Genomic DNA, 72,089 nt, shown 5'->3' on the forward strand with positions numbered 1-72,089 from the left:
TGCAATGTGTAACTGTGTCCATTTCTTTGTTTTTTGCTTGTCTTAGGAGCCACAATGTAAGGAAAGCGCTAACTTTTTGTGTGGGAGCAAGGCTTGGAAGGATAAGGTTTTTGGTGTTGAAGAATGATGTTTTTTTTTGTTTGGTTTTTGCTTTTTTAGAAACTAGGAAAGTAGGTAGGTTTGGGGGTGGGATTCGAGTTGGAATTCAAACCCACAAACATCTTGAATGGCAGTTTAGTGCACTTACGCTAGACTACTGAGGCCGCTCAGGGTAGTAAGATATACTCGCAGGAAAAAACTTAAGAAATCGTTTTAATTATTTTATTTTATATATTTTTTATATGTATCTGGTTTCATTAAAAAAAAATTGTCAAAAGTAAGAAATATGTAAAAAATAAATAATAATAAGAAATAGTTGCAAAGTGCAAGAAATTTCGCAATTTTCTCATACTGATCTCGCTACCTCGAAAACCTCATTAATTCGTGAAATACTACTGGTCCCTTGCGATTACATATTCATACATATATGCACATATTATCGGGATTCCACTGTAGTAGTTCAATTTGCCAAATACAAATACAAGTACTTACACATATACATACATGTATGTATGCAGCTTTGTGCTGACGATTTTATATGCCCTCATCCTAGAGATAGTAACTTCGTTACAATTCACATTGGCTTAACTAACTAAATCAGGCTCATAAACAGCCGAATAAGCAATGACCAGCGTTGACAGAGTGACTTTGCGACGTGTCTTTGGGTGACTTGGCTTTATGACGCCGCCTTTATAGCGACATAAAGTTCAATATACGAGTGATAAATTCTGCATATTTGATCCTTCAACCCTCAAAAAGTATATAGTAAAATTTATATCTGGAATGAAAGAAGACAATCCTGCATAGTTTGTTAAAATATTCAGCAAGTAATATTAACAAAGTGTGAAGAAAATACAGTACTCGGGTTAAGAGGAACGTCCAAGTTCCTCGAGTTAATATCAACTGAGACGAAACAAATCGAAAAGTAGCGGCTTTATTTGGAGAAAATATCCGTTGCTGTTGTTGTAGCAGCATAAACATTCTATCTCCGCTTGTATGGGGAATGCTACTGGAGAGGCAGTCCTTCTGATTTTCATGCCTTAATAACAAATATATAGTTTTAGATGACATTTTTGAGAAGAACTAAGGAACTGCTAGTAGTAGTATTTCCCGACATATATTATGGCTTCTAAATGGAGCATAGGGCGGTAAGAAAGGTTCTCCAAAGATTTCCATCAGCCACTAAATGTCGGATTTCGTTCCAGGTGGCAGTGGAAGTGCTCTCATTTAGAATTGTGTGCATTCAAGTTCGTCGTGGGCGTCTTCTGATCCGGCTTCTTTGTGGATTTCGTTCAAAAGCCATTTTCGCAAAATTGTCGTCTTTTTACGGAGTGTATGTCCAATGCAGTTCCATTTTCGTCTTTGAGTTTTTAGATTGATTTAACAACAATCAGAGTCACCGAAAGACGGTCAGCATTGGAGACTGTCCTTAGCCGGATATGAATCCGGACAGTTTCAGCAACGTAGAATCGACTGTCATGGGAGCGCGAAAAATAAACGAACTACGTTTATATGCAAAATGGATATTTTATTTTGTTAAGGTTATTCTCCTCCTATTTCCACTTTTTATTTCCTACCATCCCCTTTTACCTAATCGGTCCTTGAAGTCGCTGAGAAGTGCAGGTACAGGGACCCTCGCTGCTCAAAAACAGACCAGCCTACACAGTCCCCTACCTTAACTTCAAGAAAGGTTTTACGGTACGTTTTCCACTGAGAACCGAACGGAGCAAAGGGAAGGTGATTGGAAGATACGATATCGAAATCTATACTGACGGTTCCAAGATGCACTGTGGTGTGGGAGCTGGTATCCATTCGGAACCACTCAACCTACCTCAGTCAATGCGACTTCCTGACTATGTCAGCGTGTTCCGGGCAGAACTTTTCGCGATCAGAGAAGCATGCAAATCACCAAAACTCTACAAGGAAGTTGGTGCAAAAGTAGCTATCTTTCAGTCAAGCAGCTATACAGGCCTTCGACTCCAACTCCGTTTCATCCAAACTAGTCTTACAGTGTAGAAAAGAGCTGGAATCGCTTAGTCATTGGCTTGAAACTACTCTGATATAGGTTCCCGGTCATAGGAACATACGGGGTAATGAGATAGCGGATGAGCTAGCAAGAAAAGGTTCGACACTAGAAATAATAGAGGCAGTTGCAGTCGCTGCCCCATTCAATATAATAAAAACATCCATTGCTTCATACTATCATGCTTTAGCCGAAAGAAGATGGAAGCAAATACCTGCATGTATTACGACAAAAAACATATGGCCGTCATACAAAATCCAAAGCACGAATCACCTGTTAGAATGTTCTCGACCAAACATCTCACGCATCACTGCAACCCTTACAGGTCATTGGAAAGTAGGGGATCATGCAGCCAGACTCAACCTTCCTTTCAATCCCATCTGCAGAAGCTGTCAAGCGGAACTGCTGCACTACTTATTTGAATGTCCAGGGCTAGCTAGGGCACAACTCCACTACTTCGGTAAACTTTTCTTGCAGCAAAATAATGAGATCTCAGATATCGAGATAAAGGATTTGCTGTTATACTTGGACCTCACTAAATGGATCTGACTTTGAAAAAAAAAAAAAAAAAAAAGACATCATCACACGAGGACAGTGGTAGAAAAACGGTGCTGGTCATTATTTAAGATTATGTTAGTGGAAATATTCAACCACTTCAACAACAACAGACAATGCGGCGCTGAATGGTTAGGTTAGGTTGTAATGGTTGCCCAGAGAGTGGACGAAAGAAGTTTGGTTCATCCTTTGTGATGGTGCTAAACGGTACATAATATTGGACAAGCTGGTGGAAGTTGAAGCTCAAGCTAAGGAAAACCAATACAAATACTAAACAAAGTAAATTGGAGGATTTGTCTAATGCTAAGTAAACATAAAAAATGCATCACTTTATGCATAACGTCGAACTTCGCTTAAAACCAACTGATTTTCCTTCATGGTCCCTTCAAGTACTGGAACTAAAATCTGTTTGCGTATTATCAAATACTTATAAAGGGTCTTTGAAAAGTTACGCCTAGATGTCAGCAGCGAATAATTAATAGGAAACTCAAAGTAAAAAACTAAAAGGAATCAATTAAAGATCGGCACAAATGGATACATTTTGCTCAGCAGGCCAATGCTCACTCAATGTAGTGGTATACGATGATGCTGAGAATGAAAGTCGTTTTTAAATACTCGATTCTCGTGAATTTTCTTTTGCACCAACACTGAATTCCCTAATTCAATCACTGTTCATTCCCTATAGCGCGGCTCTTTTTTTACCAATCTCACACAGAATTTCCTATAGCTACTACATAGCACTGGGATGAGTAGGATTGAAAACTGCCCATTTTGTGGATATCTTGCTGCCCCCAAGAAGCAGTAGGCTCTTGTTATAAAAGAGTATTCAATAAATTGAAGTAGGTGTAAATGAATTTTGCGAAGTATTTGGTTATCGTCAGCCACAATCACTGTTTGAAGACAGGTCATGTAATCGATCACATGTATGTGTGTATGTGTGAATGAAATTGAGGCACATAATATTAAACACAAAATGAAAATAACCAAAGATGGAGAAAACTTGTTTTAGTATCTCGGTGAAAAATATACCATCGCAGTAACCACCAAATTAAACTCAAACACTTTATTGCTTGAAAATGAGGCACTCACACACATATGCAGTCGTACGAGTACGCTTACGAAGGTCCTTGTAGGAAAAACTTGAAGAAAGTAAAGATTGTTTTGCAAATTATTTTTCTGGTTTTTTGTTTTGTTCTTCTGCTTCTGCTTTTGCTTTTTATTTTCTGTTTTTTTTGTTGTTTTTTGCTTTTTGCTTCCTTCTGCAAGATACCAGTTCAAACACTTAGCTATAGCATATTAACTGCGCCCCAGTGCGAACCCTCGCGCTAGTTTGTTGAAATCGCATACACGTCTTTCAGAGATTTGCAGAGAACCAGCGGTACTGAAATGGAAATTTGAAAAGGTCGAGCCAAGGAGCACCAGGAAATTTGGTGGCTCCTAAAACACTCAGGCTAAAAAGCCCATTGTATTTAAAACTCTGGAAAGAGGGTAGGAGAAGGGAAGGAGAAAAGTATCACAGAAAGAGATAGGAAAGAATAGAAACAGAGATAGAGAAAGTTAGTCTTGTGATAATTTTCCAGATTCTTTGGCAAATCTATAAATAACCTCCAGTTTGAGAGAACGAATATTACTTATTCTTACGACATCAGAACCCAAACTTTGTAGCCATGTTGCTCTAGCAAAGGCAGGGTACTCACAGAGAAAGTGCTCAGTGCCATCCACCTCCTCCAAGCAAGACAAACACATTGGATCCTCAATGTTTCCAATGGTGGTTATATGCTGACGCCATGGATTGTGCCCTGCAATAGTACCGACCATCAACTGAACGTCTTTCCTTCTAAGTGTTAGTAGAAAGTTTGACAGTTTTCTATTCGGACTCGTCACAAAACACTTTGCAGTTCTGCAGCGTTCTAGACCGGACCATCGCACTTTTTGTAAATTGCATACATAATCGCTGATCGAATTCATGATTCCTACGGAACTGATTCCGATTATTGGCTCTGGCCCTTGTGGGGGAACCGCTGATCCACGGTTGACCAATTCATCGGCAATTTTGTTTCCTTGATCACCGGAGTGTCCTGGAACCCATATAAGTAAAAGCCTATTCTGTCTTGCGACAGAATTAAGCTTCTTCTTACATTCTTGAACAACTTTTGAGGTTTGCTTCGCATTCTCCAGGGCAGCCTGACTTTCGCAGAAAACTCCAATTTATTTCCCGCTCCATCTCTTCTCGATTCGATCCATTCGGCTACTTTTAGAATGACAAAAATTTCCATTTGAAAAACAGTTTCCCTTCCTCGCGTAGGGAATTTATCATTATTACTATCGTTTAAGTACCATCCGGCTGCAGATCCTATTTAATTCTTGGACCCATCAAAAAAAAAATATCCGCCAAACCTCCGTAAATGCATTCTATTATTGAGTTGGGCAATAAAAAAACTTGGATAGGATTATATGAAACCTACAAGATAAACCAGAACATGTAGACTGATGTATTCTTCTTCGAAGAAGGTACAGAGGTCGGTGTCTGCGCACCGAGAAAAGAAAAAATCGGAGACGCTAGGCAAGAATGGAAGTACATTTCACGCGGAAGCCTATGTAAAAGAAAGATGCGATAACGTCAACTTGCACGCAATTATAACACTTGGAGTAGCCCTAACTCTTCACTCCTATGTTTCTCCTTGACGGTGAGTTATCCCATAGAATAGAAAGGGCTCGTGTCTTATTGGTAACCAGGTCCCAACCTCCCTGGCCAATGCGTCCGCTACTTCATTTCTACTTATGTCCTTGTGTCATGGAACCCATATAAGCCGGATTCGATTGTGCGTTCTTAAAAATATCAGTTTCTTGTCACACTCAAGAACCAGTGATGACTTAACCTCACAGGATGTCAATGGCTTGAGTGTCGCTTGACTATCGTTCAGATAGGAATTCGCTCATTTCGGGGGTTTATGTGTAAGTTTATTTCTGCCCAACGTTAGTTGATTATGATTTCTTAACTCTTTATTTTAACTCTAGTGGAACTTATGTCTAAGTGTTTAGTGAACTTCCAGTGTAGGAGATTTAGATCGAGCTACTGCTTTTCTTTTGTTTTTAGATGTTGTGGGTCCTCTTGACTTATTCCGCATACGAACAGCATACAGCATTTTTTATGAGGAGGAAGCATCGAAAGCCTTCCCCCGTCAGTGTGGGACTTTAACCTGAACTAAACCTCCTACCGTCATAGTACCGATGCCCCCGGTACAACCGTCAAGTATTTCATCGGGAGGCGGTTTGAACGCTGCACTCAACGTCAGTTACTGTTTTGATGCAAAATGTCACCAGCTGCATCTGCTTTTTACCACCACTATTAAGTCATATCTGAAGAGAACCACCCCTGTCGGATCTTTGCGCCCCCTCCCCCCATGTCCCTGGTCGTTACCATAGAAAAATTAGTTTCTAATAGTGGTATCGCCAGTTTACCTGCGTTTTCATCTCTGATAGTGATAGGTTTGTTGCTTCACGGTCTTATTTGGCGCTCGCGCATCCTCCTTGCCTGTTAGCTATGTCGGAGTTGCTGCATTATTTCAGCAGCCATGTGCTGGGCTCTTCAACATCAGTGGCACTAACTTCTCGGGCGTGATGCTGCTGCCAAGGCTGTCTTCCAGTTTAGCCCTTGCTCTTCTGAAGCGGGGACACGTGAGAAGCACATGTTCTGCGTATGGACAGTATGGGCTTTCTTCGTGTCCAAAGCGGCGAAGGTATGCTTTAAAGCAGCCATGACCACTTAGTACTTGGCAGAGATAGAAGTCTACTTCTCCGTGCTTTCTCTAGCGTCAACGTTGGGGATGAGACGGTGGGTCCACTTGCTTTTATTTGCATTGTCCCATCGTGTCTGCCACTGGTCCATGCAGCGGTGGTTTATGGATTTTCTTAGTGCCAGCTGGTCGCTTTGGGCTTGGTTGTTTCTCATACGTCTCATTTTGCACATCTCCTTCGCTATCAGGTCGAGTGGGCATACACCAGCTACGATGAGCGCCGCATCTGTCTGAGACTGTCCTGAAGGCAGAGTTACTGCTTCGTACGTATGAAGCGTGTTGGAATGCATCGCGCCAAACTGTCGCGCCTTATATGGGGATAGACCTCACTACTCCAGCCAGAACCTGTCTTGCCTGCTGTCTTGGTCCTCCAATATTCGCCATTATTCTAGCCAGGGCTGCTGTCGCGGTCGCAGCTTTGTTGCTAGCGTACTCCAAGTGATCACGATAGCTAATTCGATGGTCTACCAAGACGCCTAAGTATTTTACGTATTGCTTTGACTCGATGATGCTGTCCCCAACTCTAATCTTGACCTTTCCAACTCCCTTTTGGCTGCTGATAAGTACGGCTTCTGTTTTATGCGTAGCTAGCTTTAGACCGTTCACGCCTAGCTACCTCTGAGCCGCGCCTATAGCTTGTTGTGTGATATTAACAATTTCCGTGAGCGTTTTCGCGGTTACAAGGTCCGCGAAGCCGACGTCCGCGAAGCCAACGAATGATGCTCTCTTGTGTACCTTTAGCCGCAAAATGCCATCGTACATAATGTTCCACAGGAGAGGCCCTAGTACGGATCCTTGTGGCACCCCAGCTGTGACCTTGTAGTCAACGATTCCGGCGTCGCTGTCGTAACGTAACACTCTGTCAGACAGATAGCTGGATATGATATGCTGTGGATAGGTAGCCACTTGCATCACGCGGAGGGTGTGTAGTATGTCTATCCATCTGCCACTGTTGAACGCATTTTTTATATCTAATGTTACTACCAGGCACTATTCTTTTGCGCCACCTAACCATCGCTTGCCTTCAATCGCCTTTTCCGCAATTACTTTTACGGTCTCTATCGCGTCTGTGGTAGATCGATTCCGCCTAAAGCCAAACTGGTTGCTTGACAGCTGCCCATCTACATAGTACTGTGGGCAAAAAGTAAGGTGAACTCGGTTGTAAAATGTAAAATCTTTATGTATTCTTGTAAATCAATTTCATCCCCTTCAAAATAATCCCCTCTCGATGAAATACACTTATGCCAACGATTTTTCCAATCCCCGAAACATGCCAAATAGTCCATTTCCGGTATAGCCATCAGCACCTTCTTCGATTCAGCTTTTATCTCCTCAATCGACTCTTGTGAATTTGAAACGCGTTCCCCGGAGTGGTCTCTTGAGTTTTGGGAATAGCCAGAAGTCACACGGAGCCAAATCAGGCGAATAGCGAATACGGTGGTTGCGGAGCTATATGCGTGGAATTTTTGGCGAAATGGTCACGAAGAACGAGTGCAGTTTTAGACGGTGCATTATCGTGATGCAAAAACCAAGAGTTGTTGGCCCATAATTCTGGTCTTTTTAGGCGAATTGCTTCACGTAAACGACGCATAACGCTCAAATAATATTCCTTATTAACAGTTTGGCCAGGTGGAAGGAATTCATAGTGCACCACACCACGAAAATCGAAAAAAACTGTCATCATGACCTTTATTTTTAAACGACTTTGACGTGCTCTTTTCGGTCTGGCCTCGCCTTTAGCACGATATTCGCTTGATTGGTCGTTTGTTTCAGGGTCGTAAACATAAATCCAAGTCTCATCTCCCGTAATGATGCATTTGAGCTTGTCCTGAAAGTCTGAAAGCATTGTTAAACACACATCAACGCGACGACTTTTTTCCAAGAAATTGAGAGTTTTCGGTACCAAACGAGATTTGACTTTTCGTAGGCCCAAATGGTCTTTCGAAATGGTTTCCACAGATCCTTCTGATATTCCGATGATATCAGTAAGGTCTTTAACAGTCAACCGACGATTTTTGAGCACTAACTCCTTCACTTTATTGACGTGTTGGTCATCTGTTGACGTCGATGGTCGTCCGGAGCGCTCCAAGTCATCAGCACGTTCTCGACCCTCTTTGAAGTCTTTGTACCACTTATAAACATTTTTCTGCGACATGGTCGAATCGCCAAATGCCTTCTGCAACATGCTAAACGTTTCCGCAGCCGAAATTTCATTCCGCAAACAAAATTTGATGGCACTTCTCTGCTCAATGAAATCAGACATTGTAAAAATCGAAAAATGCACTCTTGGTCGTTTGGTAAACACAAGCGTAAATATATTACTGATAATGACCTTCACATGAAAGTTGGCCCAGATGTGATTAACAGTGCTGCCAAATCATGAAAAAAATAACTAGAGCGAAATTTTAATCCCGCGAAGTTTGACAAATAAATTCACCTTACTTTTTGCCCACAGTAGTATGTTTCCAGCCGGTTTTTAATCACAAGCTCAAACAACTTACCAATGGAGTCCAGCATGCACAGTGGACGGTATTCATTTAGAGAGCAAGCACCTGGTTTTTTTGGTACAAGGACCAGTTTTTGTAGTTTCCAGATATTTGGAAAGACTCCTTCTTGCAGGTACATATTAAAAGCTCTCGCAAACAGGTACGGGTTTTACGACACTGCTCTTTTCAACACAAAGTTTGGAGTTCCATCTGGTCCTGGCTTCGAACTGTAGGTCCCTCCATTTGTAGAACAACATCAAGACGCTCATCACAAATAGGAGTAGGAACTCGGCCGAACACCCAAAACTGGTGGAAACTCCAGCTATATATACGTGGAAGGTCGGACTTGCAGATACAAGCTAGATGGTCTACCGGTTGGTCGCTGTAGATAAAGAAATAAGCGCTAAGTCGTCATGGTTTGGATAGCATCAGAAGCGAGTATTTTTGGAGCTTATCAATTTCCTCGCCGGACTGGCATATGTCATTTTGTTCGATTTCTGTGCAAATCCACAAAACTTGCCTTAACATATTCTGCCTTCCATTTATTTATTTTTATTTTGTGTTTTTGTTTTTTGCTTTTTACAGCGCCTTCATCACGTTTACTCCATCAACGAACTTACTTATGCAAACCACTTTCTCAATTTCGTAAAGGATTTGGGGTAGAAATAAAATCGGCATTTCTGTTCGAAGAAAACATTCTTACACATATTTGCATGTGTATATGTGATGTGTGTACATATGTGTGCACTTGTGTGCGTGTTTAAGTTTTACGGCATCGATAAAAGCAAAAATCCGCCAAGCAGAAATTTGGATCGACTTGAGTGCAGTGACAGAGTACGAACCACAAAACAAACTAGCAAATTTATACTTACCCACTCAGACTAACAACAACCAAGTAGCTGCGGTAGCGGCTGTCAAGCACTTGACTGCATGCTTGAGTAGGCTACCAAAAGCACACCAGTCAGGACGGAACCGCCGCAAACATACGTTTCGCACCATCTTAGCACCCCCCCTTACCCAATCGGAAATGATAGTGCGGATGGTGGGAGAGGTTGCTGAGCGAGTTTAGACTGCTGAGATAAAAGCCAACAAGCCAAAGCGGATCTTTGCAAGTGTATGTAGATAGATTCTACGCAAATTAGAAGAAAAAAGTCACACATACGCCCTGCTGTCCCTTGCAAGGCATTCACGATGTAGAACGGATGAAACCAAATCACATATTTCAATCTACTCGCACGAATTTTATCGAGAATTTTCTATAAGCTTTTGACACGCAATATGCTAATGAGGCACTTAGCAGCGGTTTAGGCACAATAAACCAACGCCGCACTCTACTGAGCCGCACGTTGGGCGCTCGCTCCGCCTTTCTTGTCTGCACTTTCGTATGCAAAACTTAAAAATGAATGAAGGTTGATGGTGAGTGCGCGCATGTATGTATGTGTGAATGAGATGAAAGTGTTATTAAAAAATAATAGCTCACGAAAGGCGTTAAAGCTCAATGATGAATGCAAGGCAGTGAAGCGCGCAGTGTTGTTGTTGCCCGCTGCTGATACTAAAGATTCATGAATGCGTTTTTGAATAATTTTGATACCGACAAAAACTCATTGCGCAGACATTTGTGAATTGTTTGTGTGTGTGTGTGTGTGTGTGTATGTTATTCATGCATGAATATGTTCAACATATGTATGTATGCATGTGTAAATACAGTTGTATTCATTGTGGCAATATATTCAGCGAAAAAGTGAGAATATGCACAATAAGCATAAAATCAAAAAAATATTAATCGTACAGAAATAAGAGAAAAACGCAAACGGCAATGACTCGCCGTCCACCAAAAGTATAACGGTAGTGAAATATTGAAAAAGTGTGCAACAAATTGTTGAAAAAGCGGTTAACCTGCAGCAAAACGAACTGGTTCATAGCGCGCCCAGAATTCAAGCGTTCAGAGGCAAGCAAACAGGCGCGCTCATACGAAAGTAATGAAATAATAAATAATAATCATTTGAAGTTAAATTATGCAATTCTTTTCCCAAACATTTATTAATACTTTTGGTTCGATTTGGCTCATATTCGGAGCTTATGAAAGGTGGTTAAGTTTCAAGGGCCGGTGTTGATTTTGAATCAAATACAATTTTTTTATGAAATTATTGTCATTTCTCCTTATTATGTTAAAACTGGTATGGCTCAATTACGCATGAAACAAAATATCGGCCAAGTGGCCGCCGGGGTCTCGGCTGCACACCTCCATCCCATGGTCCAAATTTTCGATGACGCTGAGGCATAATTGAGGTTCTATGCCGTTAATGTACCGAATTATCTCATCCTTTAGCTCTTGAATTGTTGCTGGCTTATCGACCTACACCTTTTCTTTCAAATAACCCCAAAGAAAGAAGTCCAACGGTGTCAAATCACATGATCTTGACGGCCAATTGACATCGCCGCGACGTGAGATTATTCGGCCATCAAATTTTTCGCGCAAAAGAGCCATTATTTCGTTAGCTGTGTGACAAGTGGCACCATCCTGTTGAAACCACATATCGTCCATATCCATATCTTCCAATTGGGGTCATAAAAAGTTCGTAATCATCTCACTATAGCGAACACTATTCACAGTAACTGCCGGACCGGCCTCATTTTGGAAAAAATACGGCCCAATGATGCCGGCGGCCCATAAACCGCACCAAACAGTCACTCTTTGTGGGTGCATTGGTTTTTCGGTAATCAATCTTGGGTGATCATTCGCTCAAATGCGGCGATTCTGCTTATTGACGACTCCACTGAGGTGAAAATGTGCCTCATCACTGAAGATGTTTTGCTTCGAAAATTGGTCATTCACTGTTGCCATTTCCTACTACCATTCTGACCATTGACGACGCTTGAAATGGTCAAGAGGCTTTAGTTCTTGAGTCAATTCCACCTTGTAAGCGTTTAAATGCAAGTCTTTATGGATAATGTTCATCAACGACGAGCGTGAGAGGTGCAATTGTTGGGCACGACGACGAGTTGAGGTGGACGGCTCTTCAACCACACTATCGCGAACAGCAGCAATATTTTCTGCAGTACGAGCTGTACGAGCATGCACTGGTGTTTTCACATCTCCTACAGACCGGATTTGCTCAAACTTTTGCACAATTTTTCCGATTGTACGCACATTTGGACGTTTAAATTGACCGAAAAAATCACGAAGTGCGCGATATGCATTTTGATTTGAACGCCCGTTTTCATAATAAGCCTGAGTAACTTTAACGCTTTGCTTGACTATGTATCTTTCCATCGTTCAAATTGAATTAGTCCGAAATTGAAAAATGTCGAATGAAATGCAGAAAAGACTTAACGTTTAGGTGTGGTTTACATTCAACATCGGGCCTTGAAATTTAACCACCCTTTATTAGAAATGAAAAAATTGGGCTACTAGGTGGCGCTGTGGTCGAAATACATGGAAATATCGAAATTAGGGATAGATTCGTGTCGTCTTCGGATTGTCCATAAATAATGTCAGCAGAATATATGAACCAAACACGAAAAACTCCGAACCAATGGACAAATGGCTTAGCGTCATTCAAGCAATTTTAATCTGTGCGAGAATAAATCTTATAGGTGGCAACAACAGTGTAGACTTAGCTTTATACTCGGACAGTCAAGCTGCATTGACGAATGCTTTGGCAACCCTAGACAACTTCGTGCAACAAATAAAATCGTACTTTGCTGAGTTTCGGGTAACTCGGAGAATACTCGAAAAATTACCTATTGCGACATCACACAAGAACTACGGCAAGACCAAAGGCGTATGAAACCTTTTACATACAACATGAAATAGACAACTCAAGAAAATGGAAGATTTTCAGACAGGTCACTTTTACCTAAATTGCCATATTTTTGAAAATTCACATCGGGAATGGCTGACAGACTGACGACTTCATCTGGAGGTTAATGAAACCACTGAGCGCTTAGAATTCCTCAGTCAACTCAAAAAGCGATTGTCATCATATGTGAGAATGGTTACTTTGTGCCTTTATTCCCTTTGCTTGTGCCTCTATTAGCAGTAGGGCAGCGCTGCTTTTAGCGCAAAATCGTTCATCAACTGTCCCATTTTGCATCCGTTTTGCATCGGTACGCATACAGTTATGAAATTTATGATACGGAAGCAGTTCTTTCATAGGCTGCCCATATTTTTTTTATGCTCCGGGGATGTTGTGTGCAAAAAATAATTGTTAATACATACATATGCAAAACATGTACGCAATGAGTTGATTTCAATGTAACTGTGTGCATATGGATTTACATACTTGTTAGTAGCTCTGCTACTTTTTGACATATGCAGAGTTACAATATGATTTTTTTGTGTAATATGAAAAGTATTTGATGTGGTTGGATGAGCGATGCGTTGACTATTATGCGCCATTTTGCAACATCAGTGATTTTTGCTCAAATTAAAAGTGACGTGTTTTTGTGCTGAGTTTTTGCACGCAGCCTATCGTTGAAATGCTTGTTTGATTACATTGCGAGCGCATGCCCTTGAAACAAAACAAAAAAAAACAAAACCAAAAAAAAAAAAAAAAAAAAAAATCGAATATTAAAAGCAGTTACTTCTTTTGTATATTCCACGGAATATAAAATATTTAAATTCGAGGTTCGCATGAAAAAGTGCCTTTCGAACTTTTAAATACCATGTTAAAGACTTTTAATTAAGAAAAGCGGAATACCATTTTTTATTAATAGATTACAATTAAGAACATTTTAAGCCATTTAACAGGGCCAATGAGGGGAGTGATAAATATCTGTATATAAATTTGTTGGAAGAGATGGGAAAACTCTGTCTGCTTGAGCGATGATTCTAAATATGAGCAAATTTTAAAATTTCACAGCCAAAAATTTACAATGAGGCAGAATTTTAAAAAAATTGTTAACAGTTTTTGAGATAATATATTTTTCTGAGAAGTACCTGGATATTGCTTTTGCCTGCGCCACAAATATATTGATTCTTTCAAAAAAAAAAATTAAATAAAAAAAAATTAAAAAAAATTTAAAATTTTTTTTTATTTATCTATCACTTTTGAAAAGATAGTAATCTATTTATAATATAAAAATAGTCCTGACGCTATAACTCCAGAACGCACAAATCGGTTCCACGGTTTTGCATTCGTTGGAAAGGTCTCGGGCTCCGTGAGATTTATAGCATGTCCTCTGCTCAATTAATTTCATGTGACATTTATTACGCGTACGTTTTTCAAACGCTAACTTAAAACCGATATTGTGTTCACTGTGAAATTGAGGTTAAAGTTATTCGTTTCCTAACAGTTCAATTGGAAACCATGAAATCAATCACGCGCATTGTGCAAATTTTTATTCAACTTCAATAGCACTCATTTGTCCTTAAGGTGGTAAGTTGAACTGTGTAAATTATGTGGATCGTGCATTTGAGGTTAAATTCACCAGTTTCTCCATAGTCCAAAATGCCAAGAGGACGACGGGCGAACATCGGCCTCCAGATCCCTTGGGCTGGAGAACTGCCTCAGGATATCCCCAAACGGCTCCCTAAGGAATCCCAAGCGCCTAGCCCCCAAACTCGGGTATTTGAAAAGAAAGTGATCAACAACAGGATCCCCACAGCTTCTGCAATGGAAGTTGTACGGAAGTCCAAGCTTCTCCGTATGAACTCCGAGCACTCAGTGAGCGGTGAACATGGCTAAAAGTTTGGAAATTGAATCGCAGGGGATTTGCACCACTTTAAGCGTCCTGCTTCTGTGGTATTGAGGCTAATGTGTTGCTGAGATAGCGCACGATAAGATAGAACTCCATCTATTTTTCCTTTTTGAGAACGAAATCGTGCAATTTCCTTCTAACAACGGTCAAGGGACTCCTATGTCCGAGAACAGTACAACTAAAACCGATTCTGTCGAACCCCATTGACATAGCGCAGCAAATAAAGATCCAGCGACTTAGTTGGCTGAGTGTTGTCGTCCGCATCGGTATAAGCGCTCAACTGCCAAAGAGTAGATATCAAGTACTGCAGAAACCCCCATTATCTTTTTATATGTACGGAGAGCGCATCTTAGCTAGAAAGTAAAATGTTTGGGTGAAAAGTTAGTCACAAGGAGTTTACATTTTTGAAAATATTGAAATTTTTCCACAGTTTTGAAATGATAGTTAATTTAATTTCAAAGTTAGCCTGATTGTCGTGCTGGCAAAGATCACAAACCTTAAGGAACTTTACAAAGCAAATCCAAGTTCAAATTACAGTAGCTCCAAAAAACAGCTGCACAAAGTATGAAGTGTGATGCTGTCCTTAAGATCTGATAACCGACTGTCGATAAAAAAAGTCGACATAAAAAGCATAACAAGCAAAAATATTTTTTTGTAAAATTTTTTTTTTATTTTGTTTTTATAATTTTTTTTTGTAATTTCGTATTCTTAATTTTTGTTTTGTTGTGTGCTAAAAATACAAAAAAAAATTGTCAATATTATCGTAGCAGTTAATTGTATTAGCTTTTGAATGAACTTATTTTTTTGTGACTAAGGCTTCACATCAAACGATATAGTCTTTATTACACACACATTCGTAGTGAGGTATGGTACTAATAAAAATGGTTGCCACTTTTAGGATACTCGAATTGGCGCTCACTCTTTGGGACTCTTTCGTCATGAAATTAGCAACAGCGAGTGCCTTTCAAATCTCTCTACTCTGTATATTTCGAAACTACCTCGGTTGTCTAGCGTAAGTGCCATCCCAGAGGTTATGGATTCGAATCTCGCGTAAAGCACGGTGCTCGCACATTTCCATATTTACCTACTTTCCTTGATAAAAAAAAAAAATCTCATTCCTCAACCCCAATGACTTATCCTTTCCATCCTAACTCCCGCAGAATAGTCAGCGCATTATTTGCATTGTGGTTACTACAATAAAAAAGCAAAAAAAAAAAAACAAGAAAAACACACAGTTATGCATTGTATCAGTGGCGCTAGCAAGAGGACGCGGGCAATCCCGGTAACAGCGCAGACACACCAAAATTGTGCGAAGCCCTCAGCCATCTGTGTGATCCTTCTGAGAGAAAAATGTGAAACACAGATGGCGCTCCAAGCACTTAAAAGGCGTTGTTCCTAAGCAACCTTAGGTGCTCATCCCCACTACTTAGGACTGGTAGCGGCAGGCTAATCACCTATCCTGTCAGAAATCAAAATAGATTAATAAAACCAGCGCAAGACTGTGTCTTTCCGAGCCCCTATGCTCCCGTGAGGAGTGAACAAGGAAAAAAAACAAAAAAAAATTTTGAAACTCTCCATTATATAAGGTTGTGCAAAATTAATCACCCAATTTTGTTTTTGAACAACTTTTTGTTTACTAAATATAAGAAAAAAAATATTTTGAGTGACAAAATCTGTATTTCGACCTTTACGTACTGCATTGCTTGTCTGTTTGTATACTACATCGGTCTACGAGTTCACAAGTGTCAAATATGATTGAGGTACGACGCCATTTGCAAAAATTATAAATCTTCCAATACTTGAAGATTGTATCCAAATTAGTCCAGAATACGCAAACGAACTAGTTGACTACATGCCACATAGATTTCAGGCTATAGTTCATAATGAAGGATACCCATTAACCCATTTTCGGCAGCTGGTCGATTTTTCGACCACCAACTTCGGACTCCAATATCTCAGAAACTAAATGTAAATTTATTGATCAGTTTTCACAAGTTTTAAATTTGGAATTCAGTTAATTTCCAGAGCATAATTTTTTAAGAAAAAAAGGTTCAGGGCAGATTTTTGTAAAAGAATGAAATTATCACTATTTTTACGTGTTTTTTGTGCAGATGAAAAAATAATGAAAAACAAAAAAACAAATAATTGTTACTAATTTATTGTGAAGAGAAAAGATGAAATTAAGAGAATCAAAAAAGTAACATATCGATATTGCAATAATTTTTACTGTTTCATAGACGTAAACTTTAGTGGTCGAGGAATCGACCGCTGGCCGGGAACTGTCATGTAGGATAGAACAAAATCTAGCAATATTTTTTTCTTATTGAAAGAAATGGAAGTGATTATCTTTGTGGTATAGGAAAGGTACTACCCCTGCAGGGAAAATCACTACTAGTGAACCAAAATTCTAGTTCAGCACTAGTACCTTACCTCCAAAATCGAACCTGTCCTATATTGGATGGTACGGGACTATTAGAAAATACCTACAAATCGAACTAGTTCTCATTCGTCTAATATCGAACTAGGGCGGAACTATCCTAAAAGGGATGCAGCGGTGGAATGTTGGCATTCCGCTAAGATTTTTAGTTCTAAAGTTTTTCGCTTGAGTAAATAGGATTTTGCCCGTCCCATATGGCGAAAACCCAGAGATTTTCAATACACAAGGACCGCAATAAATGTGGAAGCAATCAAATTGGAAGAAATGTTTTCTGAAATTGGTAAGCAATCAATCCTTTTTGTATACGTATATATATATTAATTGCACTATTTTGTAGGCTCAAAATCCCCCTATGATCTCTTTACATTCTTTTTTGATCACAAATATTACCACTTTCACAAATGAGTATGCAAACCAACACAATGCTCCAATTAACATCACGCCAATCGAAATACGTAGGTTTATTGGAATATTGTACATATCGGGGTACCATACTTTGCCACACATTGACCACTACTGGTCTGTTCGACCGGACATGGGAGTTCCAATTGTGAAGCAGGCTATGAGTCGTAATTGGTTTAAAAAAATTAAGCAGTTTTTCCATCTCGCTGACAACACGAATTTAAACGCAGCAGACCGTTTTGCGAAAGTTCGTCCTATTACTGACGCTCTCAACAAAAAGTTTATGCAGTTTGGAGTCTTTAGCCATAATCTCTCTATAGACGAACAGATGATTCCATACTTTGGACGCCACTCCTGCAAAATTTTTATCAAGGGAAAGCCAATCCGGTTTGGGTTTAAAACATGGTGCTTGTGCTCTGAAAGTGGGTACTTATTTTCTAGTTCATTGTACGGGGGAGCTGCAACCCCCCACGATAAAACTATTGGTCTAGGCGCACAAACAGTCTTAGACTTGCTTGCCAACGTATCTGACCCTGAGTGCCACATCATTTTCTTTGATAATTTTTTTCTCTTCATACCATCTAATGTGCCCTCTGAACGAACGTCGATTTTTTGCAACTTGTACTATAAGCGAAAATAGAATGGGGGATTCTCCTTTGAGAAATTTAAAAAAAGAAATACGAGGAACATTTGACCAACTACTTGATCATCAGCAAGAAATATTTACTGTTCAGTGGAATGATAATGCTGTAGTCAATGTTATAACTAATAACTCCACAGTCAATCCAATTATTAGCACTAAAAGATATTGTCGGAAGAAAAAACAAACTATCACTATCCCGCAGCCAAAAGCTATTCAAGAGTATAATCATGGCATGGGTGGTGTGGATCTCCATGATAATGCGGTGGCAAATTATAGAATAAAGTCACAACAGAATTATTGAATTACGACAAGGACGAGGACGAGTATGAAAACGAACATGGAGATGAAGGTCCATCGAACCTTCCTCGGATCAATGAAAGGGTACACGCCGTCATGAGAAAAGCATTGAAAACAAATTTTGGCGGTGTAAATTTTGCAAGAAACATACTATTTTTACTTGCAAAAAATGCAATATTCCTTTACATACTAAATGTTTTGATGATTATCATAAAAATTTGTAAGCTCACTTTTCTATCAATAAAACAACAAAAAAATATTTGTATTTGAAATAAAATGAAATAAATTGACTTCGTGTGCTAAATTTTTTTCATAAATGTTGCATTTTTTTTTAATATATTTGACGGTTTTTGGCCAGTGGTCGATTTTTCGACCAGTCCATATCTAAAACACCGATGGTCAGAATTTTTTTTTTTTTTTTAATTTTTCTTGATTAGTGTCCTATAAGCACTGACTAAAAAGGAAATGGAAAAATTATGTCGAATTCTTGTAGCGGCCGAAGATGGGTTAAAGCACTAAATTCCCTAAAATTTTAAAAATTAGAAATAAATAGTTACTCTTTTTTAACGGTATCATTGCAATTGCGGTGTGAATTCTCTGTATGTTTTTATTATTTTTGCATTACAATGAAATGAGTGAGGAAAAAAGTTTGTTTTTATGTTGCATACTCTGTATCAAATAAGCTGTGAGTGAGTGTATAGTGTGAAGAGCTTAAAACTATTTTCTCTAGATTTATTTCGTATCCTTTTCACCACACCGAGGGTGAGGCTCTTTGCCCACACACTCACTTCACGCTGCTACTTTAAAAAGCACCCTACATTAAAAGGGGTGACATCAGTCCCACTAAATAATGTATGAACACGCGTTTAATTTGTAATAACATTTACCGTTACACTTTGCAATAATTCAGGAATTTCATTTCAATTCACTCAACGTCTTGCAATCGAAGTGTCTTTTCTCCACCCTCGTGCGGCTACTCCCACTTACAAACTTTTTATACACAGAATTTCATAGTTCTTCTACTCGTGTCGCCAGATCCACTCCAGCTCATCTACAGATTACAGTCGTTCACATATTCGCATTTATATGTACATTTGTGTGTATATGTGTGATTGCAGCACCTCACCTTATCTAATAGTTACCTGCTTGTGCAGCATCTTGAGGCGTACATTTTCTTTTAATTAATTAATTTGTCCTATACAGTTTTATATTATCACGGTTGTTGTTTTTGGGGCGTAAAAGCTCAGTTGTAAGACAAGTGGATATACGTATGTATGTATGTATTTATGTATGTATGCATGTATGTAGTAGTGAGAGGCTCTAAGTGAGGCTGCTTTTAAGAAGTGAGTCAAGGTAAAAATACCTACATTCGTCTTTTTCTACTTTTTTCTGCTTGTTTTGTGTTTTGTGTGTTTTTCAACAGTTTCTTCAGAAGGCACTACAACAACAACAACAACTATATATTAAAACTGGCATTGCTGACAGGCTTGTGAATTACTATTACATTTTGTACTTAGTTGTGGATGTGTGGTGCGTGGTGTGTGGGAGGTGTATGACATGTGAAAGCGCGCTAATTGAAACGACTGGAATAATTTCGTAATCCTGCAAAAGTGTACGAGTAATAATCGGGGTTAAGAGCCAGAAGAGCTAAGATATGCACATACATATGCACATATACAGATATAATGGATATGTACCAATTATGCAGGTGCGATTCGTAGTCGTTCGTAGCTTAAAGTGTGTGTGGTTGTACGCTTGTACATTTTCAGTGGTTTTGTTGGTTTTTATTTGTGTTTTACTAGATCAAAATGATTTTAGGTCTATTGTGGGTAGTGTGATACTCACAGGTATTTAAACTCGATTTCCAGAGAATAGTGTCAATTATTCCTAAATAACTTATTTTATTGCCTAAAGTTTTAGCGAAAGAAACAGTTTTAGTTTAAATGTAATTAGTATTAATTTAAAGTAGAAAATAAATAAAAATACCTCAGAGAAATAAGTATATGTGCAAGGGTATTTTCAAATGAAAAACTACCTATAAAGAAGCAGGAGAAAAGTTCAACCAATAATTTTAATACATATTTAGGAAAAATAGGAAAAAAAAAATAGGAACAAAAGATATTAATACTTCGTGGTATATCCTCGATTTCTTAACACTGCTTCGCACCTTGGTGGCATTGAGTCGATGAGATCCTGACAACGCTTAATTGGGATTCCTTCCCATGCCTCTTTTACCACCTTCCATAAATCTTTCGAATTGGTGGGTTTTTGTTGATCAACACATTTTTTAATATCGGTCCATAGATTTTCTATTGGGTTGAGGTCGGGAGACTGAGCAGGCCAGCGCATAAGCTCAATCCCATTGACTCTTAACCATTATTTCGCTGACTTACTCGTGTGCTTAGGATCATTATCCTGTTGAAATATCCATTTTAGTGGCATATTCCATGTGGCATATGGTAGCATAACTTCTTCTAATATCCTCACATAAACCTTTTGATCCATAATGCCTTCGATTAAATATATTGGACCTACGCCGCCATACGAAAAGCTACCCCATACCATGACCTTAGCGCCCCCATGCTTTACTGTTTTTGTTGTGAATCGAGGATTATATTCCATATTGGGTGGGCGTCGGACATACTTTCTGGAGCCCGAACTGCCAAACAACTCGATTTTACTTTCATCTGACCACAAAATATTTCGCCATTTACTAGCCGGCCAAGATTTATGCTCCTGTGCAAACCCTATACGGGCTTGCACATGCTTCTTTTTTAGAAGGGGCACTTTCCGGGGACTTCTTGCGTATAAATTATGATAGACCAAATGTCTGCGTACAGTTTCAGCACTAACTGGTAAATCAAGAGCGTCGCGTATTTTCCTTGCGGAAACAAATGGGTTACCTTTCCAGGTGCGTATGATGTTGCGATCATCCTTAGAGGAAAGTTTTTGTTTTCGCTCGCGTTTTTCAGTTTTTGTTTTATAATACAAGGCGTTTGCTATCATTTGTGCAGATCATCCAAGTATATTTTGAATTTCCTTGTACGTTATTCCGCTGTTCTTGAGACTTTTGATTAAAGCTCGCTTCTCTTCCGTATAATGCTTTCCTCTACCCACTAAGACAAAATAAATCAACCCAAATATTAACAATAATTCTTCGAAATTACTAGTAACCTTCTTACTTTTTGATTTTTGTAAATATGTTTGCTAGTTTATCGATATTTTAAGAAACAAAGTTCGCACTCCTATTATTTTGTGTAGCGCAATAACAGCCTTCCACAACAAAATGTATTACAGTTTTAAAATACGGAAAGCAATAATAAATTTCGATTCACATTTCAATACTAGTGACCCGTTAGGTGTAACGTTATGAATCGGCGTCACTTGCGTTAGCGATAAAAAAAATTGTGCACTCACTTATATTTTTCATATCGGCACTCCTATTTTTTTGTGGACAGCTGTAACATAACATAACATAACATAACATAACATAACATAACATAACATAACGTAACATAACATAACATAACATAACATAACATAACATAACATAACATAACATAACATAACATAACATAACATAACATAACATAACATAACATAACATAACATAACATAACATAACATAACATAACATAACATAACATAACATAACATAACATAACATAACATAACATAACATAACATAACATAACATAACATAACATAACATAACATAACATAACATAACATAACATAACATAACATAACATAACATAACATAACATAACATAACATAACATAACATAACATAACATAACATAACATAACATAACATAACATAACATAACATAACATAACATAACATAACATAACATAACATAACATAACATAACATAACATAACATAACATAACATAACATAACATAACATAACATAACATAACATAACATAACATAACATAACATAACATAACATAACATAACATAACATAACATAACATAACATAACATAACATAACATAACATAACATAACATAACATAACATAACATAACATAACATAACATAACATAACATAACATAACATAACATAACATAACATAACATAACATAACATAACATAACATAACATGCAGTTCAAGGAAGGTGACGCCGCATGAGCAAGTTAACGACACATTTTTTTGGTGCGTGCAGCTTGCTACATCGCATTATAAGAAGTTATCACGTCAAGAAAAATTAATAATTCTAAAAGTTATCGCTGTTTGTGTGGAGCCCGTTTCTCTAGAAGTCCCTTGCGACGCATTACAAGTCCTTCTAGATTCATCTAAAAACAATCCGACAAGAAAAATTAGTTTTATTAATAGACTAGCTGACCCGGCAGACTTCGTACTGCCTCATCGATAAATAAAAGACCTAATCTTTTGTATAAAATGATTTTAAAACAAACAAATCGAATGCGTATTTAATAAAAAAGCATTTATTGAATAAAGCATGAAGTTTTATTATTATTTTCGATACATCATGTTGCTTACTTCGAAAACAGAGTTTTCCTGAAATACTGGCTATTTATAAGGTTTAAATTTGATATTCACAGACGCACACTGTTAAAATACACTCTGTTAATTAATTTAAAGCTTTCTCATAAACTATATTTTTTGTTTTGTTTTGTGGTGCGTAAATAAACAAAGAAGACGGTTTTCCGACGCGCGAACACGCGACGTATAATTGTCCATGCGCGAAACAGGGAAACACTTGATTCCACAAACTTCTAACGACTGTCCTTGCGATTTATTTATGGTCATCGCAAAGACCAGACGTACTGGAAATTGTAAGCGTTTAAAATCGAATGGTAAGTCCTTTGGAATCATCGGTATCCGCGGGATCAAGACATCCTCTCCTTTGTATTTTCCTTTTATGATTGTCGCCTCAATGACGTTATTCATCAGTCTTTTCACAGCCAGTCTTGTTTCATTGCATAGTCGAGGTTGATTAATGTTACGCAGCATGATGACAACTGATCCTACTTTTAACTGCAAATTGTGAGGTGGTAATCCAGGCAATTCCAGTGAATTTAAGAACTCAGTGGGATAGTTGATTACGTCATCCTGGTTCATTACGGTGTCGACTGATTTGAAGGAAACCAACTGTCCTGGAAGAAAATTCTGAATGGTCGCATTAAGATCCTCGACATATTTATTTTTCGCTGCTAATATTGCTCGTTCACCCAGCCAATTATGGTTATTGAACTGATCATCCATGAATTTTTCGTTTCAATTTATATGTTTTATTAAGCATTGGAGCTTTTTTAACCATTATCCATTTATATTTTTCAAAAAAAAAAAACGAAAAAAATTTCATTCACACATAATTTCCTTCGGATTTCACATTAAATTCTCAAATTTCGTAAGAAGTTATTCACTGTTCCAAAATCCACTCCAAAAATATTCACAAACAATTTTTACACTTTGCCCTTACGTCTTCTCCTTATGGCATCCAAATCAGAAAGAAATATTGACACATTGTAACTCACACTGTCAAGTTCAGTTCAGTGACAGTTCAGTTCCGCCCCAAGCGTTATAAAAGTAAACGACATTATGGCTGGTTCAAAAGAACGCTGTACCCGTTGCCAGTGCTCCGAATTACAACCAAACTTTACGAAACCCATTTTCAATACTTACTTAACAATGTGCGTAAGTTTGGTTTAATTCGGTTCAAAGACACGGCGGGTCCACGTTTTGGCATATATTTCGAGACCCTAGTCATCAATAGGTATGAAAATTACCCCGTATTAATTGTACATACACAACCAAAGGTTACCCGGGTCCACGTTTTACCTATATCTCGAGACCCCAGTCACGGAGCGGCATGAAAAATACTCTGTACTAAAGCATTCACCAACAGCTTCAATTTGATATCCATATTGTACAAACACATTCTAGGGTCCACGTTTTGGTCTCTATCTCGAGACCCTAGTCACGGAGCGGCATGAAAAATACTCTGAACTAAAGCATTCACCAACAGCTTCTATTTGATACCCATATTGTACATACACATCCGAAGGTTACCCGGGTCCACGTTTTGACCTATATCTTTATTCGAATTTTTCTCACCTTTTAAACCTTCCCTAGACCTCCACGAATAATTCAAGACCAAGTTAAGATAAATCCGTTCAGCCGTTCTCGAGTTTTAGCGAGACTAACGAACAGCAATTCATTTTTATATATATAGATAATCTTGTGCCTAATCGAAGCTTTTTTTTCAAAATTAACTATATGGCGGGCACAGAAAATATTTTTCAGATAATTAATTGTTTAAAAAAAATTAAAATTTTTGAAAAAAAAAATCCTTCGATCAGGCACAAGTTTTTATGTTTTTTAAAAGCAGTATAAATTTTATTAGAATCTAGCAAATGGTTTTTAAGTTACAGTAATCACCAGTTCAAAAAACATAGTTTTGAGAAAAACGCATTCAAAGTTTTGTTATCGATTTCGGAGCGCCCGAGCGCCCTTTGATAATTCTTGAATAACTCGAATTGTATTTGTTGGATTCACTTCAAATTTTCACACAATATTTTTAAGATATTATAAATACATACCTTATGAAAATGCAAAAAAAAAATTCATTTTTTTGAAAATTCTGACTACCCCTAACCCCTTAATTGACAACGAAAAATTACTTAGAAAACAACACTCAAAGGCGATCTTCAAGGGCTTCAAAAAATGCGAAACTTTGTTGCAGAACACTATATGCGTAAAATTAATCACCCTCTCGGAAGGACAATACATTTTTGACGCTTGTGAACTAGAGAGCAATGGAAATCTACAAAGAGATAAGCAATTGCGAGCATAAATATCAAAAGAAGGACTTTCATCGCTCAGTACTACTTTTTTAGCTTTGCGCCACTTTGAATACATAAATGATGCTATGACTATTTATTGACAGTTTGGCCGAGCTCTTCCTCATGTTTGTGGTGTGCATCTTGACGTTTTTTCATCATCCTACATTTTCATGTAGGAACCCACAGTTTTTAAGTCGACTCCAAATGGCAGGTTTTTTTTGAGGATGAGCTGTTTCATGGGAAGAAATACACTCGGAGGTGCGTCATTGTCTGCCAAGAAGGGATTGCTATTATAAAAATTGTTTTCTCTCATTTTCATGTCTCATGGCCACAACGATAACATCCAGAAATCCCGCATTATGATACTTTTTCGAGCTTAACTCGCAATCGAAATTACGCATTCAAAATTTCTTCCCCGAAATCAAAGATTATAAAATAATCTAAGATTATAAAGATGCTTTTTTCCGGATAACCCAGTGTTTTCTGTGTTATCGATAAATATTATTACGAAAGTATGAAGAAGTAATTTTTATTACAAAGTAAAAACTAAAAAAATGTATGCCAGCAAAGAAAAGAGATTTGTAGACATAATTCTTATACAACTTTTCTTTCTTTGCTTATTATATAATATTTATAATGAAATATCGAATTTCGCCACGATGGAAAGAATGGTGAGATGGTGCCTATCGTGGTACCGTTACTTAGCTCTTAGCGAATTTGACAATGCGTTACGTGGTTTCAGCACCAGTATGGCCAGATTACCATTTTCGTTATTTGATTTAGCATTTTTTTTTTGTTTTTGTTATTTAGTCTCGGAGTTTTAGTTCTTTCTTCATGACATTTTTGTAGCCTGTTCTAATCAAAAGTAATGTTTATAATTTGGTAAAATATATTTTTTTTAAAAATTAGCTTAATAATTCACTCAGTTTTATTTAGCTTTTCTTTTTTTTAACATCTGGTCACATTGCCTCCGATTGCGTTTATTGTTGGTGTTCTTCTCTTTTCAGCAGTCAAAACTCTCTCTCGCTACTGCAGTGTTGCCTAGCTTTGGATATAAAAACGCACTAAAACGCCTATTTCAAGAAAATAAAATACCAAATTTTTATTGAATTACTTAACGAACTTTGCATGCGTGGCAAATTGTATATAAAATGTGAGTTTTTTAAATATGATAAATGTGCTATGGTTATGTGCAATTTAATTTATGAGTTTTTTGTTAAGAGAAACTCTTTTGTTAAGAGAACGACTGTTTTGCTATATTTGAGGTTATGTAACAAAATAAGGTAACCTTTTTGTAAAAATGTCGCTTCTTGATTGTTTCCTGGTATTTTGTTGCTTATTTTTACTATGAAAACACCTCTTAATGTCCTATGTCCCACTAAGGATTGAGGACCGGAAAAAACGATTGCTGAGATTTTGGAAGGGTCACTGGCTGTACTCAGTCGCTGGGTCGCTACTTGTGGCCTCCCAGTCAACTCTGACAAAACGGAGCTGGTGCTATTTACCAGAAAATATAAACATCCACCCTTTCGACTTTCGACCCAAATTAAACAACCACGTTCTCTCGCCCTCATCGGAAGTTAGGATTCTTGGAGTGATACTTAACTCCAAACTCCAGTGGAAGCTACTCATTGAAAATCGGGTAAAGAAGGCCAGTACAGCCTTCTATTCCTGCAAATCTATGTTCGGTAAAAAATGGGGACTTAAGCCTGGTTTGGTGGGAAGCTCTTCAGAAGGGTTATAATACTGGGGAGGGTGCAAAGGACTGCATGCATTGGCATCACCGGAGCATGTAAAACTTGCCCCAGTGCTGGCCTGAATGTCCTTTTGCACTTAGGTACTTCCCATCAACTTTTACGTTATTTCCAACGCAGCTCAAAGTGCAATCAGCGTATTTCTCCGAACTTCGAACAGATCTGTCTATTCGCAAACTAGAGTTTGAGGGTCGAGCTATCTTTCCAAATAGGCGGGATTGGATCGAGGGGCAAATCTGCACTGAAGCTTGCACCTCTGTCTTCACTGACGGTTCATGGATGGAATTGGGAGACGGAGCAGGGTTTTTTTTCTAAATTAGCCAATTTAACTATCTCCTTTAAACTGCCGGATACTTAGAAGTCTTTGCGATCTTGCAGGCATGCAAAATGTTTAGGGAACGCGCGAGCGTGGGAGATATTAACATTTTCTCTCATAGTCAAGCAGCGATTAAGGCTCTGACGACACCATGGTGCAGAACGAAATTAGTAAACTCATGTAAAGAAGAGATCAAATCTCTTGAGTGTGCAGGTAACATTTCTCTGATCTGGGTCCCAGGACATAGGAACATACAGAGAAATGAAATTGCTGATGAGCTTGCCAGGAAGGAGATTGCCTACCCGGTCATCGGCATCCCCTTGACAGTTGTTGAAGGGAAACTGCGCAAATTATTTCTCAGAAAAGCTCAGAAAAGATGGAGGTATATTTCTTCATGTGCTATGTCGAAAACATTTTGGCCCCAATACGATGTACGAAGGACACAGAAAGTTCTTTGTACTCCTTGCCATTCAATTTCCGAACTCGTAACTGTGTTTACTGGCCACTTGACGATCGGCACACACGCGAAAGAGCTAGGGTTACCATTTAACGCCCATTGCAGAAGCTGTGGGGACCTTTCAGGCAAGGAGACTGTTGGGTATTTTTTCTGTAAATGTTCGGGCTTGGCAGCTAGAAGACTAGAGTCACTGGCGCTCCTTTCTTCGACAGCCTGGGACAGTGCGCCAACTTAAATCCAATCAATCTTCTCCATTCTATCAATAGCTCTGGTTGGCTGTAGATATATGCCTGTTGGAGGTCTCATGATGGTATCAAAACGGCGCTTTAGTGCTACTTGGGGAGTACTAGACTGGCACTTCAACCATTTCACCTACCTACCTAAGAACCGATTACACCTCTATGGCTTTAATTCGCATTCAGTAAATTCAACTGTTTTTTGTAATGTGTAAAAAAGTTTCCAATGTTAAGAGGAGTTGAGATTGAGAAAAAAAGATCTAATATTCTAACATAACCTTAAAAAGGGCAAAAAATTCAATTTTCACTTTTGAAATACCAAATTTTATAAGAACCAACAAATTTTCATTAACATTAAAATCTTCTCCGAGTGTCCTCTTTTAACATTTTGTTTTTTAATAATACAATTTTTTTTTAACTTACAGTTTCGGTAGCTTTAAATTAAAAAAAAAAGGAAACAAACCCCAAACTTAAAGATATTCGCATTTTGGCAATAAATTTAGCGAAGAGCAAATGGTTGGCAACACTGCACAACTCATCTAATGCGACGTCACGCACTCTCTGATGGGCGCAATCTTGTTCTTATCATTATTGACCAGTATGTTCTCATATAATAATACAATAGTTGAAATATTTTTAATTTTTTTTACCGAAAACATTTCCATTCAGCTTTCAAATTTAATCGTTTCACCAACTGCTTACAATTTTGAGCACTTCAAAATGGGGTTTTATTTTCGACAGCAGTGAAAAAAAGTTGTATGTGGCGGATGTGTGCTTTATTTTTTTCTCATACCTTTGTGAATGCAGACATTGTCATTTGCTACAGGCGTTGTGTTGTTTAGAAGTGAAAAACATAAAAAAGTAACAAAGTCTTTTTCTTTTCAAAGCCAAATTCCTTGCGGCTTGGGGGCCTTGAATATGTAAAATGCTGTAAAATGTTTCAATGGCTTCTTTAGAAAAAGAAAAAACGTAAAAACAAAAAGAAAACAGTTCGGAGCATATACACTAATACACTTACATATTTAGATAAATGTGAAGCTCCTTAATTGCCCTCAAGGTGCCAAAAACATAAAGCGCTTGAATTTTTTTTATTTGCTGTACTTAAAGCTGCATGAGTGGAGTGTACATGAGTGCGACATTTACACATGAGCGTGTGTGTGTGCGTACATACTTATTTTTGTGTGTTTTTAACTTGTGCTCACATCTTAAAAACGCTGCTTAAATACTACAAATGTTTCGCTTTATCATTTCAAATACATGCAACGAGAGACAAGAGGGCATTAAATACAACCCGACCCCGCCTCCCCTTTTCTTTCCCCTCCTTTTTACACAAAGCGAGCTCATTTACTAACGTCACTCCACACGCAGCCGCCCTCCTGTTGGTGTAAACGGAGCTCCTGTTTTCACTTTGTGTAAGCGCCGCTGATTTCCCTCTGGCTGGCTGCTTGGCTGCCTGGCTGACGTGTGTAAGTGTCTGGCAAATTAGGGAAAAGTCACAACACGTGACTTCGTGTCTTTTCCACGCAACAAGAGAACGCGCCGAAAAGCCTTGTTGCAAGTATAACAGGAAAAAGTCTAATACAAAGCGAAAGACAAAAAAAAAAAAAACAACAAAAAACAAAAAAAGAAAAGGAAAATAAGCATAAACTTTTAAATATTATGAAGAAAATGTGCAGATGAGCGCATTTGGCATATCAACGTGTAAATGCATAAAACAAATAAAGAAGACACAAACCACAGCAGATGTGTGAATATAGCAGCAGCCACGATGAGTTGTAGAAATTTTCATATTTTTTTCGCGATGCCTGCAAGATTTTGTGCGCGTGTACTTGTGCAGCCGCCTGTGCGCGCACCTGAGTGCCAAAGTTTTTTGTGTCGGCGCCGCGTTTTTTAATGCTGCTGCTACCTCTTTGGCTCTCAAGTTGCGAGTTAAATATGCCCGCAACTGATAACACGACCTGACTTGTGAAGTGTGGCGGAGTTGGGCGGTAAAATACACTTAAACAAAACAATAAAAATACCACAAAGATGTTAGTATGACAGCCGAGTAGAGTTCCCCTATAGGTAGACAGGCATGCATACCAACAGACGTACAGACGCGCAGACAGACAGACAGACAAAAAAAAACTCTATGTTTAGTTGGCATCAGAAGTTAAATCCGAAGCAGTGCGCAAAAGTAATCCAGCCACTTGAAGATTTAGACTTTGCGCGCATAAGCGCACAAGCATACATCCAGGCGCATGGGAATGTAAATATGCGGAGTGTATATATTCCTACGTAAAAAAGAGAGCAGTGTAAGTTTCGGCTTAAGACAACAACTGAGTGGTAGTAGGTGTGAGGGTGGCTGTGAAAATTGCAACAAATGAGTTGCGAAATTATAATGCAACAAATCTGTGCCGCAGAGCAGCGTACACACGTACACACTAGCGCATTCCCATTCACACAAGCAGGGGTAGTGGAAAAATGTCTTGTGAAATGTGGCGACAAGTAGCAAGAAGCAAGTGACGGTAATCGGCAACAGGCAGTCGTCACTTTTAGCAGGCAAGCAAAACTAACGAGAGATGTACATACACTTATGCATGTGTGTGTGTGTGTGTGTGTGAATGTGTACTTCACATATTAGAATGTCGAGAAATCGCGCTAATATTTGATGTTTGCAAAATAGGAAAATGTGAAAATATTATTTCATGTTGTACCCATTTTGATAAAATGAAAATTTTCTCCTTCTTGGGCAATAGGAGCGTTCAACTACTTAAAGAATCTAGATTTGTGGAGGAATGAAATCAAGGAGTGGCCTTCGTTGAAGAAACGCAAACAGACATCGCATGGCTTTGAGACTACAGGAGCTGTAAGAATTATGAATGCAAGGAAATGAAGTACTGAGTTAACTTTTTATAGCAGACGCTAAATCAGCTGGGGTATACCAACTTAAAATGTCTGACGCGATTCATCTGGGTCAACCGATTGTTCTGAAAGGTAGAAGAATAAATTTAAATTACGAACCTTGAGTGGGACATTTGATTCACTTCCCTTTCCGTTAGTTCATTTCTATCACTTCCAAAGTACTGTCCAGTATACTTTTAAGCCACATTAAACGAAAGCTTGAATAATCTCTGAGAAAGCAACCAGCTGGCTTTCGTCCAAGCTGTTCACGTATTGACCAGATTAACACCTTTCGTATCAAAGTTGAGTTAATGAACGAATGGCCGTCGAACCTTCAACTTCTTTTCGTTGATTATAGCACGGCGAAGTATTTGGCAGGCGCTCAGATTTAGAGATGTTCCAGAGAAGCTGACAACTTTAATCTAATCACAATATGTGAATTTGAAGTGCAGAATACTCCACAACGGCGAGTTCTCAGGCAGCATCACAACACAACCAGCGCCGCTGTTCAACAAGGATGCTTACTTTCACCGATCCTCTTTCTTATTGTTATTAATGATTTCCTAAACAATTCCCTAGATGATAAGAGAAGAAGCATCACCTGGAGCTTCACGAACATCTAGAAGACCTCGCTTATGCGGATGACATTTGCTTATTATCAGTAAATCACTCTGACTTGCGAGCTAAACTCGACGCTCTGTGCAGCGAGTTGGGTAAATTTGGACTTAAAATCAAAGTCGTCAAAACGAAATCAATAAAAATTACAAAAGTGTTATGCTTCATGACCAAGAAATTGAACAAGTTGAAGATTTTACCTACCGTTGTTTTTTTTTTTTTTGTTCTTTTTTATTCCTTGATATCTCTTGTCAAATTAACAATAAATAGTTTGTACATGAAATTATTTATATAGTTATATGAAGAAACACCGCTCTTAATCAGAGCATAGGGCGGAAACAAACTCAGACCAACGTGAGTGATCTTGTGCAATTTTTCGAATTTCATGGCAGGAACATCTTGATTGGTATTCCGCGTGAGTCGATCGCATCCAAGTTGTTCGTGGTCGTCCTCTTCTTCTGGAGCCTTGTGGATTCCATTCTAGAGCCATCTTTGCGATGTCATTGTCTTCTTTGCGTAAGGTGTGCCCAATCCAACGCCACTTTCTTTCTTTGATATCAGCTGCGATGGGCTTGCACATTGAAATATTTAAACGATTTTCGTTGGTGATAACTCTTGGCCAAAAGATGCGGTGAATAATGCGCATACATCTCTGGATAAATGTTTGTAGGCTATTGCATATAGTATCTGTGACTTTCCATGTTTCGCACGCATAAAGTAGCACTGGTTTGATGCTTGTATTGAAAATTCGCAATTTTGTTTTTGTGCTGATATGTCTTGATGACTAGATTCGATTCATCCTGTGGAAAGCGTGGCGAGCTTTGTTTATGCGGGAACTTCCATCAGCTTCCGCTCCACCATTTTTTGACACTATGCTGCCAAGATAGCAGAAGTTTTCGATGTCCTCAATTGTAACCGGCGTGCCACCCACTTCAAGCGTCAGTGCGTCCTGGTTTGGAGTTTCGATACGTATAAGCTTCCTTTTTTTGGAGTTGACTCGGAATCCAACTTGGCTTGCATATCGTATGAAGGCAGTAAGCTTAGCGTGTCTTCGGCATAATCCAGATCGCAGAGCTTCTGATATGGGCGCCAATGAATGCCCGATGGAATATCTATATTTGTTTTTCTTATAGTGTCATCAAGTACAGAGATAAACAGCAGCGGCGACAACACACAACCTTGTGAATACTGAACAACTCGCTCTCTTTGCCTTTGAAGAGTACACTGCACACAGCTCCCTCATAAAGTTCATGAATGATGGTGACGATTTTTTCCAGTACTCCATTAGTCCTCAAGGAAGACCAAATTGCGCGCCTGTTCAAAGTGTCAAAAGCGCGCTCAAAAACCCACAAAGAGTAGGTACAGTGGCGACCGGCATTCTGCTGACTGCTCTATTATTAAACGCAGCGTGTTAATGTGATCTACACACGATCTTTTGGGGCGAAAACCATTCTATTCGAGAGCGCTCCCAAATTGTTGAAATTTACATTCAACAAAAGAAGTCAATTGAGAGAACTCAACGTCGTATAAAAAATTAAATAATGTGAAAAGTGCGTCTTCTAAGAACACCATTAAACGTTTGTATGAAACGTTTTCGACTGGTGATGCTCTTTCTAATCCAAAGAGCTCAAATCGAAACCGACAAAGGCGATCGGATGAGAATATTGCTCTTGTACGGGCCAGTGTTGAGACGTCGCCAAGGACATCCCAAAGTCGAGGTTTTCAGCAGTTGGGCATTGCTCGGACCACTTTACAACGATTTATCCGCATTGATTTGCATTTATTCCCGTATAAGATTGAATTGACGCAAAGATTGTTGTCTGCGGACAAGCCTCGTCGATTGGAATGGGACGAAAGAGTCATCGAAATCCGTCGGGTCCGTCGAATATGGACAACCCTGTATACTCTACTTTCGAAAAATAGGAAAATAATCGCTTTTTTTTAAATTCTGGACATATGTAACCCCTTAATTACAAATAGAAGACCATCAGACATCGCTGTCAAGCAAATTTTGTAAGTGAAAATGCTTTGCTTTCGAATTTTTAATGTTTTTCTCCTGTCAATGAAACTCATTTCTAGTTTTGTAAACCACACAGACGGAGTTGTAAGTTTTATTGACATAATAAATGCTGGAGAGTGTGTAAAAAAATGTAGGCTTTGGAATGAGAAGCGAGTCTCTATATAAATCATCTCTAAAGGTTTTAAAGTTCCTCGTATACAGAAATGCAACTACTTTTAAATGTTCTCGTGCTTATTACTCGTAGTTCGTATGTACAGTTTTCTCATTTTTTTACTTTTCATTTTACTACTTCCAACTTTTTGCAGTTTCATGCTATTTGTTTGCGTATACTTCCATATTCTCTTACTTTGTTGATGTAATTAGGCGCTGTGGCTTTAATAGTAGCTAAGCTTGAAAATTGAATGAAGTGTTTAAAAGTCCACCTAGCAAAATGATGGCAATACTACGCAGCGCGAAGTTTTCGTAAGATTATGAAAGTAAATGAAAAGTTTTGCTTTCCCGCTGAAGAAGAAGTTGTCCGCGCAATTGAAACACAATGCGGGGATGCACTTACATAAATACATACATATGCAAGTGCATTTCCATCAACTTGTAACTGTGCTCTCAACTGCGTAAGTTTCTAAGTCGCTATAAGTTGTGGGAAACTGCGTAAATTTTAGCCCCTTTTTTTGTAAACTAAGACTAGGGCAGCAGTTGAAAAATGCTGTAAATAAACCAACAAGTAATTAAATAATTTAATAAAGCAATATGAAGTGAGACACTAACATTTTATGTATTGTTCGTTGATAAGTGAAAGGAATTTAAACACACCAAATAAGATTCGGAAAAATACTGCAACAAGATTAACCAATTACCCTTAAAGATTAGCAAAGCCGAAAGCATTGGGCTACTCAAGGAGGCTTACTTTAATTTGGTTTTCTGAGCAAGTGCTACAATCTACTACCAGTTGGACATTAAAATACCCATGCCCGGGAAATTGGCACTACGATCTCAGGGAGTTAAACAAGTGACAATCCCCTTTCATATGTAAACTGCTTACTATTGTATTTTTTCTAAATATTTTTTTTTAGTTTTCATTTTTTGAGATTCCTACTCCTGAATCTAAGAAAGAACCCCTGATAATCGGAACTTCATCTTAGTATCTAAAAAGCGTAAATTATTCGAGCTTTTTTCTATGGTCATGAAAGCAGACAAAATCAATATCACTAAGAATTTCTGAGATATGATGTTTTGCGCAAATATGGTTTTTTAGGCTTGTAAATAATCATTAGTCTTTAATGGGTTAATGGAAAATACAGAAAACAGTACACATACAAAATCTTTTTTATAAAATACAATAGCAAAATTCAATATTTCTATTAAGCAATTCTAGCTAGTACTAAGGGACATAACTTCTTCTTACAAAAATTGTGCATTGAAACGTTACAACAAACCAGAAAGTTGAATAGCTGATACTTAGTGTCGTTCCCTAGTTTTTCCCCACTTGCATGTTCTCACTCCTTCGCTTGTTGTACTCTTACCTAGATACACACATGCATACATACATACATGCATACATGCGTACATGCATACATATATACATACATGCAAACATACATACATACATACACACACATCCAAATAAATATGAACGAATTCAGTTGATCTTCGCTCTGAATGCCCTGCAGTTTGCCTTCTATGTCGCTTAGCAGTCTACTACTCGTACTATGGTTGTTCGCTAAAATGAAATTACACCCTTTCAACCGAACAAATACAACTTTATTGGCACAATACTTTTGCTCTGACATAAACAGTGGAATCACCTTGTTGGGTCGCTAATTTGCACTTGGCCATAAAATGTTGAAACTTTTGTTACCGGTTGCTTGTGCCATCGTGTCCGCGATTCTTCTTCGCTGCTTAATTGAAAGCTGCAAATATTCGTAAATAATCGACACAAACAGGCAAAAAGTAAACTCGGTTTTACACAGACAGCCAGACCTGCTTGGTGCCTGTCCTTCATGGTGTTAGTAGTGAGGCTGGTTGAAACGCTCGATGTAAAAAACGGCGAACTGAGCCATGTAGGCTCACAAACCAGTGGCACGTATTCTTCCATTCGCCATAATTGCAACGTACGAGGCAAGCGTGCGTAAACGTGCAGAAACTTTACGTCAATTAAGCTCTTCTACAGTTGTTCTTACATGCAAGTTAAGCGCATCGCATCTCTGGGGAGGACAACGTCGTACGATGTGCAGTGGCTACAGTGGATCGTTGGTGAAGAAAAATGTGGAGCAGAAATTATGGTAGTTTAGTGGTTAGTTAGCACCTCGCAAATGCAAAATTATGTTTTGTTCTTTAGAAATGTTGGAAAAGGAAGTGCGATAAAACTCTTAGAGAATTCACTCAGATACCTTGAACTGGATCGTCGTGCCTTACTCGAACTTTCTCCGGAGAACAACATCGTTGAAGGATTCGGTTCAGGGATTTCCATAGATTACCACAAAGATTTCAAAATTGTATACATTCTCATAACTTTATGTGCATGATGAATGATGCTTCATTTGTAACTAAAAAATTGCATGCTTTTTAACAAAAAAAACCTTCCTTTTCGAGTTAAACTCGTACACTCTCTTAGAGTTGCAAACGGATGAATTATTTTTCGGCTTGGAACTCGTAATTACTTCTTCACTTTTCAGTCAATAATCAATGCAGTTTACTCTATAGCCGAAGAAGCTGAAACAGCTGCAGCCATTGGTAATATTAAATTGTTATTTGGCTGTTCCCGCCGCCTAAGGTTTTTAAACAGGTTCGTAAAAGACAAAAATGGAAAACTTATATGAGATTCCCTAGAATAACTCAAATGATGGAAGGAGTATTTTGAGTAAATTTTTTGACGCCAACATCAACAGCTCCCGTGCTGGAAAAATCTACAAACTGCAATCAAGACATTTTTCACGTCAGCTCCTAACACCAGTGGAGATGGATAAAATAGAAACCGCCATAAAAACATGAGGTCAGGAAAATCGAGCGGGGTGGATAACATCTCTAATGAGACTTCAAAAAGTGGACTTCAAAACATTAGCACAAATCCTGTTCGCTCTACTTCAGCCTATATGCCACACTACTCGATACAGGGGATAGTCGTGAAAGTCCTAAAAAAAGCCGCCACCGATTGAGGCAATTGGGGACTACAAAGTAATTCTTAACTTTATAGGCGGCAAAATCGACCACACACTGCATAAGTAACTTACTGGTTTGTAGGCCGGGAAGTCCTCTGCAGATCAATCAGCCGTTCTTCGCATTATTGCAAAACCTGTTAACGAATTGCAAGACCACCTTAACGTTGTTTTTCTGAACTTTAAGAAGGCAACTGTTAGGCTGCGACATCAAAGTATTTAGGGCGCCCACAAGCGACAGCGAGTTCAAGACAAAATTTCTAATTATTTGATCCCAATACTTGATATTCAAATGCTGAATGTTACACGATGGTGCCCCGTTCTGATCCTATTGAACTTGTGACTAGTGTCAAACAAGGCTAGATACTAACGCCTCTTCAGTTTTTAATAATCAGTGACGACGTACTAAATCCCTCTTCCGATACACAGGCAGCGGAATTCTTTGAAATCCTATCAATATGGAACACCTAGACCACCTTCACTACAACGACGGCATTGCCCTCTTCTCACGGCATGACGGACACGTGCAGAGCAAACTTAATGACTTAACCTTTCTAACCAAAAAAGTCGGACTGCGAATCAATGTCGGAAAAGCCCTTGTAAACTAACTCCTTGCTTCAAGAAAATGTCATTATTTATGGAGAACCTATTGAAAACGTGGCCTATCTAGGAAGCTAAATCACCTGTATGGTGGAGCAAGAGATGATACTGATGACGGAACCAAACAAACCAAGGCAGTCTTAACAAGCCTCATAATGATTTGGCTTTCCAAGCCGCCTGACAACGCGCACGAAAACTATGAATTTTTAATTTGAATGTTGAATTCGCCCTACTGTATGGGTGTGAAACGAGATTGGCGTCTGTATTTGTGACGCGGATTTTGAAAACATTTGTGAACCGATGTCTTAGAACCATCTGCCTCAGTTCGCATTGCGTTTACTACTGTTTGTAAGTCCTGTTGCGTTTTATAGCTCAAGGCTAATTTTGATCAGCTTCAGAAATTTAGAAACCAGACGAATGGCCAGTTTGCAGTTTAGTTATTCCTTAAATAGGTTGACTCTAATCCGTACTACAGTAATAAAACATTAGGTTGAGAAAAAAATAAATCCATTAGTTTTATTTTTTATTTTGCGCAAATGGTTTCGAACTGTTTTATGGTCGAGCTTTAGCTCCCAGGCGATGCTACGACTACTAACATGCCGGTCAACATCGTTTATTTCTGTGATTGACGACGGGACTGCTTACGCGAGGTACATCTTTAAGATCGAAAATGCCTGAGCGGCATCGACGAAACCGAAATTGCAGTATCGGTCCGAAAACACCACTCAGAATTTCAGCGGTCTGGATTGTAAAGGGTGGTTAAGTTTCAAGGGCCGGTATTGATTTTAAATAAAATACAATTTTTTTAAGAAAATATTGTCACTTCTCTTTATTTTGATAATATTGATACGGCTCAATTTTGCATGGAACAAAATATTGGCCAGTCGGTCTCCACAGTTTCGGCAGCACAACTCCATCCGATGGTCCAAATTTTCGATGCCGCTGAGGCTTAATTGAGTTCTATGCCGTTAATGTGCCGAATTATCTCATCTTTTAGCTCTTGAATTGTTGCTGGCTTAGCGACGTACACCTTTTCTTTCAAATAACCCCGAAGAAAGAAGTCCAACGGTGTCAAATCACATGATCTTGGCGGCCAATTGACATCGCCGCGACGTGAGATTATTTGGCCATCAAATTTTGCGCGCAAAAGAGCCATTGTTTCGTTAGCTGTGTGACAAGTGGCACCGTCCGGTTGAAACTATATATCGTCCACATCCATATCTTCCAATATCATCTCACGATAGCGAACACTATTCACAGTAACTGCCTGATCGGCCTCATTTCGGAAAAAATACGGCTCAATTATGCCGCTGGCCCATAAACCGTACCAAAGAGTCAGTCTTTGTGTGTGCATTATTTTTTCGGCAATCACTCTTGGATTATCATTCGCCCAAGTGCGACAATTCTGCTTATTGACGAATCCACTGAAGTGAAAATGTGCCTCATCACTGAAGATGATTTTCTTTGGTATGCATTTTGATTTCATAATAAGCCTGAATAACTTTAACGCGTTGCTCGATTGTGTATCTTTCCATGGTTCAAATTGAGTTTGTCTGGAATTGAAAAATGTCAAATGAAATGTAGAAAAAAGCTTGACGTTTAGGTGTGGTTCACATTCAATATCGGCCCTTAAAATTTAACCACACTTTATTTTCGTCTTTATCAAAGAGAAACTGTAAAATGTACCGAATTTTCTATTTGTTGTCTTCCATTGTTAACTCAAAACACCCTGCGACTCACAACTGAATGGAGCAAAAGGTTTTGTTTTAGTGTGAAATGTCACCTGGACAACGAGCATAAGCTTTGAATTGTTGGGTCGATACTTTACGAGATATCTATCACTACAGCCATCTACCGAGAGAATAATGGATTCTATCTCCCCAAACTAATATCTCGGTGCCATTTTTGATAGTAAGCTTACTTTTGCTAGACACATAGATTATTTAGCTTCCAAAGCTTTTTGAATGATCGGCTGATTTCTGATATTCTTTAACTCGAAAAAGTCTGTAGACTCTCTGAAAGTTAAAAACCAAAGTTCCTTGGGCGCGGGAATGACGAGCGACTACTTTAGAGAACTTGCCTGTTAAACTTCAAGAATGAACTTGCATCCAAGATTTCGCCATCCAAAGCAAAATTATGAGAGTAACTGCGGCTGCAGGAATCATGAATTAGATCAGCGATTATGTATGCAATTTACCTAAAGAGCGATGGTCCGGTCTAGAACGCTGCAGAACTGCAAAGTGTTTTGTGACAAGTCCGAACAGAAAACTGTCAAACTTTCTACTGAAACTTAGAAGGAAAGACGTTCGGTTGATGGCCGGTATTCTTACAGGACACAACCCATGGGGTCAGCATATAACCACCATTGGAATCAGTGAGAACCCAATGTGCCTGTCGTGCTTGGAGGAGGCGAATAGCACTGAGCACTTTCCTTGTGAGTGTCCTGCCTTTGCTAGAGCAACAAGGCTACGATTTTTGGGTTCCGATGTTGTGAGAAGGAGTAATATTCGTTCTCTAAAACTGGAGGGTATTTACAGATTTGCCAAAGAATCTGGAAAATTGTGAAAGGACTAACTATCTCCATCTCTATTCTTTCCTATCTCTTTCTCTGATAGTTTTCTCCTTCCCTCCTTGACTATCTACTCTCTTTTCAGAGCTTTAAATACAATGGGCTTTTTAGCCTGAGTGTTTTAGGAGCCATCAAATCTCTTGGTGCTCCTTGGCTCGACCTATTCAAATTTGAATTTCAACTGCGGCTGCCACATCATAGCGGATGCGGCAGCAGAATTATGCCCGCTCATTTCGCATGTATTCTTACGCTCTTCCAGGCAGTCGTGGTTCGGTCGGCAACGAAGTTTTTTCGTACATCACCAATACAATCCCAATTTTATGTTAGCAGTAAACAAATCACCGTTATAGTCACCATGATGTAAGCGGCAAGTTCGGGTACTAACAAAAGGAAATTAGTAATCAGTAATCGATTTTAGATATAAAAAGAGGTTGTCTGTAAAGTCGGTTTACTGACGATAGTTTAACGTGACAACGTCATAAGAAAATACCGATGTAATGGTTGCAATTTTCAAAACAAAATTATTTGTTTGATAGATATTTTGTATGGATATAGAGAAGGAGGTAAATGAAATTGATCAAGTTACATTTACACAAACGTGAAAAATTACGAAACATTTATCAAATTCATGAAAGATATGTTCAATTTCGATTGTGCATCAGACGTTAATAAGTCAACAACACTAAGAGGTACCATCATCGATTTGCCTTTTTCAAGACACTTTACACTCGAAACTCTCCCTTTCATTTCCTACTTTTTCTATCATCGTCCTATTCTCAACAGAGAAATGGTTCATTACCATGCACACAGGAAGAAGGCAGATGTAAACACAATTATGTGAATTTATATACAAATGCGCATATACATACATATATATGCTCACTCAAGTAGGAGAGCGCCAGATGTCGAACGTTGCCGAACGCGGGGGCCGATTGCGCTCTTTGTCGTTCGTTCCGCGTTCTCGCTTGCAGTTCAAGCAAGGTAACGACCATGAGCAAGGTAACGACGATTGAGCAAGATAACGACACATTTTTTCGTTCGTGCAGCCTAGCCGGCCTAGCCGAATTATAAGACGTTATCACGTCAAAAATTACATAAAAAAAACCAGCGGGGATTTTGCGATATTTCAAACCTGCATTTTATTTTACTAAAATTTAATAGGCTACAAACTTAATTAAAAGTTGGAAATTTTTAATAATTTTTATAAATTTGGTGCAGCGTTTGTATACAAAATATTGTGCTTGGAAAATCAGTTTGGTTCGAGATACCGCATTTGTTGGAAAAAAAATTAAAGAATTTTTATTTTACTAATATTTTATCAAATAAATAATTAGCTATGGAAACCTACTGATCCATAGTCCTCTGCACAAATTTAGTAGCATTATTTTATAATTACTTCTAGTAGGAATTAAGCGACAGCCATCCCACTGTTCTCACCATTTCTGCACATTTATGCCACGGCAAAGAAGCAGTGGAGCTGCAAATTGCAAAATATAACGTAGATGGATGGCCGTGAGACTCTTGCCCCTCCTATACACGTCTTTCCCCTTAGCCATAGCTATCCCACCCCACCTGCTGTTACTCTTATTACTCACCTCACTCCAGTCGTTCAAAATGGGAAGTTTACTTACGCTTTTCCTTATGCCATTTCTTAGTAGCTGCTAAATGGTTACTGTATTTCACTATTTTGCCAGTATTGTGTTGAGGTCCTAAAGCATATTCTCATTACGCAATTGTAAAACTTTTAATGTTACTCATTCAATTCATATCATTTCCCCTGCTGCCGTTGCGCTCACTCTTCTCATTCTCTCATACATTTCCAGTGTTGTCTGCTTAATTAATGTTGTTGGCGCAATTTTTGTTGTGATTTATGAGATGTTCGCTTTGCACAATTTCGCTTCTTCTATTTCGACTACGTTTTTGGATTTTTATTGTTTTTGTTTTTGCTATGCGTTGCATTTGTTTCGTTGTAGTTAGTCGAAAATGTGTTGCTAAAACGAGAGAGAATGTTGAGAATTGCGAATTCCTACAGGTCTTGGTGAGTATCGACAGAAGTACGAATGTGCAACTGAGTTGCTGCTGATGTAAAGGTTATTATCGCTGCTTTTTTGGGGATATACAGCGGGGTACAAATAAAAGTACACGCATTGTTTTAATAATCGAATGATAAAACTAAAACTGTGGGGGTGGAGGTGATGGGGGGAATAACTATTCTCGTTATTTGAGGTCAGCTTGCTGTAAATTCTCTCTGGCTCTTGGGCTCTGGCGCTAACACACAAATCGAAAGGACGATATTCATCATAAGGGTTTGACTCTGGGTCACTGCATAACGTCAATCTTTAGGGTGGCACAAAAAAGTCCAAAAATATCCAACTGCAGTTCCAAAGAGGCCGCAGCCGATAACCCGACTATGAGGAGAGAGAAAAATATTGATTATTTGATGAGATGTGTCACATGTCGTGCTATTTTTCTGAACCCTTCTTGGTTTTCATTTTTCATTTTACAGTCAGTGAAAATTACTCATTACTGACTTGAATTCACTTTTAAAAATGGATTTGAATTTGTTACAACGAGTTTGCATTATATTTTGCGTTAAAAATGGATTCAATGGCGCAAAAATTTTCGAGATATTAGGAAACTCTTTCGATAAGGATACACTAAAGAAACCAATCGTTTACGAGTGGCTGGAATGATTTAGAAGAGATCGTGAGTCTACCGTCTGAGTCTACTGAGACCGTCGACATACGACATTCGACATCGAAGACTAATGAAAACATCACAAGTTGATCAATAACCGCAAATTAACTATCAGGCACCTGTCAGAGGACTTGAACATGGCTTATGGATCCATTTAGGACATTGTAGTTAATGATTTGGGCTTGCGCCGTGTTGCTGCAAGGTTGGTCGCAAAGGATCAAGATTTCTTACAAAAGGGGGCCGCGTTAATATCCCCAAAAGAATGATTTCTAAGACTGAGTCCGATCCAATTTTCATCAAATGCATTATTACTGGAGACGAGACGTAGGCTTATATGAGTATGACATGCGATCCAAATATCAGGCGAGTGCGTGGAGAGCTCCGTATGAACCAAGATGAAAGTAACTACGGCATTTTCAGTGAAAAAAGAAAGCGATGCTCACGGCTCTAATGGATAACGACGGTATTGTGCTCCACGAATTCTTATCAGAAGGTCGAATAGTTCTTATGGACTATTATTTTGAGGGTTAAGAGACGTTTACGTGAGGCAATTCGCCAAAAAAGGAAAGGAATTGTGGGAAAACAACTCCTGGATTTTGCACCGTCGCACAGTGCAAACATTATGTGTGAATTTTTGACCGAGAACGAAGAGAATACCATTCACAAGCCACAAATTCACATGGCATAGTTTCCTCTGATACGTTTCTGTTTTTTTTTTTGAGTCAAAAAACCACTACGGGGCACCACTGCGATGTTTTAATAGCCGAAAAGAAGTAAGGGAAGACGAAGACGACTCCGAATGACTATACCGAAAATAAAGCCATAGAATGTTTCGAGAACTGGATCAAAAGTTTGCATTAATGCGTTGCAGTTGATGGCGAGTACTTTGAAGGCGATAATATCACTTTTGACAAATAAACTTGTATTTTGATTTTCTGAATATATACCGGGGGCTCTTTGATCAAGGCGGCATACAGGGTACAGAGTACGATATGAAGTGTTACCTATTCAAAACATCATAAGTTTTTTGTGTGAAATTAGTTTTTATTGATTTCGAAGACAAAATTGTTCAAAAATGATTACAGTTTTTAAATAGGTATATTTACTTTAGTTCAATATGAGCACCTTTGGCCTTGACTATAGCCTTCAAACGGTCAAAAAATGAGTTGCATGCTGCACGAATGTGATCTTGAGGTATTTTGGCCCATTCTCGTATAATTGCTTTTTTCAGCGCATCCATACCTATATATTTTTTAGTGGTCGCCTTGCTTTCCAAAATGGACCTGATGGAATAGTCCATCGGATTTGCGTCTGGCGAATTCGAAAGCCATTGTGTGGATGAAATGAAGTGTGGAACATGATTTTTTAATCATTCTTGGTTCATACGAGCTTTATGAGACGGTGCCGAGTCCTGGTGGAACGTCCATGGTCTACGACCGAAACGTTTGCGTGTCCACGGCTCTAAAGCAGCTTCTAAAACATTTTCCCCATAATAAGTCGCATTCACTTTGACACCAGGCTCAATAAAAACGATTGGAGAGCGTCCATCAGCGGTCACTGCGGCCCAAATCATTACTTGCGATGGAAAATTGCTTCGAGTGGCCATACGTAGGCTCAAATTCTCGTATGAGCGTTCGGTCAAGTAAACACGATCATTTTGAGTGTTTATGAACTGCTCAATTGGGAAATTTTTTTCATCAGAAAACACAAAGTTAGGAAATTCGCCACGTTCGTGCAAGCGCACAACTCCTTTGCTCTTTCGCACCGAACTTCGCACTTTTTTTTGCTGGGGTGAAAGATCATGTGCTTTTTGGAACTTGTAAGCCTTGATCTTGAGCTCATTTTTCAATATGCGAAGAATGCTGTCTTGCGATTGTTTCAGTTCTTTGGCCATTTTTGTTCCACTTCGACGTGGATTTCGTTCAAGTCGAGCCTTCACTTTCCTAACCATTTCTGGCGTTGTTGCGGTTTGTTTCGGTCCACCTCTATAGCGGTTTGCAATGCTAGCAGTATCATTGTAACGTTTTATAGTGCGATACACAAACATTTGATTCACTTTGAGGTGACTGAGCTCACGAACAAAGGCTGGTTGTGATTTTCCAGCCAAATATAACGCAATTATGCCATTACGTTTGAATTCCATCACAGAAAAAAAGTCAACAAAACTGAGACTCAAATGCTTTTAATGGCTCATAAAAGAATATATTGAACTGTCATTAGAACAATTTTGACATTGATGTCATGAGCTGATTTACAGATACAAGTAGTGTGAAGTTGGTAACATTTCATATCCTTCACCCTGTACGAGTATATGATTCAAAATATGTATACTTGCCTTTGAGTTCCACAACCTTCTTTCACGACTATTTCGCATTCCACTCGATTCAGTAGTAATATGAAATTTAATTTGTTTTATTCTATTTTGAATTTTCTGATTTTTTTACTACATACTTCGATTTGTAACAGAATTTAAATGATGAGCAAAAACCAATCAAAAGTATGCCAAAATTAAGTGAGTAACGAAAAAACTGTGCTCGCATTTAGTCAAGGATTCAATTAGGGCGTTATTTCTGTTGGCATCTCTAATATTCATTCTCTGACTCACTAACATACACACACACACATTTATTCAAGTACACAAAAACTTATTTTTTTTCAGTACGCTGCTACTCTGCTATCTGCTGAAACTATTTACATTTAGCAAATAGGAAAGCATTTGAGAAATGTCAGTAAAGAAATTTTCAATAAACTACTCATTATTCCAATGAAAGCATCGCCAATTCCATACCTCGCATTTCACTTTTCGTTTTCAATTTCAGACCTCATTTCCAATTTACGTACCTTTCCATTTCTACTATTTAACGTTCTGCCATTTGAGGTTTACACATTCATTATTCGTGTAGACATACATGCAAACAAAACTCAGTTTTATGCACGAAAGTGGTTTGTAGCGAATTTCGGTGCAACCTCAACTCATGTTATGGGGACTGTCACTTAAAATTCAGAAACTGACTCTGTAAACATTCAAAAGTGAAGGGGAAAAATGTAGCACTAGCACGACATATGCACAAGTATTTACTCTGATTTGTAGTAGGCGAGAATGATATTTTACAAGGTTGCGACATCCGTGAGAGTATTTCTGGCTATTCGTAGGAAGTGGCAATCAAAGACGCCGTAGTGCGATAAATTCGCTCGTTTATAGCAATAAATGCCTAGTTATTGAGAAGGCTCTATAGCTGACTCTGTCAAATTCACTGAGAGCGGGATAGCGGTTCTCGAGAGTAGCCACCTTTCGTATTTACTTCACAGTGTATGATACTGGCATATTTGGCTGTGTAAAAGACAGCAAGCAGGCAATGGCAAACCTTCGTGTGTATTTCTGCCATGAAAAGGCTCCTCATATAAAAAAAATATCTGCCGTTCGGAGTCATCTTGAAACTTTAGGTCCCTCCATTTGTGGAACAACATCAAGACGCACACCACAAATAGGAGGAGGAGCTCGGCCAAACACCCAAAAAGGGTGTACGCGCCAATTATATACAATATATACAGGGTTTGATTGAAAAGTAATGAGCCTTATTTTTTTTAAATAAAACTGCTATTTATATATATTCTTCAAAATAGGACCCTTGAGCGTCAATACACCCCCGGTAGCGGTCCTTCCTCTGCAGGAAACATTTTTTAAACTCATCCGCCGGAATCGCGTTCAAATTCGGCTGTCACAGTTTTTTGGATCGCCTCGATGGAGTCGAAACGCCACCCGTTCAGCTTTCTTTTCAGGCGCGAGAACAAGAAGAAGTCTGGAGGGGACAGGTCTGGGCTGTAGGGAGGGTGGGGAAGCACCGGAACCCCCATATTGGCCAATGATGCAGAGGTGCAGAGGAAGGCGATGTACGCCGGCGCATTGTCGTGATAAAGGGTCCAATTGTTGACGAGGTCGGGCCGAACCCGGGCGACACGGTGTTCAGCCGAAGGAGCACTTCTTTGTAAATGTCGCGTTTACAGTGCTTCCTGGAGGTACAAACTGTTTAGCTTTACGCAAAATTTGATCGAGTAACGTTGCTCCAACGATCGCTGCATTTTCGCCACTGCAAAATCCTAACACACTTTTAAAACAGCTTTCACGCGCGGAACGATGTTGACTGCACCGCTGTTGCCAGCGAACTGGGACCGGTTTCTAGTGGAAGGGGAAGGTCCAACGATCATTTTCCCTCACCAGCCGATTCGGTTGATCGCTTGGCAGACGCTCCTCGCTGGAAGGCTCATTACTTTTCAATCAAACCCTGTATATAAAAGAGAACAAGAGAAAGATGAGCTGAAACTGAGAAGAAGCGTTAGGGAAATTCAGAGATAAACAGACGGCAAAAGAGAAATATAGAGAGAGAAATTTAACATAAAATAATAGAGAAAGCGGATATAGAGATATAATTCAATAGTGACCTAATCAAAAAAATTCTTTGAATAGGTATGCAAAAATGTCCCAAAACTCCACTTTTATGCATTAAATTAGTTAGGTTAGGTATTAGCGGACTACTAACTATCGGAGAGGCTCAGGCTCATAGCTCATTATGGTGCTGCGTGCGGAACTTATCCTTTTTTTTCTTGAAACCAGTGTGAACTTTTAAAAAATTTAAGAGGATCCCTGACTTCCGTAGTACTAAGATATTCTCACTCATTAAGAAATTGCCTACCTAAAGAAGTGAATAAGTGCGACAGAGTGATGGTCTGGATCTAAACTGATTAGATGGAAATCTGTCTTTACTTTTACAGTCTGTTACATAAGAGCGTGGCCGCTGTTGAATAATAACAACAATTGATTTTTCGAAAATTCGCAAATTTATTGATAATTTGGTCGTCAATACTCAATACAAATACCTTAGTAGCAACTGCATTGTCAATTATAACCTGGCACCGTCGGGGCATACTTTCCACTAGTTTTTCGGCATATTCTACCGGAAAAGACCTCCAAATTTTCCGAATTTGTCGAGAAAGTTGATCTATTACATGGCTTGCGTCTGCGAAGCTGCATTTTCATCAGAGCCCACACATTTTCTATGGGATTTGCATCCAGTGACTGAGATGGCCAATCTAAAGTGACAACTCCGTTTTGCGCTAAACTCGTTTTCAACGGGTTTCGCACTCAACATTGGTTTTTCCAAAGTACTGCGATATTTCAGTTTATTGGCAAGCAAGTGCCTGCGAATCGTTCTGTAAGATATGTCAACACCTTTTGCTTTCAATTTCACAGCAGCTCCACGTAAAGGCCGGCGGGCCAATTAGATGTCCTAAATTCAGTAGTTTTCGCGAAGCGTTGTAGGATGAGAAAAAAAAAACAATTAGCCAAATGAAGTTTTGGGGATAGTTTAATATATATTTGAACTTGTGAACTAAGAAAATTGGGAGAAACACGTAAAATTCGAATTTTTGGGGAAGGTAGAAAAAAAAGTGGATTTTCAAGCAAAAAAAAACTCTTCAACTGGGTAAAAAAGTCGCTTAAAAAAAGTTGTTGGATGTTCTTTTAGTTCACATAGAAGAGAAAACAATACTGAAGATAACGCATTTTGAATGAAATGGATAGCTCGTTTAGTTTTTTTGCAATCATGTACATAAATTAGGTAAAATCGTGAAAATGAAAAGCCGAGAAAACGCGCTTCAAAGTCAACGGTCAATGGGGGGAGCACTACAACAATAAGCGCACGGTTGCTCGACGCCGCACTACGCTCGGCTCTGTAGCTCTGCAAATACTTGGAATTTAACTCTGAAAATTTGTGTCTCATGTTCTTGAATATCTAAGCTATTGATTTCAGGAAAAAAAAAATCGATTTTTTTTACCTTTTAATTGGCCCGCCGGCCTAAAGTCAAAGTTGGATCTTTCGAGAACAATGCGAGAATCTTTTTTTCGTCTTTTTATGAGACTTTGCTTGCACTTCCGCGATCAGGAAAATCATCAACGTTACCGACCTTTTTATAGCGATTTATCCACTTTCTAACGAACTGCTTCGACTTTCCTATATATTTCGCAGCAGCAGTTTGCGTTAATTTGGGTCCTTTTTCATGCAAACATAGAAAAATTGCCTCAAAGTGAGAGGCGTTAACAGCGCTCATTTCGAAAAATCACTCAATTGAAGACTAAATTTGACAGACAGCTGACTTTTTACAAAAAGCATGAAGGACTGAGGTGCTCTCTATGTCATAGAAACAGAAACAGGACGCTCTGATTTTTTATCGACGTGTAACAGTGATCACGCTCTTATGTAACAGACTGTACTTACAAGTAATATAATATATGTAAATTGAAAACTTTGAAGCCGGGTATCTCAACATTTTGCTCCTTTGGATTATGTCACTATAAAAGCGGCCGTTGATGCGTGACTACCATTCGGGAGTGCATAGGTTTGAGTCTCCGCGCGGTCGCCCCTCGGGAGGCAATGGCAAACCTCCGAGTGTATTTCTCTCACGAAAAAGTTCCTCATAAAAAACCATTTGCAATTCGGATTCGGCTTAAAACTGTAGGTCCCTCCATTTGTGGAACAACATAAAAACGCAAACCACAAAGCTCAGGCAACACCTAACAAAAGTCTATGCGCCAATTATTTGTTTATTTAGAAACCCGCACAGGGAATAACATGTTGCTGTCTATCTCATTTTTCTTCGAAAATGCGAAATTTCTCTCTAACAGCCTTTATTACCGAGTTTTAGTAGCCTGTAAATGGAAAAATGAATTTGTGCAATATTTTCGTCTTTTAATTTTGCCAGTTGTTGAAATGCAAGTTCGAATTTAATATTTTATCTTTACTGTTTTGTCTTTAGTGTTTTCGGTAATCTCTCTAGAGAAAGACAAAACAGCAAAACTTTCTTGGCCGTTAATTCGAGCTTAGCGATCATTTCGGAGGGCTCGTAATTCAAAATTTGACTACGATCTTTTTCGGCTATTTTTCTAATCAGTGAGCGACTTTTTATCGCAAATTATCATAAGTTTCGCGAATAGATCGATTTTGCTATGTTTCAGCAATGAAACGTAGGCGTCAATTTGGTACAAAAAAAACTTATATTGCTTCAATTCGGATGGCGCTCATTTATCGAGCTTCTACTAGAAACTCACAGGATCGAAAGGACACTCCAAAATGCCTATCAAAGGCAAAGATGGAAAATAAATAACCGACTCTCAGGAACAGCCCAAACGATGTCATTAACATATTGATGAAGTTTGCAGAGTACCTCAAGTTCTTGAGCAGGTGCCAGCGTGAACTTACGAGCGGCATACTCCAAGATTTTTCGATGTATCTTCCCAGCACCTAACTGTGGCTGAAATTAAGACTCCAGGTCGCAGTATGAAAAGTGCAAAATCTAGCAGATAGATTTTTTTATTTTTTTTCTTTGAGGTTGGGTAGAAATGCCTTCGCACCATATAGATAGTAACGGTCGCTACTACTTGTGTGGTGATTCCACTAAAAATATCCCTTCTCTTCTCTTGGATTTTTCCCTCCACCCCGGGACTGCTTCCGCATTGCTTCGAGGTAGAGGGCCAAGACGGCGTCCTAAAAAGCACGCTTACTTACTCACTCTGCGCGGGTATTAGTCTAGCTATCCCTCTTCCGTACCTTTCAGAGATCCATCTTGCCTGCCAAAGTGTGAGCGTTTGAGCTCTATTATCGGAGAAGCGTGATAGTGAGATTCCTGTGTTTTTTGCCTCCCATCTCCGTTTGCACTCTTGTGCCAGAATATCTATAGGGATGGTTCCGCTGATAACTAACCCCGCTGCTTCAGATATTGTTTTGTATGACGAAGCCTCTCTGAGAGCGCAGGTTCGTTGTACAGATTGCAGAGTTTTCCGTCGGCATTGCACCCTTAGCGAATCTGCCCATATTTCGCAACCGTATAAGAGAATCGAGTTCGTCGTGTCCATTAAAAGTTTTCGCTTGCTCTGCGTTGGACCTCCAAGGTTTGCCATGAGCTTTCTTAATATGCCGCTTACTTTGGCAGCTCTTGTGGCAGCATGGTTTATGTACGCCCAGTAAGTTAGCCTTGTATCTAATTGCACTCCTAGGTGTTTAACCACTCTTTTTGTCGCTAAAGTGGCATCGAGTGGCATAGACAGTGGACAACATCACAGGAGAATTGCTAAAAGCCGATACGAAAACTTCAGCACAGATCCTGCTTCACCGGTTTCAAACCATCTGGGGAACTGAAGAGTTACCGTAGAACTGGATGCAGAGCCTTTTAGTGAGTTTTCCGTTAATAATTTTAGACTGGGCGCATTCTCTTTGTATGGGCAACCCATTGAAGATATCAAAAAATGTACCAACTTAGGTAGCCAAATAATTCTGGACGGTGGCATTGCATTGAATGCAGAATAACTATAGCCGAAATCTTTTGCCTCACTCAGAAGTATACGGCATCTCAGACGGCTAACCACGAAAATAGAGTTAAGGATTTTTAAATCCAACTTAAAATCAATGATCCTATATGGCTGTGAAACCTCGTCTGTGGCCGTTGCAACAAAAAAAGAACTTAAACCTTCATAAATCGCGCCGTTAAGTCATATGGTAGCCTGATAACCGGTTGCAAAATGATGAGTTCCTCACCCGAGGTAGGCAAAGGACAGTTGAAATTGAGATTCGCGAGCGTAAATGGAGTTTGATTAGTCATCATTTTCAAAAATTTGGGACAGACTATAACACATAACCGGATTTACGCAACATAAGACTGTTCATGAACTTTGAAGCAATGTGAAAAATGGCTCATTTAAGTTATGTAGCAGAAATTTTTACTTCACCTAAAAATTAGTCCGTTTCATTTTGCTTCTTTTCTCATAACATAATTGTATTTGGGTGACCCCCTGTATTTACAAGTTTGCACATAAATTGTATGAGTTTGAGAAATTCTTATCCTTCCACTACGCCAAAAGATAATTTGCATTTCAAAAACTTATTAGTACATAGAAAAGCAACAACAAGCCCAGAATTGTGAAGATATTTAAAATGTACAACTACATTAGTGAACAAAAATCCACATCTGCTAATGCACCGACACCACGTAACGACATCAACCACAAAACTGTGTACTGGCACTGACAAACGAATGAATATCTTTGGATGTGTACATGGATTTTAACTGTTACAAGGACAATTACGACGCAGACACAACCCAAACAACCGCTACACTTCTACGTATGCCCTGCCAGCATTTATAAAACACTAAACTTATTTAGTTTAGAGTGCAAACGAAAGCAGACGCAAGGCGATAAGTAGCATAAAGTTCTGACACACCATCTGTAGTCACAACTTGGCCGCGAGCTGTGTGTGTAGATGTGTTGGATACACATGTACTACGTAGTAGGTTTCCATGTATGCGAGTAGGTATGCGAGTGTAGCAAGCAGTGAGCGGTTAGAGAAACATGTCTTTCAATTTGTACAGATGTGCGATTTATATTTCTCCACATGAATTTTAGCACAACTCGTACTTCAGCTGCTGTGGTTGTGTATGTATCATATAGTTGTATGTAATTACGTATGTATGTATGTATATGTGAATAATTGGCACTTGTATGCAAATGAAGACTCATCTGAACGACGCTGCTATAAATGCACGTCGAGGATTTGTAGTATTTATGTAATAATAAGTGCAGGTGCAGATTTTTCTTAGAAACTCTGTAAGTATGTATGTATGTAGGCATGTATGTATGTATGTATATATATATATATATGTATGTATGTATGTATATATTTATGTATGCATGTATGTATGTATGTATGCTACGGGTGTGCTTTTAGTGAATTTAGTGTTATAACTATCATAATTGGCATATTTTTTCGCAAGTTTAATAAAATTTGCATTGCTGCTCTAAGTGTAGTCTTGCATACTGTAAAGAGTTTAATAATAAGAAGATAATTTAGCTTAATCCTAGAAATTTCGGTGCTTCATGCGATCCACAATGAATGAAATAAAAAAATAAGCACTACGCAATTACTGCCGTACTCATTGCCCTTCCTATGGAAACCAAATATTTATTGTCGTCTAATTCTCCCTATCAATGCCCATGCGAGAGATAAGTAGAGAGTTGACGTGGTTAGAAAGAGTTTTAAGTTTTAAGGGCCGGTGTTGATTTTGAGTAAAATACAATTTTTTTGGGAAATTATTGCCATTTCTCCTTATTATGATAATATTGGTATAGCTCAATTACGCATAGAACAAAATATAGGCCAAATGGCCGCCGCGCACTCGGCGGCACACCTCCATCCGATGGTCCAAATTTTCGATGACGCTCAGGCATAATTCAAGTTCTACGCCGTTAATGTGCCGAATTATCTCATCCTTTAGCTCTTGAATTGTTGCTGGCTTAGCGACGTACACCGTTTCTTTCAAATAACCTCAAAGAAAGAAGTCCAACGGTGTCAAGTCATGTGATCTTGGCGGCCAATTGACATCGCCGCGACGTGAGATTATTCGGTCATCAAATTTTTCACGCAAAAGAGCCATTGTTTCGTTAGCTGTGTGACAAGTAGCACCATCCTGTTGAAACCACATATCGTCCGCATCCATATCTTCCAATTCGGGCCATAAAAAGTTCGTTATCATCTCACGATAGCGAGCACTACTCACAGTAACTGCCTGACCGGCCTCATTTTGGAAAAAATACGGCCCAATGATGCCGCCGGCCCATAAACCGCACCAAACAGTCACTCTTTGTGGGTTTTTTTTTTTTTTTTTTTTTTTTTTTTTTTTTTTTTTTTTATTTCAAACATAATAAGTAAATGACAATGTTTAATTACACTACAACTAGTTCAGAAACTAACGAGCAGTTTGATTCGAAAATAAATTACAATTGATAAAAAGAAATTACAAACAATATTTCTTATTTTCTGTTAATAGCCAGCAAGTTCATGTGGTTTTTTCCTCTTTAATCTTCGAACTGGGCACGGGTTACTAAGGATGCTCCTAGCTTCTTCGTTTACATGCCCTTGAAGTCGAATTTGGTGCGCTTCTGCTATTTTCTTAATTTCTTCAGTTACAGTGTTAACTTTAAGGTCCCGATGAATATCAGCATTTCTGACGTACCAGGGTGCTTTAACGATGATTCTCAGCACTTTGTTTTGAAGGCGTTGTATTACATTGATATTTTCTTCACTGGCGCAACCCCAAAGCTGTGCACCATAGGCCCATAATGGTTTTAATGTTTGTTTATAGAGCAATAATTTGTTATATATGGATAAATGCGATTTCCATCCAATTAGCCAGTTCATTTTGTTTAGCCTGATGTTAAGCTCATTTCGTTTTATTTTTATATGCTCTTTCCATCGCAACTTCGCATCTAGGGTAATACCGAGGTATTTTGCAGTATTAGCGAATGGGACTTTTTCATTAGAAATCATTATTGGTTGGTATTTTGTAATTTTATTTGTAAAATTCACGTGAATGGATTTACTGTTATTGAGTTTGATTCCCCATTTTCTCGTCCATGATACCATAGAGTCGATTGCAGTTTGAAGGTTCCTTGCAGCTTTTTCTTCTATCTTTTCAACACATAAAATTGCAGTGTCGTCAGCGAAGGTGGCAGTTAAACAATTTGCCATTAGTGGTAAATCTCGGGTATAAAGAATATACAGGATTGGACCCAGGATGCTACCTTGTGGTACGCCGGCTTTTATTTCAACCAGTTCAGAATATTCCTTTCCCTGTTTAATTCTTAAATATCTTGAAGTAATATATGACTCCAGCAGACTACAATATTGGTATGGGAGGCAAGTCTTTAATTTGTAAATCAAGCCTTCATGCCATACTTTATCGAACGCCGAGGAAAACTGCTGAACATACCTTCTTTTCCTCTAATGCTTTTTCGATTTCTGATATTATTCTATGGACTTGTTCCAACGTGGAGTGTTTACTTCGGAAACCAAATTGGTGAGAAGGTATTAGATCTTTTAATTCAATAATGGGTTTCAACCTGAGGAATATTAGTTTTTCAAACAACTTGGATATTTGTGATAACAGAGAAATCGGACGGTATGAAGACACGTCGTGAGGATCTTTTCCTGGTTTTGGAATCATTATAACTTCCGCAACTTTCCACAGTCCAGGAAAATATTTTAGTTTAATAGCTGTATTGAAAAGATAAGCCAATCGTTTTAGGGCTTTATTTGGCAATTGTTTTAAAACTTCTGCAGTTATAAGGTCGAAGCCTGGAGCTTTTTTATCTTTAAGTTGCTTGATTTCCTTTCTGAGCTCATTTAATGTAATTTGTGGAATTTCAGAACGGTTTTCATATGTACCACAGGAGTTTAAGTCGTAGTTACTCTTATTAGGTGTGAAAGTTTTTTTCAAATACTTCGCAAAAGCAGTGGCTTTTTCTGCATCGCTTCTAGCCCAAGTACTATTTTCATTTCTAATAGGTGGAACATGGCATATTGGTCGTTTTAAATACTTTGTACTTTTCCAGAGAGAATAGTCATCTTTTTTATCAGCTGAAAGCTCTGATAGGTAACGTTGCATTGACTCATTTTCAATAACTGCTATTTCTTTTTTTAATGCAGTTGCTGCATTGTTGAGTTTCGTTTTATCTGCAGGTGAACGAGTTTGCTGCCACTTCCGGCGAAGTTTTCTCTTTTTTGCAAGAAGAAGTTTTATTTCTTTAGGGTAGTTGGTGCCTATCGTTTTCCGCCTCAATTCCGGCGTGTTTTCCCAAGCAGCTTTCTGAATTTTCTTCGTAAAAGAATCGATCTCAACCTCCAAACTTTCAGCTGTCAATATTGGTGCAGAAAAATGCATTGCGGTGCTAAGTGTTGATTTAAACGAAGCCCAGTCAGTGTATCTGTTGTACAGAGTCAGATTTGGTTCTTTTTCAACAACTGATTCACTTATGGTCAAGTATATAGGGGAATGGTCAGAATTCAGACTTAATCCCTCTTCTATTTTGAAGAGACTCTTTGTGGGTGAATTGGTTTTTTGGGTATTCAGTCTTGGATTATCACTCGCGGCAATTCTACTTATTGACGAATCCAGTGAGGTGAAAATGTGCCTCATCACTGAAGATGATTTTATTCGACAATTGGTCATTCACTGTTGCCATTTCCGGCCACCATTCTGACATAACTTTAACACGTTGGTCGATTCTTCATATTTCCATGCTTCAAAATGAATTAGTCTGAAATTGAAAAATGTTGAAAGAAATGCAGAAAAAAACTTGACATTTACGTGTGGTTCACATTCAACATCGGCTCTTGAAATTTAATCACCCTTTATAAGTACTAGCAAGAAGCATCGAAAGCCTTTACCCCGTCAGTGTGGGACTTTAACCCGAACTAAAGCATCCTACCGTGAATGTACCGATCCAGTCCCGGTACTCTCCTTCTTCTTAATTAGCTCTATAACCGCCTACGCGATTTTGGCCGAGTTTAACAAAGCGCGCTCGTCGTTTCCTTCTCGTGCTTAGCCGGCGCCAGTTCGACACACCAAGTGAAGCCAAGTCCTTCTCCACCTGATCTTTCCAACGCAAAGGAGGCCTTCCACTTCCTCTGCTACCACCAGCTGGTACCGCATCGAATACTTTCAGAGCCGGGGTGCTTGTATCCATTCGGACAACATGACCCAGCCAGCGTAGCCGCTGGATCTTTATTCGCTGCGCTATGTCTATGTCGTCGTAAAGCTCATACAGCTCATCGTTCCATCACCTGCAATATTCGCCGCTGCCAACGTGCAAAGGTCCAAAAATCTTGCGCAGAATCTTTCTCTCAAACACTTCAAGGGATGCCTCATCGTATGTTGTCTTCGTCCATGCTTCTGCCGCATACGTAAGGACGGGCATGATGAGAGCCTTGTGGAGTGTTAGTCTTGTTCGTCGAGAGAGGACTTTACTGCTCAGTGGCCTACTTAGTCCAAAGTAGCACTCGTTGGTAAGAGAGATTCTGCGTTGGACTTCAAGGCTGACATTGTTATCGGTGTTAATGCTAGGGGGGTTTTATGTGGCGGGTCCCAAACCCAGCGCACAACCAGCTATCCTGGAATGCTGTGGGTGAAATATTGCGGAAGAATCTTAGACTTCACCCCTTCAAAATTCAGCTTGTGCAAATGTTAAATAAATCTCTACGAGACGATGTTGGAGCGACTTCGTTCGGTAAACCTTGTATTTTGGAGTGGTAAAACTCATTTTCTTATAAATAAATAAATAATTTTTTTTTTTTTGGTCTTTGCTCGGAAGAATATGACCTCAACAAGACTCTTCCATCGTACTCGGTTCTGGGTTGTTGTTTTTACGCCGTCCCATGATATGTCGGCATTTGCTAGCTCGCGCAAGAACATCAAGAGCAAAAAAAAAACATATACAGAGAATTCAAAGCCGCAGTTTAAGTAATACAGTTGAGAGTACCACTATTCCCGGTTAGTGCGCCAAGTCAATATAAATCCAGCTCCAAAATTAACTGAAATGGCCAACAAGGATTTAGCTAAGGCTTGCCATACGGAAACTGTTCGAAGAATACTGAGGGAAGCAATTTGAAGTAGCAGAATAGCCCGTAAGAGCAAGGAAAGATTGCAGTTTGGGCATGACCATCTGAATAGACTCCAGCATTTTGGAAAACCGTACTTTTTGTAGACGATTACTATACGAGTATAAATGTCCCCACCAGTATAGGAAGTTCTCATTCGAGGCTTTGTACAGTTTTTCATTGGATGACAACTTCCGATGAAGCGACGCTTGGACTGTTTGAGAGAAAGATTCTGCGCAAGATTTTTGGACCTTTGCACGTTGGCAGCAGCGAATATTGCAGGCGATGGAACGATGAGCTGTATGAGCTTCACGACGACATAGACATAGCGCAGCGAATAAAGATCCAGCGTCTACGCTGGCTGGGTCATGTTGTCCGAATGGATACAAACGCTCCGTCTCTGAAAGTATTTACTGCGCTATCAGTTGATGGTAGCAGAGGAAGAGGAAAGCCGCCTTTGCATTGAGAAGATCAGGTGGAGAAGGACTGGACTTCACTTGGTGTGTGCAACTGAATAACTTTAGTGAATAGACGCAAAGTTTTGTTTCACCACGACAACGCAAGACCTCATACCGCAAGGCAAATATTAGGTAAGCTGGACGAGCTCGGATGGGAGCTAATGCCACATCCACCATACTCTCCGGATATTGCACCTTGTGATTATCACCTTTTCCGTGGACTTCAATCCCATATGAGTAACAAGAACTACTCCTCAAAAGAAGCTATAAAAAGGGATATCGAAGCGTATTTTGGCTCCAAAGGCAAACCATTTTTTGAGCAGGGAATCAAAAATTTGCCTAACCGTTGGGAAGACATTGTAAATAGTGAAGGAATTTATTGATTAATAAACACTTTAAACATATTTTTTATTAATTTTAAGACCACCTTTAAAAAACGCACGAACTTATAGACTGACCTGATAAATATTGGGTAGTCGAAAAAGTCTTTTCGTATTTCTAATCAAACTTCAACTCATTTTTTTTATATTTATAATGAAAATTATTAAACCAAATATGTTCCATTTTGGTCGACCACCTTTTGCCATTTTTCTTCTAGAGACATTATTCCATCAGTGTAAAACTTTTGTGGTTTCTCGGCGAAAAATTGCGACAAGTAATTTTCACAGGCTTCTCTTGTAGCCAACTTTACTCCATTAAGGGAGTTCTGCATTAACCGAAACAAATGGTAGTCCGATGGTGCAAGGTCAGGACTATATGGTGGATGCATCAAAATTTCCCAGCCAAGCTCTCTCAGTTTTTGCCGAGTCATCAAAAATGTGAGTGGCCTAGCGTTGTCCTGATGGAAGACGACACCCTTTCTGCTCATCAGTTCTGGCCGTTTTTTTTTCGACTGCTTGCTTCAATCTCATCAGTTGTTGACAGTAAAGTATAGAATCAATCGTTGGAGCAGGCTGGAGCAACTCATAGTGGATGATTCCTTTCCAATCCCACCAAACACACAGCATAACCTTTCGAGGCACCAATCCTGGCTGTGCGACCATTTGTTGAGCTTCACCACCCTTGCACCATGATCTTTTGCGCACATTATTGTCGTATTTGATCCACTTTTCGTCTTCTGTTACCATTTGCTTCAGAAATGGTTCGATTTCATTTCGTTTCAACAAAGAATCGCAGATGTTAATTCGATTCATTAAATTTTTCACAAACAATTCATGTGGTACCCAAACATCGAGTTTTTTTTTGTAACCAGCCTTTTTGAAATGGTTCAAAACCGTTTGATGATGAATTTTTAGTGCCTTGGCGATGTTATGGCAGCTTATGGGACGGTCCTGGTCAATCTTTTCCATAATTTCATCGACTTTTTCAACGATAGGTCGACCGGAGCGAGGTGCATCTTTCACATTGAAATTTCCAGAACGGAAGCGAGCAAACCATTGTTCTGCTACACGAACTGATACATCACCGTCTCCGTAAACTTCACAAATTTCATTGGTGGGTTGCGTGGCATTCTTCCCTTTTTTATACAAAAATTTCAGAATATAGCGAATTTCTTCATTATTTTCACTCATTTTTGAACAGCTATAATTTTTTTTTCAACTTCTCCGAATTTAATTTTTTTTTCGTTAAATGAAGCCTAAAATGTCACCTTTCTAACACCATATGATATGACACAATGTGATTGGTAGCACTGGAGATAGATGACTCCAACGACATCTATTGACAAAATACGAAAAGACTTTTTCGACTATCCAATATCTTAAAATTATATCTTTTGTTAACTTCAGAAATATGATATTATTTCTTAAAAGCAACCATTCGCATAAACAATATTTTTTTTCTTTTGAAATATATTGAATTAAGCAACCCAAAACCGCATTGGCATATAAATTAATGATGAAATTTCAACTGTTCAATTTACGGTTATATACCGTAGTCGACTTTTTTAAATTTGCGTGCAAATCTTTTTTTTCGGTTGCAAAAATCAAATCTTTAGAATCTTGGGCCTAGCAGATGGAGCAAATAAAAATGAGGAAAATAAACAAAAACCAACAAAATGTGTAAAAATAAATTTGGCCAAAGTCTACCCAAATAAAGTAGGGCATCATAGCCCCATTGAAACTTCACACCACATCGCTTGTAGGTTGTAGGCATAACTTGGCGTCACATGTAACGATCGAGTGCTTGGGGAAGTTGTTTGCATATTTTATTTAGTGCCGCAAACATGCACACACACGCATAAGCACACGTGCAGCTGCCGAGGCGGTGCCATGAATAATGAAGGTTACAAAAGAAAACCGGAAAAAGGGTCAATAACAAATGCCAAATATTTCTTGTGCGTATGTGTGTGTGTGTATATGGAAATGTTGTGGCAGTGATTTTTAATAAGTCTTGGCCACAGACCGTTGTGGCAGTGGTCGCCAGAATAACCTAACACAAAGGGTTTGCCAATAGGTAGACTATTTTCATTGTCCCATAAGCCTTTTGTCAGTTGATTTAAGGATCAAAGCACATTTGTGTCCTCCTTCAAGTGGCGGAGAGGTGGCCTAAAAGTGCGAACTTGAGAAAATGTTTATGCTAAGAATGTCATCACGTCTGGCGGAAGGCTAATCGATGTATGTATACTTTTCCAACTTAGGGAAGTGATTGAAAGTGATTTTTATTTTATCAACAATGTTCCTGCTGTTATTGCTATTGTTGTGGAAGCACGTGCAACCTTAAATTTAACTATTGTGTCCGAACCAAATTTTCTTTATTACTTCGTTTGTTTGGCAGTTCGTTCGTTCGATTTGTAGGGCTTGCGTGAGTGGCTGCGTGTGCGTGTGTGTTTATGTGAATATGAGTGTTTGTGAATGACAGACACACTACTCGGTATGCAACAACTGTACTCAAATACCTAATCTCAAGCACACACATACACGCAATCTCCCAATGGACGCCAGTGACGTGTGACCTGGCAATGTAGTGAAAATATTGCGTAAATTTATTTAAATATTGCATTTGCAATGAAATATTGATTTTAAATTGCCGCAGTCCGCAAAAGGTTATTAGCCGTTGGTTAGCCATGACCTATCCTCTTTTACGAGACTAAAGTCTGGCGGACAACTCTCGACAAGAATGCAATTAAAAACAGGCTTAAGAAAGTTTAGCGTATAGCGTTTACGAGGTGTGGTCAAAAAGTATAGCGTATTTTATGCTTTTTCAAAAATTATTTATTTCCTCATTAATATCTATTTTGTCCCCTTCGAATAAATCCCCATGAGATATTATGCACTCATGGCAACGTTTTTTCCCCTCTTCGAAGTACTTCAAAAAATCATTTTTTCATCTTGTTCAGCTCCTTCTTCGATGCCGTATTTCTCTCGTCAATCTTAGCGTAGCGTCGTCTTTGCAGTTTCCTTTCTTTCTCGTGCTAACCGGCGCCAATTGGACACACCAAGTGAAGCCAAGTCCTTCTCCACCTGGTCTTTCCAACGCAGAGGAGGCCTTCTTATTCCTCTGCTACCACCAGCTGGTACCGCATCGAATACTTTCAGAGCCGGAGCGTTTATATCCATTCGGACGACATGACCCAGCCAACGTAGCTGCGGGATTTTTATTCGCTGCGCTCTGTCTTTGTCATCGTGAAGCTCATACAGCTCATCGTTCCATCGCCTGCGATATTCGCCGCTGCCAACGTGCAAAGGGCCAAAGCTCTTACGCAGAATCTTTTTCTCAAACACTTCAAGGGATGCCTCATCGTATGTTGTGTTCGTCCATGCTTCTGCCCCATACGTAAGGACGGGCATGATGAGAGCCCTGTGAAGTATTGTTTTTGTTCGTCGAGGGAGGACTTTACTGCTCAGTTGCCTACTTAGTCCAAAGTAGCACTTGTTGGCAAGAGAGATTCTACGTTGGATTTCAAGGCTGACATTGTTATCGGTGTTAATGCTGGTTCCTAAATAAACGAAGTCTTTTACAACCTCGAAATTATAACTGTCTACAGTGACGTGAGTGCCGATACGCGAGTGCGCCGACTGTTTGTTTGAAGACAGGAGGTACTTCGTTTTGTCCTCGTTCACCACCAAACCCATTCGCTTTGCCTCTTTATCCAGTTTGGAGAAGGCAGAACTAACAGCGCGGTTGTTATGGCCGACGATGTCAATATCATCGGCATACGCCAGCAATTGTACGCTCTTATAAAATATTATGCCTGAGCGATTAAGTTCTGCGGCTCGTACGATGCTCTCCAACATCAGGTTAAAGAAGTCACACGACAGCCTCGTTTGGCATCAGACGGCTCGGAGAGGTCCTTCCCAATTCTGACGGCGCTGCTGGTGTTTAGCAACGTCATCTTACATAGCCGTATTAGTTTTGTAGGGATACCAAATTCAGACATCGCGGCATACAGGTAACTCCTTTTCGTACTGTCGAATGCTGCTTTGAAATCGACGAAAAGATGGTGTGTGTCGATTCTTCTTTCGCGGGTTTTTTCCAAGATTTGGCGTATTGCAAATAACAGATCGATGTTGGACTTTCCTAGTCTAAAGCCACACTGATAAGGTCCAATCAGTTGGTTGACGGTGGGCTTCAATCTTTCACAATACGCTCGCTGGAACCTTATAGGCGATATTTAGAAGACTTATCCCGCGGTAATTGGCACAGATTGCAGGATCTCCCTTCTTATGGATTGGGCAGATCACACTTAAATTCCAATCGGTGGGCATGATTTGATGCGACCATATTTTGCATAGAAGCTGATGCGTGCACCTTACCAGCTCATCGCCGCCATGTTTGAATAGCTCAGTCGGCAGTCCGTCGGTGCCCGCGGCTTTGTTGTTCTTTAGACGCGTTATCGCTATTTTCACCTCGTCATGATCGGGTAGCGGAACGTCAATGTCGCCGTCGTCGTCGATTGGGGTATCAGGATCTTCACATTCTCTGTGACATGCGCAGCTGTCACTATTTAATAGGTTCGAGAAGTGTTGCCTCCATAATTTAAGAATGCTCTGGATGTCAGTCACCAGATCACCGTCTTTGTTCTTACAGGAAAACGCCCCGGTCTTGAAACCTTCTGTAAGCCGCCGAACTTTCTGGTAAAATTTTCGGGCGTTGTTCCTTTTGGCCAGCATCTCAAGCTGCTCGCACTCACGTATTTCGGCCTCTCGTTTCTTCTTTCGGATAATATGTCTCTCTTCCTTTTTCAGCTCTCTGTAGCGATCCCACATGGCTCGCGTTGCGTCCGATCGCAGAGTGGCTCTATAGGCTGCCTCTGTTCTTTCGCCAGCAGCATGACATTTCTCTTCGTACCAATTGCTTTTCGGGCTCGTCGGAATCCGATTTCTTCTTCGGCGGCGGTACGTAGGGAACGAGAAATGTTGCTCCATTGCTCGTGCATGCCGGTGTGTTGGGCAGTGCTCTCTGAGAGCAGGAGTGAAAGGCGAGTGGCGAATCTTCTGGCTGTCTGTTGTGATTGCAGCTTTTCGACGTCGAACATTCTTTGCGTAGGTAGATGCACGTTTTTTGCTGCACAGAGGCGTATGCGTAGTTTGGCTGCAACAAAGTAATGATCCGAGTCGATGTTGGGTCCTCGGATCGTGCGTACATCTAATACACTAGAAGCGTGTCTTCCATCTATCACAACATGATCGATTTGGTTTCGCGTTTTTCGATCAGGAGACAGCCACGTTGCTTGGTGTATTTTCTTATGCTGGAATCTGGTACTGCAGACTAACATGTTTCGGGCCCCGGCGAAGTCGATCAGCTTCTGTCCGTTACTGGATGTTTCGTTGTGCAGGCTGAATTTTCCGACTGTGGGACCAAAAATTCCCTCCTTGCCCACCTTGGCGTTGAAGTCGCCAAGCACGATTTTTATGTCGTGGCGGGGGCAGCGCTCATAGGAACGTTCCAAGTGCTCATAGAAGTAATCTGGTCATTTGCCTGATGTTATTTCCCACTATTAACGGCATACCTTACTCTTTTTTGGTGAAGCACCCTAACATACGAGGATGCCGTATAAAATCGCTATTTCACATATTTATACGAGTATTGTTGTTGCTACAATACTAAGTTTAAAGCTCGGAATGCAATAGAAATTATTAAAGGCGTAACAACGAAATAATGTCTGGTAAAAGCGTGTTTAAATTTCAAAAACCCACACAAAGCAAAAGAAAAACAAATCCAAAACAACAAAAACAATACGCAATAGCATTCATGGCTGCATGTGAAACATAACAAATACATGCATAAATACTCAAACGCACTTATACAAATGCCAACTGTTTGTATGAAATATCCATATAAAAAATAGCAAACTATTGGACACATACATACATAAATGGTTAGTTGAGAACAAAGTTTGAGTGCAGTAGTTGGTGGTAAAAGTGCAGTGAACAGAGAGGGGAAAGTGGCGAATGTTGTGCTCACTATAAGCAATTCCTTTTAATGCAGCTTATTTGCAATAGCTTTTTTTGTTTTTTTTCTGTTTTTTTTTTCTGTTTCACATTCGCATTTTCACCTAACTCCAACTTGTGTGTCGTACGTATAGATTTTCTATGTGTTTGTTCATTTTTGTGGGTCGCTTTAGTTGTAAGCCTCCCGGTTGTTGCTTTTCGTTTGTTCAGCTACTTGCATTTTCTGCAAAATATGTAGAGAACACCAGCTTTTGAATGCGATTGTGGTAGTGACTGCAAACTAACCAAAAGCGAAGCATCAAATTGGGATATTTTTCAATGTGCCACAGCAACTGCAGCAGCAACAACAGCCATCAGGCATACAGTTAAAAGCGTCGGCCAAATGTTGAGCAGCAGCAGCAGCAAACCCACGGGGAGTCATTTGCATTTAAATTAACCAAAAATTTTCTCATTTTGGTATTTTAAGCATGAAAAATTGAGTTGACCCAACGCTCCACTGGCAATGACAAACAAAAATTCAAATGGGAAGTACACAAAAATACGGAGAACAAAATAATAAAATAATACAAGTGAAGATATAGATTCTACAAAGTATTTGCAATGTTCTCGAGAAATTTTAAAATTTTTATTTTTTTTTGGAAAGTTCAGGAGTGAGAGAGATTGGGAGAAGAGAAGTGAATGTTAGTGCTTTTGTACGTTTATTGCTAAAGACATATATTTACTTATACATGGGCATACATATACATATATGTTTACTAGGCCGGGTCGATTTGTGGGGAGGCAAAAAAATCGCCCATTGCTCTGTGAAAATCATATTCTAGGAATCAAAATAAGAAACTTTGCCGAAGGAACCATACCTCTAAAACGAATTCTGATGTCCCCCAATTTGGGTCGAACTTTTTAGTTTCTTTTCTCATGTAAAGGCCAAAAATGGTGATATTTTGAAATGATTGTATGGGGAACCCCCTAGGGGAGTTCCAGGGGGTGTGCCACAGGCATGGGTGGATCGGCCGTCCAAAGTTAGTGGGGGTCGGCCATACATTTGGACTCGATTGGAGCACTCTAAATGGGTCAAAGTGGGATTTTTCAAAATTTGCCCCGACCCTAATTTGGGGACATCAGAATTCATTTTAGAGGTATGGTTCCTTCGGCAAAGTTTCTTATTTTGATCTCTAGAATAAGATTTTCACAGAGAAGTGAGCGGTTTTTTAATCGACCCGCCCTAATGTTTATATATGTGAATGTAGGTAAGGAAATTTGCTAAGCGTGGAAATAGTTGAGTTTATCTTTCGCTAGATATTTTTTTTATTGCTGAGTTTGTATAGAAAGGTAGTAAAATTTTAAAAATCACTTAGATATGTACGACTATTTAGCAGAAAACGTTCACGACCCTCCTCCCCTCAAGGAAAGAGTGGGAATGGGACGATGTAAGACAGGGCGAGTCTATCCATGTATACACAGATGGCTCAAAGCTCGAGGGCAGGGTGGGCGGAGGTGTATACCCCGAGCATCTGGGGATCTCCTTCAGTTTTCGGCTCCCCGACTACTGTAGTGTCTTTCAGGCCGAACTGATAGCAATAACGAAAGCCGTGAAACTGATACAGTGTGATGCGATATCCGGAAATGATATCTAAATTTTCACTGACAGCCAGGCGGCGATAAAATCCCTCACAAAACAGTCGACAATTTCCAAGGTAAACACCATGAAATGCATCTCTCAATGAGGTGGCTGTGTCATTTCGCTTAATGATAAAATTGGTTCCTGGCCAACGCGACATTGAGAGGAACTGCAGAGCCGATGAACTAGCGAGACTCGACACCAAGTTGACCGATGAGTACATAGACAATGACATAGGCATACCCTTACAAACATGTAAGCTACTTATCCTTGAAGAAATCGTGAGGAAAGCAAACGAAAGATGGCGTAATGAAGCCATTTGCAAAATCGCCCATAAACTGTGGCCGACTCTCAGTGCTAAACGCAGAGAATCTTTGCTAAGCCAAAATAAGCACAGTCATAACGGGACATTGTCTAATAGTTAGGCATGCCCAAAGGACACCCATCCAATGGCTATAAGCCTGAGTGTGTCCCACAGGACAACCTCTTCACCCTAACCTAGCCTTAGCTACATATGTAAATTAAAGTTATAACGCGGGTGAGCGTTAAAAAAATAAAACAACACGATTGCTTTCCAAGTCAAACTTGAAGTGAGTCTTTTATTCTTACGTTATTTTTTTTATACCAAATTTTTGCTTACTCTATACTTAACAAATAATTGTTTGTGCTTACAATAAATCTTTCACTACTGGATGAGCTTATTTCATCATCCTCTAATTTGTGCTTATGCTAGCTTTAAAAAGTATTGCTTATTGTAATTCTATCCTTAACAAATAATTGTTTATATTTACAGTAAATATTTCACTATTGGATGAGCTTATTTCATCATCCAATTAGTGCTTGTGCAAGCTTTAAGAAGTATTGCTTACTCTAAGTCTTTGTATATATTTGCCGTTATGCGGCTTACCAGAGTAGGGTATTAACTTGTACGTATGTACGTTAGGATGCATCACTCTCCATAAAACAAAAAAAATTGTTAATATACTTTTTTCTATCGGAATTTTAAAAATTGTTATATATTAAGAGTTCCGCCAAATGCAGCAATTAGAGAGTAAAACTAATTAGCTTCAATTTGATCAAAGTTTAATGAATTTTAACACACTTTTTACACAACGTTGGCTTATTATACATTCTGTCAAAAAAGTACCGGAAATTGTTCAATAAAACGCAAAAAAATTGCTTAATCATCAAAACTTATTTTGTTGCCTTCAAAATAGGCTCCATTCGAAGCAACGATTAGTCCAGTCATCAAAGCACCTTTTAAATGCGTTTGAAGAGATCTTCTTCAGCTACTTGGCGAATACTCCTCAACGGCCTCTAACCACTCAAAGCGGCGTCCGCGGAGTGGCAATTTAAGTTTTGCGAAAAGGAAAAAGTTACAGGCGGCTAAATCCGGTGAATACGGTGGTTGTTTGATGATATTTGACGAGTTGTTGGTCAAAAAAGTTTTCACAATATGAGCCTTGTGAGAGGGTGCGTTATCATGATGCAAGATCCATGAGTTTTATTTCTACAAATTGGGCCGTTTGCTACGCACATTCTCCTTCAAACATCGCATAAAGTCCAAATAATATTTTTTATTTACCATAGAACTATTTGGAATAAAATTCGAGTGCATAGCACTATGATAATCAAAAAAATGAGTAGCATGACTTTCACTTTTGACCGACTTTTACGTGGTTTTTTGGGTTTCGGCTCAATTGGATAGCGCCATTCAGCCGCCTGTTGACTGATTTGTTTGTCAAATTCATATGACCAGGTCTCATCACCTGTTATGATGCACTGGATAAATGTTGAGTCCGAATTCACTTGCTCAATCATGTCTTCAAAAACCTTCTTCCGACAAATTTTTTGAAACAAATTCAGCTCTCTTGGAACGAGTCGAGCAGCCACATGTCTCATGCCCAACAAATGGCGTAAAATGTTGCGAATTGATTCGTAAGACATGCCAAGGTCACAAGCTACCTCCCTCAAGCTTAAATGATAGTTTTCCAGCATCATTTCCCTGACTTTGTCGACGTTTTCATCCGTTGAAGACGTTGATGGACGCCCAGATAAGAACAATTTTTTCCCGACTTCTTGGCCTCCTGCAAAATCCTTATACGCCTCGTAAACCCGTGTTTTCGTGTGTCTGATAAAGGACGTTCGCCATTGGCTTTCTGCAACATTTTCAATGATTTGGCATACGAAATCCCGTTCAAAACACCAAATTTAAGACGAATTCTTTGTTCGATATTTTTATCCATAGTGAAAATCGCAGAGCACACCTGCGGTTGACTGATATAATTAAATGCCAAAAGCAAGCTAATTGACGGATGACGCTCAAACTCTGCGACACTATAGAGGACAGTTGTACCAACAAATTTAGACATACGGCTGTAACGCGCGCTTTTTAACGCTTTCCGTCACGCTCTTTACTGCGACATAAAAAATTTATTTTTTGTTGGTAATTGGTGAATATGGAATACAAGTAACACACGAATGCAAAAAAAAAAAATATTTACCGTTAGGTTTTTGAGAAACAAGGTGGTCACCACCAGTAACCACCATGACTGAAGGGTACAAAAATTTATTAAAACTAATGCACTCAATTACTTCACTTTTTTATTTATTTTTAGAAAAAAGACAATACAAAATTTGGTAATAAATTTACAAATAATTATTTCTTGTGAAAATCTGAAAAACATGTCTTTCCTTTTCGGAGGCAAAGTGGGACGTGGCATGTTTTTCATTGCATACTGTGCGGACAGGGACGCTTTTGGTACTGCAAAAGGTGCATCTTCTAGGTGTGCCTCTAAGCGGTTGGTGTCGATTACTCTCATGGTGGATTTCAGCAGACACGCTAGGCTTATACCGTTTTATAGCAACTGGTACAGGAGATCCTGGGCTTGATCCATTGCTGATCGCGGAACTTCCTGGAGCTCGCTTGTTTACGTAGCAAGCTGCTAACAGCCCCTGATAAATTGAGCGGCGAAAGTCCTTCAATGTCAACTCATCCAAATGAGATCTGTTAATCAGAAGCTCTTTGTAAGGTATATAGCTATTGATAACGCAGCAATCCAAGAAATGAAAAAAAAATTCGGTACCACCACTTGTGGGATTTTCGGTCGATGGAGTAGCACGCTTTTAATTGATCGAATTTATCAACGAAGTTCATATTGCTGTTGTATTTCTTTACAGCCAGAGGGCAATCGATCCTAACTGCACTTCTATCACGTTCCCTGCGAGTAACTTGTTCCACATCTTGAGGGTTTAGATAGTTCGAGAGAATAAAAACGGATCGTTTGTCTTTCCATTTTAAAAGGCTTATATTTGAGTCACTTATTTTATAGTCATGTTGACCTCTTCGCAATTGTTTATCATCTTTTAGTACTGGCAAAAACTTTCTGTTTGAGTTCACAGTTCCGCAAGCCAAAACTTTTTTTCCTTTAGATGTACTTGCATAGGGGTAGCCATTGAAATATTTGTCAAAAAATACCTTATGGTTTTTCCCTTCAAGGCTTTCGCAAAAGTTTTTTACAACCTTGGCACCTAGATCTGTCCTCACAGAAGTACCTTTTTTACCTACATATATATTAAAATCCAAACAGTATCCCGACTGAGCACATTTCATCCAAACCTTGTAACCCCGCTTGATAGGTTTTTCGGCATGTACTGCGACCTTTGAATTTTATCATGCTTTCATCGATCGCGACACATTCGGATGGTTTATAATTATTTCTGAAGTTGCGGCGAAGAATTTCAAGCATAGGACGGACTTTATATAACTTATCATAGTCTGGATGCGTTCTAGCAAGCATGAGATTATTGTCATTCAGATGCAAGCATCCAAGAAGCCAGCTGAAGCGATTTAAGGGTATACAAGAGGAAATGTAGGAGTCACGTAAATCAGGAGCAGAAGACCAGTAATCTTTGTAACTCGGTAGCTTTTTTATACCCATCACCATATTTATGGCCAAGAAAGTTTGTATTTCAGAAGGACTGGTAGGAGAAAAAGGTTTACCTTCTTGTGTTGCATATAGGTTAGTTTGAAAGCTTATGACCTCAACCAAGTCCTCTGTCCAAAACATGCTAAACAATCGGAGTGGTGTTACATCTTCCAAGCTGTTTATATTTTCAGCTAAGCCCACACTCTCAACAAACTCGCCAGGTATATCCATAGAGAAGGTCCTTTTCCATTTAGGAGGCTGCAAGGTCGTAGAGCTAACAATATTATTCTGACTAACAAAGTTTGATAATGGTATGTCATCCTCGTCGTCGAATAGCTCTTCATTGATATTCTGTACATCTGCCCCACACACATCCAATATCGATTTTGACACTGGCCACTCAGGCGTGTATAGATTTTAATCCTCATCGGAACTGGCTTCACTTTCAGGTCCTGAAGGTAAATCTTCATACAAACATTCTTAAATTTCCATTTGCGTCAATGATCGTTGCATTATTGAAATAACTGCCTAAAATATTGCAAATTCTAGGAATACTTACGTCACGGTGGTTATTGTTGCTAACCACCACTGATTATAAAAAATATTCGTAAAATAATCGAAATTTAAGCGAGAAGGCAACCACTGTGCGTCAAACACACCACAAGAACTAAATTTGCAAAAAAATCAAACCATAAATTGCGTTATTGAATTTATTATGAATTTTTACTTCTAGCTTTCACAAAAACGCGCGGCCACGGATTTTTACTTTAAATTTTCTCAAGACGTGGTGGGTGTATTTCTAGCTATTAGCGCCCTTTTCACTTAAAAGGAAGCAATAATCAATATTCGTGCAAAATTAAAAACATAGATGTCGCCAACCGTCGTAAAAAAAATAAAAAATAGGTGGTTAGCAACGCTAACCACCGAGACGGAAAGAGTTAAATGAACAATTCCCGATATTTTTTTGACAAAATGGATGTCTATAAAATCATTCAACACAATTCCCATTAGCTGCAATAATCTTTACCGACCCGGATCCGAAAATGTTCCTTATTCATATTGACCTCAGCGGTATTAAGTGCAACCTTCAGAGAATAAATTGTGTTATGAGGTTGCTTATTGTTTTCAGGCTCAACTATATCCCCCATACGTAGTAATCTTAATCTGAAGAGTTAGGTGGCCATAAGTTCGGTGTCATCATCGCTTTGTGTGAAGGGACAGAGTCTCACTGTAAGATTTATGGACTGTTACAGCGTACACTATCAATACAGGATTTCGGTACTGTCTCTAGAACATGGATTTACGCAGCAGAACCCGCTCGAAATCCTTGAGTAGAGAAGTTTGATGGCATGACATATTCGTTGTTGCTCCCAACATCTAAATCCATAACAGTGCCTGGAATCTTCCTGTGAATGTCAGAGGTTGTGTAGAATTGGAACACAGCCATTTTTCCAGTTTGTTTCTTTCAAAATTTCTTTCGTCGGAAAAAGCCATAACATGTTATGCGCTTCAGGGTGTTTAATTTTGTTTAGAGGTGTGTAATTTTGTTAAAAGCGAGTTACCTGTACTCAGACAACTCGGTGTTTTCGTGTTTACTCCAACGCGCATAACTTAGGATTTATACCGGAGATCTTTATAGGAAACGCGGCGAATAAGACCCTCAGAAAAATTAAACTCCGTCGGAAGTGCACTAGTTGATTCCAAGGTATCCTCGTAAATGATCGTTTGCAATTTTTGGATGAATTTTGCAGATCGGACAGTATTAGAAAGTGCCTTATGTTTTTTTTTTTTTTGCATTTTGCAACATATTTTGCATTGCCGCCAAACGCTTCCAATTCACGGCGGTCCTCCTGATCAAATGAACAGCCGCACTTAAGAATTCGAGATTTCTCAATCGTAGCGATTTGCATAGCTAGCGACGCTAACTGCATGTCTTTTCATTTCTTGAGTTAAATTGAGTTCCTGCATGTCTCATCTGAAAGAGAGCAAAAAGAAAAATAACCGTCTGGAGAAGTTATAGCCACAAAATATGCATGTCTTGAAATACCGCATACACCCTGTATATCAAAAAAATACAAAGATTTACGTGAATATTTCTCTCTTCGAAATAGAGAGGCTACAATTACACATCGTCTCAGATGGTATTTTTACGAGAAATATTTTCATGACAGAAATACACTCGCAGTCTTGCCATAACATATCGAGGGTGACCACTACAAAAAAAACTAAATCTATCATTTGATATTTCAGTTTTGGCTTCGAAACTTCGGCCACGAAACACCAGCTGATAGAAACCAGTTTCTAGGCTTTGTCTAGCGCTGTTCTAGTTTTTTGATCTCTTTCGAATAATAAGATTTATCCAAGTCTGAAAATGGCCATTCGTATTTGCACCTTCTCTTTCTTTCACCTCCTCGTTTGAATAAAAACTTTTTCCCCGACAGACATTTCTTAAAATTAGGGAACAAATAGTAGTCCGGGGGATCCGAATGAGCCAAGTTTGGAGAATAGTGGCGATGTGAAATGAGTTGGAACCCTATTTCTATTTATTTTCCAACCACAACTGAGCAAAACTGATTTATCAGCTGGTGCGTTGTCAGGATTGAAAAACACCAATTTTTGAAAATGACTGCACTTTTTCGAATCAAACTTAAGC

The sequence above is a fragment of the Anastrepha obliqua genome, chromosome 1, assembly GCF_027943255.1.
Source record: "Anastrepha obliqua isolate idAnaObli1 chromosome 1, idAnaObli1_1.0, whole genome shotgun sequence".
NCBI lineage: Eukaryota > Metazoa > Arthropoda > Insecta > Diptera > Tephritidae > Anastrepha > Anastrepha obliqua.